Source organism: Amblyomma americanum, chromosome 10 (assembly GCF_052857255.1).
Source record: "Amblyomma americanum isolate KBUSLIRL-KWMA chromosome 10, ASM5285725v1, whole genome shotgun sequence".
NCBI classification, from domain to species: domain Eukaryota; kingdom Metazoa; phylum Arthropoda; class Arachnida; order Ixodida; family Ixodidae; genus Amblyomma; species Amblyomma americanum.
The window spans coordinates 65,972,114-66,039,816 of NC_135506.1; the positions used below are offsets into that span (position 1 = coordinate 65,972,114).

The 67,703-nt window shown below is 47.7% G+C and overlaps 2 protein-coding genes and 1 long non-coding RNA gene across 5 annotated transcripts; 1 reads left to right on the forward strand and 2 right to left on the reverse strand.

Moving 5' to 3' along the window:
- Nucleotides 1–14,760: 14,760 nt before the first annotated feature.
- Nucleotides 14,761–23,057, reverse strand: LOC144106367 (uncharacterized). Its single transcript, XR_013308986.1, has 3 exons — nucleotides 22,883–23,057; nucleotides 17,985–18,123; nucleotides 14,761–14,914 (listed from the first exon to the last, which is right to left on the reverse strand). It is a non-coding gene; the product is annotated as an uncharacterized LOC144106367 (long non-coding RNA).
- A 6,251-nt stretch (nucleotides 23,058–29,308) lies between these two features.
- Nucleotides 29,309–41,087, reverse strand: LOC144106322 (uncharacterized). Of its 3 annotated transcripts, none has more exons than XM_077639098.1 (5): nucleotides 40,899–41,087; nucleotides 39,282–39,417; nucleotides 34,899–34,981; nucleotides 32,819–32,936; nucleotides 29,309–29,789 (listed from the first exon to the last, which is right to left on the reverse strand). In XM_077639098.1, exons 1-5 carry the CDS (start codon nucleotides 40,978–40,980, stop codon nucleotides 29,543–29,545), a joined length of 666 nt encoding a protein of 221 aa, XP_077495224.1. In that variant the 5' UTR covers nucleotides 40,981–41,087; the 3' UTR covers nucleotides 29,309–29,542. The 3 variants fall into 3 exon arrangements, 2 of the variants coding, with proteins under 2 accessions (XP_077495224.1, XP_077495222.1); XM_077639096.1 differs by having other exon boundaries at nucleotides 34,899–35,032; nucleotides 40,899–41,073; XR_013308974.1 differs by lacking the exon at nucleotides 39,282–39,417 and having other exon boundaries at nucleotides 34,899–35,032.
- An 8,968-nt stretch (nucleotides 41,088–50,055) lies between these two features.
- On the forward strand, nucleotides 50,056–60,288 carry LOC144106629 (uncharacterized). Its single transcript, XM_077639475.1, has 5 exons — nucleotides 50,056–50,276; nucleotides 54,001–54,127; nucleotides 56,589–56,722; nucleotides 59,620–59,716; nucleotides 60,003–60,288. Exons 1-5 carry the CDS (start codon nucleotides 50,186–50,188, stop codon nucleotides 60,241–60,243), a joined length of 690 nt encoding a protein of 229 aa, XP_077495601.1. The 5' UTR covers nucleotides 50,056–50,185; the 3' UTR covers nucleotides 60,244–60,288.
- Nucleotides 60,289–67,703: the final 7,415 nt, after the last annotated feature.

Consider the following 67,703-nt stretch of genomic DNA (forward strand, 5'->3'; position numbering starts at 1 on the left):
TACATGGGCGCAAACCAGCAGTAGCAGACGATACCAGTGAAAAGTTTTTTTTTTTTTGTCTTGCGAAAAGGGAAGCTTTTATAATCTAATATTTTAAGCGCAAATATTTAAAAAATATATATTTATCCCGAAAAGTGTATTTTAAACGCAAAAAAAAAGTTTTTGACGGTTCCCTATATTTGGCAACATGAAGAGAAAACCCTCGCTCAAAAGGAAAAAATTCAATGCTCCTTTACTCCTGTCTGCTCTAATTGTCATTTATTGCACACATATTTTATTATCATGAGATATTGATTGCGCAAAAACGTTTTCATGCAATATCTGTTTTTGCGAAAATCTGCATTTCTGCCGTCGTTGTTACGTTCTATAGACTAACAATGGCCAAGCCATGTAAGACACCTCTGTCTACCCAGCATTCCCACCGTGAATAAAGTGCCCTCTTAAGAAACTCGCATAGAGGGTGGTGCCCGCTTTCCCCCTGTGTAGTATTTAGAAACGCTATGCCCTTAACCCCTTCGAATAAATTTGTACCAGTACGCGAGTTCTAGGAGAGAGGCCGTAGAGGAGGTTTATTGTCAGCATGACAAGGTACTTTCCTGTGGCCGCGGAAAGCAAGCAAAGATTTGCGCACGGCTGGAGTCGACTGCAGGGGCCAGATTTAAAGCTATCGCTGAAAGAATAACAATTACGGAATTCCGCTTGATTATGGTCAAGAGCGGAAATGCAAAAGCCTTTCACTTCGCTTTCTTTCTACCTCCATTTTTGTTTTCCAATATTTTATTTCTATTAATTGAAAGTTTTTGTTACGGTTTTAGATTTATTCATTTCTATTTATTGTTTGTTTGTATTCTTAATTCCTTATTTTGTCATTTTATGTTATATTCTATTTTTATTTGTTATTTATTCAATTTTTATACTAACTAAGCCTTTTGACGCGTTTGCATTGCTTTTCATTCAATCACTCACACAAGACCTGCTTCAAACACGGCATTTTTTTATTAATTCACTTTAATAAATTCACTATTTATAATGCATCAACCAAACTTTTCCCATTTCAAGATCTACTCACGCACTACCTAACAAAATCAAACTTTTGCACATTTATCTCCACAGAAGGATATAATTCGTGCGCACAAAATTTGCAGACATTTTTCCCTGACGCGGCTTAACCACATAATGCTTTCGCATTAATAAAAGGCAAGAGAACGGAACTCACGGGTGACAGCGCTGGTGATGACGCTGGAGTGCGTCACCAGTGAAGGTGAAGACATCGACGTCACCCTCGCTCTTTAGCCAAACAGTTTCGGCTTGAAGAGGGGTGGAGAGGCGAAAAAAATTCTGCCGGTTTAGCATCGCTAAGCTAGAAATATTGTTCTACAGCCCAGTTTTTGCAGGGGGACACTTCCGCCACGTACCTGAAAGCGTCACTGCGGTTTCCACTGACCCAGGGAGAAAGTTATGCACATCTTCAGCTTTTGCATCGTCAATGCATATGTAATAAATGCCCGCCTCTAGCGCCACGTTTCTGCCGCAATGTTGCCAGCGCCAACGCGGAAAATTGCTCCAGTGCTGTGTTTCTGCCGCAACGTTACGCAGCCAATACATGCAGCGCACATCCCTCTGTCACAACCACCACATAGCTCAAAACGCGAATATTAGTTTGATGGTTTTATTAGGTGTTGAAGAAGACAATGTGCAATGCACAGAGCGAGAGTGTGTTTGTAGTTTAACACCAGGCGTCTTGGGATGCGGCGATAGGCTAGTGTCCTCGCGCCGTGCATGGCCAGCAAAGCTGATGTCTTCGCGCGGCCGCGAGTTCGAACAGCAGTCGCGGATATATTATTTGATTTATTTTGTTCATTTAATTCACTTGGCACAAATCCACAAACACCGCGAGATTTTTCTCGGGGATTATCGATAGGAATAGTGATTTCGCACTAATAATTTCTCCGGTAGAACCGGTAACGGCTTTTTCCATTCTCATTGTACCGTGCAGCTGGTGCGCATGCGCAAGCTAGCCGCCCTTCAATTTCGCTGTTGTGACATACACTTTAAAGTCAATAATTAGGAAGTTAAAGTGTGTTACTTAGACGCCTCAGTGTGCAAGTGCATATGTTTCAAACGACTCTTGTGCCTTGCAAACTATCTCCAAAATAAAAAAATGCCTTAAGGTGAGCCGTCTTTCTCTATTTTTTAAAATTTGGTACAGCTAAAAGAAAACACTTTGTAGAGTTTACGGTTTCAAAGGCATGGGTCCAATTCTTTGCTATCTAGGCGAGTTACACCTTACTCTTCTACATAAGCAACAAAATGAGGGGCTTGTTATTATCAAATAGATTTCAAGTGAAATATGAATACACTATTTGTTCCCATTTGATAAACTCTAGAAGTAAAAATATATACCTTCCCATATGCTCCTCTTTGGTTCGGTGACTGTGTCTTTCTTCATATATACCTTGTACTTTGAGTTCTTACTGATCAAACTATCCACGGACAAATATATGCGCATGCGAGAACGTTCCAGGGTTCCAAATATATTTCATGCACAACAAAGAATTAAGAACCAGCTTCATTAAATTCAGTATGCTGTCATACCAGTGCTTACGGGCTATCGCGTTAATAAGCGCCGGTGCCGTGTGGCCACCCAGACCGCCGTTGCTATATGCGAGACTTTTCTAGCTCGAACAACCAAAACTGTCCAGAGATCTTGAAAAATTTTCCCAGTGATATTTTTATTGTGCTAAGCTGATCATTGTGGCTTGTTTTCCAGAGCACACTCATAGGAAGCAGCGGGCTAGTAGTGTAGTACTTTGCCAGTATTCGTTTTGCGTCTGACAAAAGCACTTGTTTCACCAGCAAAAGGCAATGCCAGAGGAGCTGGTGCAACTAAACACTGGTCCGTCCAAACAGACCTACAGCGACCAAAACTATAAGCGTTCCAAGAGACACCGCATGTGCATCTGATCCGTTTGGGTCATCGCAGCCGGTCAGCAATGCAGCCGCACTGTAGCCTCTCTTGACAGAGTCTATGGCGGTTTGCTTGGGTACAGGGCATGGCGGCTTGAATGATTTTTCGTAGCAAGCTGCCTGCGCCCACCAGTGCCTGAAAAATAAAAAAACCAATCGCAAGGAAGGCGCTGAAACATGGACATGCTGGAAAGCGGTATGCGTCATTTTTTTTTAGTCCTGCGAAGCTACAAGCGACTTCATACAACGGGAATTTTCTTCGGTACCTTCAAGCGTTGCATCTCGAGGCCACTGCGGCCAATCTGTAATCGATATCTGTCTTCTTGCGCAAGTGTTTACAAATAGGCATTTCGTATTTCCGGCGCTCTCTAAACCATCCAGGATGTTGTTACTGATATGAAGGTATCAGTAAGCTCACAGATGAAAAACCCAGTGCAGTAAAAAAAAAAACAAGTGAAACCGCGGCAGGTTATTGTAGCAAAAGGCTGAGGTGAGCTGGGTATGAAAATATGACAAAAAGAATTTTCAGGACGACCATCTCAAAGACGGCCATAGTGACCTCGAGTGTAGTGGCTGAAGAAATGAGCGTGGAAGCCTGTAGGATACGTAGTATATTTCCTGTCTCCGCAGTAATTCATATCATATCCAGCTCAGGTCGCTGGAAGGCAAGTTGTATTGTCTATTTCTGAATTTCATGAAATTCAATTAACATCCTGTAGCCGAAATGAAACGCTACGGAATCACCTATTGAAGTTTCTATAAACACACAAGAGCATTTGACATCCACACTAAAGCCGCCGCGGTGATTCAGTGCATGGTTATGGTGCTCGGTCGCTGATTAGATAAGCGAGCATTCCATTATGGACACAGCGGTAGCATTTTGATGGCGGCGAAAAGCAAGACGCCCGTGTATTGTGCGATGTCAGTGCACGTTAAAAAAAACAGGTTGTAAAAATTATCCGGAGCTCTCCACTACGGCGTCCCTCACATCATGAGTCACTTTGGGACGTTAAAGCACAGAAACAAACTCGAACAAAATCCACTTTGTACCTAAAGCAACCGGGGTACAGAAGCAGACTTGTCATTTCGAAGAAGGCAGTAAATAACGAGGTTTCTGGTGTGGGCTAGTTGGTACATACTTTCCACGAAACAGTTTAACACAGAGCAACGGTACGAGGACAAGATAGAAGAAACACGTAACACAGGACAGCGCCCGTCCCGTGTTACATGTTTCTTCTGTCTTGTCCTCGCTCCGTTGCGCTGTTAATCTGTTTCGCAGTAATCAATACCTTCTTACAAATGACACCGATAGCGCGAAGCAGGGCAGCAATTAGACTCTGCTCTTTGGGAGCACTGAGCTTTTTTCGGTGTTCTATGAAACGTGGCAAATGTATTCAAATTCATGAATATGAAAAACTGCGTAGTCTTGTTTTTGACTTTACGATTTGTTGGATCATACAGGAGAAATATAAAGATGGCCAGCAATTCTAACCTGGGAATGAACATGAGAAATAATGATAGTAAGTATGAGAAAGAAATTATGAGACTAGCACAGGCTGGAGGAAGTGTAAGCAATCCGAAAAAATTGCGCTAAGTGCCAACTGCGAAGGTTTGATCATAACACAAGAAGTAAAACCTAATTATACCACCAGCTATAAAGGTGAATGCAGTGCACTTGTCCAGTGACCGCGTTTTGATACACAGCCAGCTTGTAAAAAGCATACACTCGCCAAAGGTGCAGAAAAAAACAAAAAGGACTGACGTTCCGGCACCTGTGCGGGTTCCTTGATCACAATGAAGCGACGGACGGCAAGGTGGCTCCGCATGGGCGATTCTTTGAAAGGAGCGGAGTTATATCGCTGGGAGACTGCCACGGTTCGGGTCTGGTTAATCGTATTTGGCGTCATGTTTTTGACAAGTCGGTATGAATTTTCCTCGCCAGACGAAATTCCGTCTGACCCTGGGCTTCATTTGATACACAACCATGCGCTCAGCTGACGAGCTGCAGATGTCTAACAATTGTTCATGGCTGATGGAAACAGAGCTTCGCTGCTGAAGGAGATAATTGGGCGTGGTGTCAAGAATTTTTTTACAATAACTTACAACTTTCAAATACAACATTTGTATTGTAATTAGTGCTAATCTTTTCCTCCTTTCCGAGTGGAAGTAGTGGCCCTTACCCCACGTTCTTCTTTAGTGCTACTGGAACTTGTGTGTTCCTGGTTTACGGGTGGTTAACGTCCCAAAGCAACTCAGGCTATGAAGGACGCCGTATTGAAGGGCTTCGGAAATTTCGACCACCTGGGGTTCTTCCACTGACATCGCACAGCAGACGGGCCTTTAGAATTTCGCCTTCATCGAAATTCCACCGCCGCGGCCAGGATCGAGCCCGCGTCTTTCTGGTCAGCAGCCGAGCTCCATAACCTCTCAGCCACCGCGACAGCCAGAAAATGTGTGCGCGCGCGTGTGTGTGTGTGTGTGTGTGTGTGTGTGTGTGTGTGCGTGTGTGCGTGTGTGCGTGTGTGCGTGCGTGCGTGCGTGCGTGCGTGTGTGTGTGTGTGTGTGTGTGTGTGTGTGTGTGTGTGTGCGTGTGTGCGTGCGTGCGTGCGTGCGTGCGTGCGTGTGCGTGTGCGTGTGTGTGTGTGTGTGTGTGTGTGTGTGTGTGTGTGTGTGTGTGTGTGTGTGTGTGTGCGTGCGTGCGTGCGTGCGTGTGTGTGTGTGTGTGTGTGTGTGTGTGTGTGTGTGTGTGTGTGTGTGTGTGTGTGTGTGTGTGTGTGTGTGTGTGTGTGTGTGTGTGTGTGTGTGTGTGTGTGTGTGTGTGTGTGTGTGTGTGTGTGTGTGTGTGTGTGTGTGTGTGTGTGTGTGTGTGTCTACAGTGTTCGCCAACTCTGACTGATGTGACTGCGTATTTGTGATCATGTGAATTTGAAGGGCCGGGTTCATGTCGTTCACAAAGTACGCATTATGGAGGCGGTTGGAAGTGGCACACCTGCGGCCCACATGACAAGGTCCAGATGGGTCACATGGCAGCTGACAACTGACGTCAATGGGTCTTTGGCTTCAGCACACAGTGTGGTAATAAAGAACTATGCTGAAAACACTAAAAAATGCTCAGATACAACCAACACTATAAAGGAACATTATTAGGCTTAAAGCTCTGAACGAGTACTGGCAAACGTGTTAGCAAGTTCTGTTTCTTCACGAACACAGTACTCGTAAGAGAAACGTATAACAATGTCAGTCCATTACCCTGACAATGATTTCCCTTCAAAATACTAGACTCTAAAGGTCCTATACTTCTCTCTCTCGTTCATCTCAAGAGAAGTTGGCAGAATCGTGTTTGTTTGGTCTCGGTGAGCAAAAATGACAAAAACGAAACCGAAAATATAAATCAGTGTAGAGCTACTTCTCCCTTCTTTGCATAAGAGATTTCTCTGGAGTTCTCGGCACTTGCCGCTGTCTTGTGGCGGAAGTATTGCGAAATGTTTTTCCAATGAAAGCAAGCGATTGCAATCGCCTTCAAGGAATCCGACGGCGCGGAAATGTGACCTCTGAATTGGTTACCGAAATTCAATATTATTCGTTCTCCTTACGGCATTGTCAGTAATATTTGCGATGCACTGTTCCGCGTTGCAGAAGCTTTGAGTGATGAACATGGCGATCTGTAAATTGTGACAACGGCTGCCTTTCCACTGCAGTCACCAAAGAACAGGCAAGCAAGCTCGCGTCTGATACTGACCTGCACTCCGCAGCCTTTATATCGAATGCGTCAGCAGCTGTTGCCGAAGAAAGCACTTTTTGCATTTGGCACGCTACTTGCTCTTTAATGTCTATGCATGTCTGGGCAATGACGAAGTCTGCAAGCAGGCAACACAAAATAATTAGACCTATGTTTACTATTACCTTGACAGAGCCACATACACAGACACGTAGAAGCACATACGCACACAGATATATGCATATATAAAGACACGCGCTTAAAAACATAACAAGGTTTCACTTACGTTTGAACTAGGGCCAGTCTTCTTGAGTGGCACCTCTCAAGAAGACTGGTCCCCAGTCGAAACGTCAGTAAAACCTTATGTTTTTAAGCGTGTGTCTTTATAAGTATATGACCTCTGGATCATAATGTCTTCCTCGCAACAGTGTATACATATTTCAAGTCACGCCAGCGGCACGTACAGGACGTACTACGTCCGCCGCTTATGGATGTGGTTGGCGCTGGTGAACACCCTCAAGGTTAGGTCAACCGTAAACTTAAATACCCCCGAAAGCAGCAGATTTGACAGCCGTCGCCGTAGCTCAGTTGGTAGAGCACCAGACGCGTAATTCGGAGGTCGTGGCTTCGGTTCCCACCGGTGGCAGGTGGTTGTTTTCCTTAAGCTTTTCTAATCAATTATATTAAAAGCAATAAAATATTCAACAACAATTTCCAATAATCAACGCCACAAATAATAGTAATAATAACCCCCCTATGCCCCTTTGTTGTTGTGGCTTCAGACACATATATAACAAGCCCCTCATTTCCCTTCTCCTCTCTGATATTACACAGTGAAAAGGTCACAACTGGTACGATGATCTTGGTTTATTCACCAACGGTTGCAGACGGTGAACAGTCCTTCATCAGGGTGTTAAGCTAGTGCATATATATATATATATATATATATATATATATATATATATATATATATATATATATATATATATATATATATATATATATATATATATATATATATATATATATTGTAACGTGAAGATGTGCACACCAAAAGGGAAAAGTATATTTACAGGGAAACAGCTTACAGCCACGCAGCCGAACAACCGGGCACGCGAAGCCCAGCAGCAGAAACGCACTTCGTCCTCTTCGCGTTCCAAGCGCGAGCGCACCAAGCACGAGCGTTCCAAGCACAAGCACAACCGTAGCATAACTCCCGGCGGCAAAAGCACCGTCCCGGTGCTAAGTGGATGATGTAGCAGGCGTGTGGTACGGTTTGAGACGGACTACATGAACGACGTCAGTCAAAGGGCTAGTGGACGACGTCGGAGCATGAAGAGGTGTAATCTCGTAGGTCACGTCGGTCACCTGACGGAGAACTCGATAAGGGCCACTGTACTGACGTAGAAGTTTCTCAGAGAGACCGACATGGCGAGAAGGAGACCAAAGGAGGACGAGTGAGCCCGGCGGATAGTGTACTGGGCGATGCCGGCGGTCGTAAACTGACTTCTGGTAGGTCTGAGATGCGGTGAGCCGGTCTCGGGCGATTTCACGGGCCATAGTTGCTCGGGAGATGGCGTCACGTGCATACTCTGTGGTCGAGGCAGTAGAACTCGGTAGTAATGTATCCAATGGCAGCGCAGGATGCCGACCAAACAGAAGGTAGAAAGGAGAATAGCCGGTGGTATCATGCCGCGACGAATTATAAGCAAATGTTACATAAGGCAAGGCAACGTCCCAATCGCGGTGGTCGGGCGAGACATACATGGATAGCATATCGGTCAGAGTCCTGTTGAGGCGCTCGGTAAGCCCGTTCGTCTGGGGATGGTAAGCTGTAGTGAGCTTATGCTGCGTGCCCCATGACCGGAGGATATCGTCAACTACTCGGGACAAAAAGTAGCGGCCGCGGTCCGTCAGCAATTGGTGTGGAGCGCCGTGGTGAAGGATTACGTTCTGCAATAGGAAGTCGGCGACATCGGTTGCGCAACTTGTTGGTAACGCACGCGTGATAGCGTACCGGGTCGCATAGTCGGTCGCGACAGCAATCCAACGGTTGCCGGAGCAGGACGTCGGGAAAGGTCCGAGAAGGTCGAGTCCAACACGGTAGAATGGTTCGAGAGGTACGTCAATAGGCTGTAGAAGGCCAGCAGGCAACGTTGATGGTCTCTTCCTGCGTTGACAGAGGTCGCAGGAGGCAACGTAACGCCGAACAGAGCGGTACAGACCAGGCCAAAAGAAGCGGCGTCGGACCCGATCGTATGTGCGGGAGACGCCGAGGTGGCCTGCGGTCGGTAGGTCGTGTAGTTCCGCTAGGACAGATGAACGGAGACGCTGGAGAACGACTAGCAGGAGCGGAGGTCCGTCAGGACGAAGGTTGCGGCGGTATAGGACGCCATCCTGAATGACGAACAGTTGCAATGAAGGATCTCGGCTGGCACAGTTGAGGCGATCAATGAGAATACGCAAGGAAGAGTCTTGTCGCTGCTCGTCCGCGATGTTAACCAGATCGGAGATAGCGAAGAGGCACGGGCCGAGGTCGTTGTCTCCAGGATCAGGCGGCTATACAGGGTGCCGAGACAGGCAGTCGGCGTCTTGATGGAGACGCCCTGACTTGTAATGAACAGTGTAAGAATACTCTTGGAGGCGCAACGTCCAACGTCCGAGCCGGCCTGTGGGGTCTTTCAGTGAAGACAGCCAACAAAGGGCGTGGTGATCGGTCACTACGGAGAATGGACGGCCAAACAGGTACGGTCGGAACTTAGCTACGGCCCAAACAAGAGCTAGACACTCGCGCTCTGTAATTGAGTAATTTCGCTCAGCTGTAGAAAGGAGGCGGCTGGCATATGCAATAACGCGTTCTTGCCCTTGGTGACGTTGGGCTAGCACGGCGCCAATCCCATAACCGCAGGCGTCTGTGCGAACTTCAGTCGGAGCCGACGGATCAAAATGGGCCAGAATAGGTAAGTCGACTAGCGAAGAAAAGGCCTCCTCTTGGGCAGGGCCCCAGGTAAAAGGGGTGTCTTTCTTTAGAAGGTCGGTCAGGGGGCGAGCGGTGCCGGCAAAATTTTTGATGAAACGGCGGAAGTACGAGCAGAGGCCGACGAAGCTGCGCACATCCGTAGACGACTGGGGAATAGGGAAGTCCTTCACGGCTTTAACTTTAACAGGATCCGGGCGGACACCAGAAGCGTCGACTAGATGTCCGAGAATGGTGAGTTGGCGGCGACCGAATTGACATTTCGACGAATTGAGCTGTAGCCCGGCTCGACGGAAGACAGAAAGAATGCTCGCCAGTCTTTCGAGGTGCGTGGTAAACGTGGGCGAAAAAACCACAACATCGTCGAGGTAACATAGACATGTGGACCATTTAAAGCCGCGAAGCAAGGAGTCCATCATTCTTTCGAAGGTAGCTGGCGCATTACAGAGACCGAATGGCATAACTTTAAACTGATATAAGCCGTCCGGTGTGACGAATGCCGTCTTTTCGCGGTCATTGTCATCAACAGAGATTTGCCAATACCCGGACCGAAGGTCAATTGAAGAGAAAAATTTGGCTCCGTGAAGGCAGTCCAAAGCATCGTCTATTCTTGGGAGTGGATAGACGTCTTTTTTTGTTATGTTGTTTAGGTGCCGGTAATCAACGCAAAAGCGCCAGCTGCCGTCCTTCTTTCTAACCAGCACAACTGGTGAGGCCCAAGGGCTCGACGAGGGCTCTATGATGTCTTTACTGAGCATCTTGTCCACCTCTTGCTGTATGATGGTGCGTTCTGTACTGGACACTCTGTAGGGTCGTCTGTGAATAGGAGCTGCGTCACCGGTGTTGATGCGATGCGTGACCACAGATGTTCGAGCCAAAGGGCGGTCATCGAAGTCAAAGATGTCGCGAAAAGACGACAGAAGATACCGAAGGTCGTGAGCTTGCCCTGGTAAGAGGTCAGCAGCAATCATTTTTGCATATTCATCAGGTGGTGGGACGTCAGAGTCGCGGCAGTTCGACGAGGGTGGGACGCTTCTCACCGCCGATACGACGCATTCGGCAGCAGGGCACAGCGTGGCGAGCGACATACCCTGTGGGAGCGGCTGAACGTAAAAGGCAAAGTTGAGAACCGGAAGGGACGCTTGATTTGCCGACATGGTGACAACTGTATGCGCAAGGGCAACACTGCGTGTAAAGGGCACAGCAGGAACCGGAGTAATGATGTAGTCACAATCGGGAACTGGCGGGACCGAGGAGAAACGGACATAAGTGGCGGCATCGGGGTCCAGGCGGACAAAGTCGGCGGTGCACAGTCGGTGAACAATTGGATCCGGTGGCTCTGAAGGAACAGGTAGAGCGAGTTGAACGATGCTTGTGGCGCAATCTATAAAGGCAGAATGGTCGGTGAGAAAGTCAAGGCCGAGAATGATGTCATGAGGGCAGTGTTCGAGGACAGTGAAGAGCACAGAAGTATGGCGGCCGGCTATTGAAACACGAGCAGTACACATTCCGACGACAATAGACATACCGCCATCTGCAACACGGACCACAGTTGAGGGGGCAGGAGTGAGCACTTTCCTTAGGCGACGGCGAAGACGAGCATTCATGACTGAGACGTGCGCTCCAGTGTCGATCAGAGCGGTAACAAGGACCCCGTCCACGTCGACGTTAAGGATGTTCCGATGAGCATGAAGAGTTAAAGGAGGGTTTTCTGGTCGGGTCGTCAGAGCAGCATCACCCCCAGACGCTGCACCCATCAGTTTTCCGACCGGGAGCGGGCATATGGGGCCGGCGACGAAGGGCGGCGAGGTCGGGGCGATGGAGATCGACGGCGCTGAGGTGACGACGAACGGTTGGTAAGCGGGGTCTGAGCGTTGTGGCCAGAAGAGGTCGTTTCCGAGGGCGAGGGAGAGCGGCGGGAATATGCAGAACCCGGCGGGTAGCGGCTGTAGGTCGAGGACGGACGGCTTCGGCAGTGTCGAGATATGTGGCCAACTCGGGGGCAGTTAAAGCAGATGGGCCTGTCATCAGGTGTTCTCCATTCATCTGGATTGCGGCTGCGTCGAGGGTAGTATGCACGTTCAGAACCGAGCTCCGGGGACATGCGGCGAGCATATGGGGCACTAACTGAGCAAACAGGTTGAATCCCAAGATTGGCAAATTCTTTGCGAACGACAGCCTATATAAGGGATACTGCTGGAGTACTGTCTGTTGCGGGTGGATGAAACGCAACGGGGGACATTGCCTCTACTTCTTGGCGCACAAGTCGTGTCAGGCTCTCAGATGTCGGCAGACGGCTCGGTGGAGTCGAGTCTACACAGGACGACGTCGCAGTCGTATTCGGCAACCGCGTGAACTGCGGAGAAATTCGGCGGTCTTCGCTTGTTCGAACCGGCGGCATTCCTTGATGATTGCGTCAACCGTTCCGCAGTCCTTGTATACAAGAAGGTTAAAGGCGTCATCTGCGATGCCTTTGAGCACGTGACCTACTTTGTCGCACTCTGACATAGTGGCGTCGACTTTCATGCAGAGAGCTAATATGTCCTGAATGTATGATACATAGGACTCTGTGGACGTTTGTGCACGGCATGCGAGCTCCTTCTTCGCAGCGAGCTGACGCCCGAATGGCTTACCAAACAGGTCACAAAGCTTGCGCTTGCAGAGATCCCAGCTGGTGAGTTCATCCTCGTGGGTCTCGAACCATACCCTGGCAGTGCCCGTCAGGTAGAAGATGACGTTGGCCAACTTTAGGGTCGGGTCCCACCGGTTGTGTGTGCTCACGCGCTCGTACATTGCGAGCCAGTCCTCCACGTCGACGCCGTCCGTTCCGTTGAAGGTCCCAGGATCTCTCGGATGGGCAATGATGAACGCCGGGTTGGCGGACGCCGACGGAGCGGCCCCTTCGCTGGTCATGGTTGAAGAGCCGGCGAGCTGACGACCGCTGCGAAGTTCCGTGCTTGCTGTGGCTGTACCCAGCACCTCCACCAATAATGTAACGTGAAGATGTGCACACCAAAAGGGAAAAGTATATTTACAGGGAAACAGCTTACAGCCACGCAGCCGAACAACCGGGCACGCGAAGCCCAGCAGCAGAAACGCACTTCGTCCTCTTCGCGTTCCAAGCGCGAGCGCACCAAGCACGAGCGTTCCAAGCACAAGCACAACCGTAGCAATATATATATATATATATATATATATATATATATATATATATATATATATATATATATATATATATGCACTAGATTTAGGGAAGCCAGCCACTGATTAAAGCAGCCTTTTAGAGTTATGAAGAGGGCTTCTGCGGCAGAATAACCCATCTTTTTGGCGTACTTATCAAAATGAATGAAGTTAGCTCTTTCTTTCACTAATTTATAAGTAACTTTTTAATCCTAAGTTAGTTAAGTGGCCGCAGTTACAGATTTGTAACCGGTTGTTATTATAGCCATTTCTCCTTTCATAAGTTCGAAGACATGACTACTGTCAGCGATGTGGCTCTACAAAATTTAGCTATTTTGACTAGTTTCGTTTACTGGGGGGGGGGGGGGGGTGCATTGTCTGAAACGTTGCTCTCCGAAACCGCATGTATTTTGGCATGATGTAGCCGAAATAAACTGGGTCACAGTGCTGAGAGCAATCGTGTTTTCGAAATTCTAAAAGGTTTTTCTCGCTATTACTGAATACCGAACTACAAATGTTTATTTGTAACCAGGTGCCTAACTATAATCGTTCAAAAGTTTCTGATAAGAAATTGGTTGAGCGGCTAACCACTCAACATTATTCCCGTTTTCTGATGTCTGCGAACGCTACATCGCACCAAAATGCATGCGCTATCGAGAAGCTTGCAGGCAAAGCTACTTCTGCAGTGCACCTAACTCGTCGAAACAGCCAAATTTGTTGTGCCACAGCGCCGAGAGTGAGCGCGTTTTCGAAATTTTAAAAATTGATACGTATATTACTCATAGTGGATTACACGTCTCTCAATAATTAAGGAGTGTATAAGCAAAAGTTAAAAGTAAACTATTGAATATTAGTTAGCCAGCCTGCTAGTTAGCACGCCTTAGTTGAATTCTGATGTACAATGCGATACCGGGCAATGCTATCTGGAAAAAGCGCTCTTCTAACTCAAAAAGATATTTTTAGAAAATTATGTAAAGTCTTAGATGAAACACCGTGTATATGTTCCTTGCTATCTGACAAACATTACGTTCGTTTTCCTAGCATACGGGAAGTCCGAATGATTATCATGCTGCTTTTGATGTAAGATCTATTATTAAGCATTAATTTTGATCAATCCGTGTGCTAAGGACAAAAATGTGCTACCTCTGTGTATGTGTACCCGAGCGTGTAGCTGGCTAATTAAAGATGAACTCCCTTTTGCGATATCGCATTGTCTTCCAACCGGTTGACTGCCATATTTTAATAGTAAATTCTTGATAAAAAAATAACGGAGCCAACAAGTCCAAGGAAGCTTGGAGGTACAGCCGCCAACAAGAATTAATTTTTCTTTTCTTTTAAAGTTTCCGAGAAAGATTTATTATTTTCGTTTACAGCCGTTTGCTGCCCTTAGTTTTGAAGTTAACGACAAAGTGCGCTCTTAACAGCTCCTCTACAGCGCATGTCTTATGCGATGCTTCGATATGTCCTACATGCCTAAACGCTTTCAAAAAGTTGAAGAGTTAACCATAACCTTAACATTAAGCCTTATTTTGCTCGCACTGATAATTTCAAATACAGTTTCCTCGAAATAATGAATACTGAAACTTAATCCCTGGAACAATTAGGTCACTGCCATTACTAACACTTTCCTGTTAGAAATTAATTCCACCTTATTTCTATGTTTTGCTTGTTGGTGTTACAGTGTATTCCTGCATTTACTTATTGGTACTGCATCATTGTGCTGCTATTATGTTATTCTGTGTTTCTATTTTGGTGCTCTGTCTTATTTCTTGTCAATTTTTGCTTTCATTATTTATTGCCTTGTATCAAGTTTGCTATAGATTTGTTTGACCCACTCCATCAATCGCCCCAATAAAGGGCTACGTTATGTATAAATAAATAAATAAACAGTAGAAAAACAACCCCAACAAGAAGCTGTTGTCCGCAAGGTCCACTCACCCATGTATGCCTTCTCGTCGCAGACAATGCGGCGGGCACCCTCGTAACCCTTCTCCTGTCGAGTGAAGTTGGCGATCACAGCGCAGGGACAACGCGCTAAGTTCTTGTGGCAGGGCGACTTGTTCTCCAATATTCTGCCGCCGAAAATAAAGAAGAGATATTTGATGCTACACTTACACAAACATCGATAAGTATTTCCTCTTCTAGTCAGTCTACGTACCAGATGTGCAGAGTTGGGCAAGGAGACAGGCAGAATAATCCCTCAAACGCATTTCTGGTAGAACCGTTGCATTTAACCCACCTGCGCTGCCGCAGCCTATGATTCGCTGGAATTGTCTTCCGGAACACATCATGAGAATTCGGGTTCCAGCTCGTTTTAGGGCCGAAATAAAGGACATTTTTTCAAGTTACTAATGTGTCGCTAAATATTGTATAATGATGTTCCTGCTTTTCAGTGACCGGTACTAACAGTAAATAAGTTTTGTATAAACATGTTACTCATGCTCCTCTCATTACCCCTATCTATGTAATCCCCCCCCCCCCCCCCACGCAATACTCTTTTCTTGGAACCTGTGAAGCCATATGAATAAATGAATAAATAAATAAATAAATAGCGTGAAAGAATTTTACACCTCTGATGGTGCACTTCAGTGATATAATAGTTGGTTTTTGGGGGGAAAGGAAATGGCGCAGTATCTGTCTCATATATCGTTGGACACCTGAACCGCGCCGTAAGGAAAGGGTAAAGGAGGGAGTGAAAGAAGAAAGGAAGAGAGAGGTGCCGTAGTGGAGGGCTCCGGAATAATTTCGACCACCTGGGGATCTTTAACGTGCACTGACATCGCACAGCACACGGGCGCCTTAGCATTTTTCCTCCATAAAAACGGAGCCGCCGCGGTCGGGTTCGAACCCGGGAACTCCGGATCAGTAGTCGAGCGCCCTAACCACTGAGCCACCGCGGCGGGGCGCACTTCAGTGAGCAGAGTTTCATTTTTTTTTTTTTGGGGGGGGGGGGGGTGGGGGAGGGGGGGGTTAGCGAAAAATTTGTCCGCCATTAAAATCAAGCCGTTAGCAGAAAGGGTAGACGTGAGTGGTGCCCTCTGGTTTGCATTGCTTGCTTTTCTTTCAGTGGTTATGGCGCTCGGCTGCTGACCCCAAAGGCGCGGGTTCGATTCCGGCCGCGGCGGCCCAATTTCGATGGAGGCGAAATGCTAGAGGCCCGTGTACTGTGCGATGTCAGTGCACGTTAAAGAATCCCAGGTAGTCGAATTTTCCGGAGGCCTTCACTACGGCGTCCCTCATAGCTTGAGTCGCTTTGGGGCGTTAAACTCCAATAAACCATGAAACAAAGTATCAACTCCCCTTCCCTTGCATAGTGAAATGTTTGAACACACTTCAGTGTTCAGTAAAACTCTTGGTTGCATTCATGGCGACATAAATTTCGGAGAGGCTCATCCGTCACTAATTTTGTGTAAAAAAAAACTTATTCTTCCTGGCGATACGTTATTTTCTCTCCCTCTGAGACCTGACTTTACTGACAGCACTTTAGAGAAGAAAATGGATCAAAGAACTGACCAAAAACGTAATAATCTTGCAGCTTGACAACTAGAAGTGGAGGAAGACAGCACCTAAATTTGCTAGAATTAAAAAGAAGCTGTCATTCTTTACATCCGGCAGTGAAATTATAACCCCCGTCAGTATTTGCATCGATTCTTTACATTACTATTTGTTTCGCGTTTTCTATCCGTCATTTCTGGGACTAAAAGCATAGGCGGCTGTTTGCATTCCTTTATAGTCTTCCGTACTGGCGTCGAATCAGGCAGGCAGCATTGCCAGAGCGGAAAACATGAGTTTGGAAAAGAATTATTACATAATACTATTTGCTCTTGCCAGTTCATCTACATGACAAACTGATAACTATTTAATAGACGGGCTCTTCTTGGGCCCCATTGTTTCCACAGCGTGAATGAATTGAAGAGTACTGCATACTACTCGAAGTAGACTTTAAAGGATGACTGAGGAGAACTCTGCGAACAATTAGCCGAACGCCAAAAGCACTGAGCCACTACGGCAAGTGCATGCTGAGCGTAGAGTACGGACAGAACGTACTCGTATTTGTTATTATGTTATGTTATTAGTGAAGTGGGTCATGTTGTATTTTTAACTATAGACCTTAACACACTTAGAAAAGCCTTGCACTCTTTTTGGTCTCTAGTGGTTCTACCGTTCATGAGAAAAAAATTCAATTTTCAATTCCAGTACACAAAACCTTTGATGGACAGTCTAAAACCGAAAAAAAAACACATTTCAGGCAATTCTGGATTCGGGCTGTGGTTGATAAGCCCTGTACAAGCGGGTTTTCAACAAAGTTGAGCCGAACTGTATAGTTGGCGCTGGTTCGATGTTAGCGCGAAATAACTGCCGTAGGATTTTTAGTGGATTTGCTGCTAGGAGCGGGTCGAGGACCTAGATGGCGAGTAGGGGTCGAGGCCTACCGTTCGGCTTAGACAGCACAATTTTCCGCGATATTTGCTATTTGCTCATTAAGAACATTTTGACGTGGTCAATACTTTCACTAATCGGCAACATTGACTGGAAATACCCTCATGAACCTGCCAGCGCAAGAACTGAAATCTAAAGCGCGATCCATCTCTAATACATCGTGCTGCTTGGTATGTTGTTCACATTAAGCATACAGCTACGGTGCTCCACCACTGAGCTATGGGTCGCAGGTGAGTCGCTGCCGCTTGGGCACACGTTCTCGCAGATGAAATAAAATAGAGAACACCGGCGTATTGAGATTTTGATGCATTATATGCAACCGCATATCGTGGAACTATATCCGGAGCCCTCCACCACAACTTACCTTACAACTCGTATTGCGGGTGGGGTACAGCGTGCGGTTGCATGTGGAAAACACGGAAAAGGCATAAGTTTTACATATATGAAATAAAAAGGAATATTAGCGTCAAAAACTACCAGTAAAGCAACACCGCTAGTTGTTGTTTTTTTATATCGTGACATTTGTGACGTGCATAGATCGCATCATCGAAATGCTGAACCAGGTTCTGCAAAAGTTTCCTATCAATGCAACCGACGTCTTCTAGTTCGACAGAATACGGGAGGCTGAACCCTGGTTCCGTTCTAAATGCACCCAACGCAGTGCATGCAACATGGAGGTTATTCATTGACAGACGATGTTACCTGCATGTCTCCGGTCGTATTTGTTTCCGAATGGTTCTGTCTCCATCTGGCGTGTAAATTACCGAGAACAAACTTGCTCGGTAGCTTTGAAAGCAGTCAGCCACTAAATTTGACGCGCAAAGGTGGTCACTGTGTTGTACTGAAAGAAAAAAGAGAAAATCTAAATCACAAACATATTTACCATTGGAAAAACTTCTATTTGGGCTAGTTGGTGGGCTAGTTGGCTCGTGTCGTGTCTTGTCCTTCTTGTGTGATTGCTTGTTTTTGCGCTGCTCCGTTCCCTTGGTTAAAAAATATTTGCCATGTTCCGGGCGTTCGGTGCCAAACAGAGGGAAATAAATAGAAAAGCCTAAAACAAAGAGATAAGGAGCGCTAGTTTTCACCTCGACGACGACCTTGTTTGCAAGTCCGGAGTACAGGACCGTTTTAGTACTCATGCTACTGATACCAATAAGCTGAATCTATTGGTTTAAGATGCGATTTGAGATATTGCTAAGACGTCCCAGTATTCGAAACTAAAATACGTTGATCTTTTTCTTCGCTGATATTTACCATCACCAAAATAATAAGACAAGAGTACAATTCTGAAAATAACCTGATCAGGAGGTATTTCTATTTTGAGGGCGGGGAGGGGGGGAATTCATATCTATAAAGAACTCATAATGCTACTTGAATAGGTTAAACACAAAAATGTTTCAGAAATTCGCTTCAGTCATGGAATCTCTGCCATCACTTCCGCAGCCTAGTGCACCGCAAAGGGTGTCTAGACAATTGTTTCACTTATAACAGACGAGCGATGTTTGCGGGAAATCAGTTTTGTCAACTTCAACTTTAACTGTTTTATAAAACGTTAAATGGCAGTACTGCTTCCTGAGTTCTTAAATTTCTATTATTTTATAGAAAGCGTTTTATATTCTTTTGAAGCATCTGCACATTGAAAGCACGTCTGCGCAGGCCATCATTTCAACAGTGAAACCGTGATCTCCTGGGTGTGCTAAGTGGCAGTTGCTCCCTAATGAAGGGTATGGCTGCAATGAAACTCTAAATGTTTTCATCAAGAATTTACACAAAATTTTTAAACCACTTTTGTGAGGCGCCATCGTAGCGGATACCTCAAGAGGTCAGTGGTCGTTTAGTGTACGGCGAGCACTTATTCATGCTAAACTTGATATTTGGCCAAGACTTTGAGGAAGCCGCTGAAAGTTTTACTTATGACAAGTATATTGTTCTCATCCAGAAAGCACTTGGCTTCCACGGCTCAAACATGAACATTTTATTTATTTATTTATTTATTTATTTATTTATTTATTTATTTATTTATTTATACATACATACATACTGCTAATTCCAATTTGAGATTGTTGCAGGAGGGCAAAATAGGGTTAGTAATAACAGTTCAAAAAATATATCATTTGGTGAAGATCGTAAAATATACAACTAATAGTATTGACCTAATACCATTAGCTGATATATTGACCTAATGCCAAGGAGAGCGCGTGGTAAGAGGCATAAATTAAGGAAACTTTAAGTCGGGAAAACCTGCCAGAGTTCAGTTGATTAGAATGATCATGATGTTCACCAAGCAGGGAGACGGGGGAACACAGAAAAAAAAAGAGTGACAGGGTTAGATTTGTCGCAGCTATCATAGGACAAGCCAATGAACAGCTCAACTGAACGAGCCTTTGTCCTACAGTAGACGCAGCTGCGCTGATGATGTTAATAAACAAGATGGCGACTCATATGTGAGCTATGCCGTCTTATAGTTTAGTATGTAGTAGAAGTAAAATCTTCCACATCGCAGCAACGCCCAATACATCATGCGCGCAATCACCACAAGCATATGATCAGCACGCTTGGGACCCCCGTCAGTTCTTGTGGCCGGTAATGTATTGGATTTCTCTCACTTTCTATATATGAGAAACGCCGGATTCCACGGCCCGTCACTTTCCTTCCGAATGGTGGTAGTGGTTTTTTCTCGAGGCCAAAATAATAAAAAAATTGGCGGTGGTTTAGCTCTGGTTAAGCCTGGAGAGACGCGATAGCTGCAGCTGGCCGAGTCAAACTTGCTCAGTTGCATTGCAAAGTCTGTCTGTCGCCGCTCGGTTTCGCTGGGCGTTCCTTCTTCACCTTCGTCCCACTTGACACGGCGCATGCGCACAGCTGTTGCAGCTCGGTTTCACCGGAGCACCGCGCCGCCAGCAGCAGCAGCTGCACCGCACCAAGTGACCAACGACGTGACAGCGTTGCGGCGCAGCCGCGCTGAAGGCTTGATATGCCACCGCAATGTAGCTATCGCTACAAAAATATAACAATTACTGGCGGTTCAGCATTGCTAAGCACGAAATATTGTGCAAAAGCAGTTTTTCGCAGGTGGGCACCACCGCCACTTACCTGAAATTGCGACTCAGGTTTCGACTGACACAGGGAGCCAGCTATGCGCGTCTTCAACTTGTTCATCGTCAGTGCCAGTTTACCCACTGTACCCCGTTGGCCTATGCCCCAGTGTCGCAGTTAGGCAGCAATGTTGTCAACGCGAACACGTATTGCTCTAGTGCCTTGTTTCTTCCACAATGTTGTTCAGGCCAACGCATGCAGCGCACATCTCTCTGTCACTCCTGCCGCACATTGCACAAAGCGGAATGTTGGTTTCATAGCAATACTAGTGGACGAAGAAGATGATCTGCAATGCAGAGCGCGAGAGTGTACAAGTTTCAGTTTAACACGAAGAGTTTATCATCATCAGCCCAACTTCGTCTACCCTTCGTTTACTATTCCCGTCTTCTCCTCCTTGGGTGCAACCGTCAAAGGCTACGCCATTAGGCAGGTGTGTCAGCTTCTTCACAAGTATATCATTGAAACCGGGAGATTTTTGTGTTACCTACCCGATTCCTTTACTTCTCTCTCAAAATTATTTTCGTTCCGATTAATTCTTCAAAATTTAGTTATTCAACCCACACCGCCTTGTTTCCTCGATTTTCATTCCAATTTCCTCAAGATCTCTCAGAATTCGTGATTGTCTTTTACTCTCAGATTCCTATACGTTTATGAGCCACTTCAGATAAACCTGGACGAGTTTTTTTCCCGTTTGGATCTGCACCAAACCCTGGCCAATCCAACATCGTCGGTATGAGCCATCGTTTTTGAGGCAACAACAACAACACGAAGCGTGTTCGGCTGCGGCAATAGCCGACTGCTCTCGCGCAGAGGCCTGTGATGCTGATTTGTGCGCCGCGCAGCGGGTACTGCTCCCAGTCGTGAATATTTATATCATGTCTTTTTATTACTTCGCACAAACTCCACTAACACCACAAGCATACAAACATCCCAAGATCTGGCTGGGGCTGACCTTTCGGAATAGTGATTTCGCGCCAAAAGATGCTCAGCTGCAGCAGAAACATTCGCTTGTTTCTCATTCGCCTGTACAGCAGCTGGTAGAAATACAAGCAATACCATGGGTGGCAGGTGACAAGAAATATAGACTGGAGAGATTATAATAAGCGTCATCGAAAAGCTGGAACTAATGCGCACACATGTAGGACAGATTTGATATTAGCCGCACCGTCCGCAAAGGTTCCTTATTACCGTTCCAGTCTGCACGCCGCAGTGTATTATACTTGTTCCATAGCACGTCCTATTTCAATCAAGGCGTTCTGCATCAAGAATTCTGGCAAGCTGCGTAAGGATAAAGAAGTTCTTTCATGCCACACAAATCACCATTCAGTGTGCCCTTTAAGCACACATTTGTCGTTGCTTTGACCAACACGTGCACTGGCAGAGAGAAGTGCTCATCCGAAGACGCTAACAGGGAATAGCGCGTGTGCGCGGCAGTGTATCAGTGAAGTTTATTATGTGCTTGCATGTTTTAAGAAATACTGGCAGTGACAGCAATATAAAAGAAACTTTCGCTGGCGCAAGCAACCCGCGTTGGACAATAAATCTGTTATCCGATAGGACAGCAAGCTCTATTTGCGAGGGCAGTAGCACTATCTTTAGAATGTGCCATAGGCAGCTACGCCCTCCAAGATGCCCGTGCCTTGAAGAGCATAGCAACTGGGCCATGCGTACGCATACAATGGGAAAGCCGTATCTGAAGGTCTCATTCGAGTGACCTTTCAGGTGGGCGGTTTTTGTTCGGTGAGATACCGCCATCTCGCTCCTTACCTCACATGAAGAGAGGGTGAGAAATGTGAGAGCCTTTTTGTTCAGAAAACATACATTAGAGCCAACGAAATTTGAATGGCTCTGCTTTACAAATAGCTTTTGTTTGATGGCCCCTCACATTAGGCGATCCAGCGTATCGAGGCGAGCGGCGATCAGTGTTTTTTTTTTAAATTGAGTATTTTACCACGCTGTCGGTCAATATACAGATTATACACCGAAGGGAGCTTAAACTCAACGACGCGCTTAGTGCACCCGCAGGTTTCACGCCTAGTCTGGAATGCGTGGCATTCCTTTGAGAAAGCTGGTTCAAAATAAGACACACCGCGGTGGTGGCCCAGTGGTCTGCGCATCCTGGAGGTGCGAGGTTCGATCTCCAGTACACCGGGTGCCAACAGGTGGCGCACTGGGTGCAAGCTTTCTCCTGGCATGGTGCTCGGTTTCTTTGGGGTGAATTCCTCTGAATATGGGTCTCTGACCGCACCTTGTTTAAAGTAAAATAGCTTGTACCGTGCCACTTCTTGGTGAAACCTGTCCTTGCGCCATTAAAATACACCATAATCATCACGAAAGTTAGAAGAACTTTCGTAAAGCAATAATAAAGAGGTAGTAAATAGGGCCAGAAATCATTTCTTAACAAGAATACCAATAAAAATGTAAACTCAGCTGTATATGGGAGATGCCGAAGTACTGCACTATATATTGATAAGCATATGATACAACAAAATAAAAATACATACCTTGTGCACAGATTGAAAGTGACGCGGCGCATAAAATACCGTACGTAAAGACGATGTGTCGAACACCAAAAATGTAGGCCATGCTGCTTGGGCGTTCAGAGATGACGTGTGACCGTAGCGAGTGGTGGTTCTATCCGGGATAGGCACGGTCGCCCTGCTGCACCCATTCTGGGAGGGCAATTATCGGAAACATTTATCGTCCTCACTGACCTTGCGTCACGCCGGGCGTTATCAGGAATCTGAAGAGGAGCGGTCTAAACAAACATACAAGAATCGATATATTCGTTCTCGCAGTCTTTATCGAGCGGACGAACCTTGAACAGGTAGACTTCCAGAGGCTCTGCAACTACCACTATGCCAGCGATTGTGCTGCCATACTTAACCTAGCCACGAGGCAAGGTGTGACAGCACGCGTAGGGCAAGATTAGATAAGACCACGATCCTTGACAAGAGTGGTAACGACAAAGCTTGGCTCCTTCTAGAGGCTTATTATATCAGAATATTGTCCGAGCGTTGTGTGAGTGACAAGTCAGTACACGTTTATTCTGCTGAATGTGCTTTTTTAGATTCGTTTTTGTAGCCGGAGCTACACTGGGCTACCAGTCGAACATTTCGCAGTGCATGGGAGAGACCAGTTGTGCGCATGCGTCGTTACCATGGAAACCGCAGAAGAGCAAAGTGCAGCGTGCGTTTCACCGTCGCCGCGGCCGCGCGCCCGCTCCACCATCCATTCCATCCCACTCCAAGAACTTTTGTTTCCATCAGAAATGGAGACTCCCTACCCCTGGCGCGCAGGCCTAGGGGCAGGGGCCGGGGCCTCCGCGACTAGATGCAGGCAAAGAGTTGCTGGCTCTTCGAGGCCTCTACCGCCAGATGGATGGCTTTCCTCTGCATGGCGGGGTCCGCGCTTTGCAGAACGGTCTCCCAGGCTTCTCTACTATTTATTCCTTCATTGACCCCTGGGGAGTGTGTGCATTGCCAGATTATGTGGTCGAGGGTCCCCCTCTCCCCGCATTCCTCACATTTACCGTCTATGTCTTCGTCTTTCAGGACGTGTGATGCCCATACCGGATTTATGTAGTTTCCTGCCTGTAATCTGCGCCAAGTTGTTGCCTCTCTGTTTCCGAGCTTTTTGTCCGGTGGAGGGACAGTTCTTCGCTGTAATCTGTAGTTTTCTATTATCTCCGTGTATGTCTGTAGTCTCTCGTCAAGCTCCTTTCAATCGGGCGGCTCTGCTCCACCATCAAGGCCGAGTGTGACGTCACGCGGATGAGCAGTTGTGCGCATGCGCCGATACCATGGTAACCCGAGAGACCTCACCGTTGCGCCGCGTTCTTCGTTTCCGTCTCGCCGCTCGCCGCTCTATCACCCGAACCCCGCGTCGCATGCGCAGGATTTCGTATAAAAGGCGTAGATGTAGTGGGCGTTTGTATCAACGTTTGGCATGCATGCAGAGAAGGAGAGTCCAGCCGCAGCTAAACGGTGGTATAGAAAAGAGAAAATTAACTCTTCCGATCTTGAGGTCGTCGCCTGGCAGTTGTCTTGAGCTAAATAAGAACGCTGGAGTCTGTGCGTACGTGAAACAAGGTATCACAACTGACAGACATCTCACTTCGATCGCGGTGAATAATGGTGAGGCCTGCTGTGTTCGGCTTCTGGAAAGCGGCATTATCATCCAAGTAGTCTACGTGGCACAGGGAACATCTATTAAGCAGACGATTCATGTGGTTTCCACGTGTATACCAGCCTGCGCACGGTTTCACAGTTGTGTACGACTTTGGGTGATTTCCAACAGCAAACTGGACTCTCTTATTCAGTGTATGAAAGAAAAGTGACTTGAATTTAGCTTCGGACCCTCACGTCGAGACTACACAATGGGGACCTACTATAGAGCTCGTATACATTGTGGGGACCTGCCCTGCAGCCCCCTGTGATTGCTTTCCCGCGAGGCACCGTGCAGCAGCAGCCTCACCCCGAGGATGAACGCATTCCCTTGTCAGTTACATTAACTGGCAAGAGAGGGCGCCAGCATCGCTGCGGGAGAGACTGCCGAAGCCCGCGCGCGGGAGAGGGGGCTTCGGCTGGGATCATCGGCGCGAGCGGACGCGTCGCTCAGGGCTCCGCTCTTCGCCGGCGGGGCGAAGAAGCGACGGGGAGACAGGCTCCCGTACTCGTCCCGTCCGGCCTGCGGAGTTTATATCCCTTGCCCTAGCGCGGGCGAACATTCGCTCGGAACCTTGCAGGTGAGTCGGACGACCTTGATTCATTAGCGTACCTTGTTGCTAGCTGGCGTTATTGTTTCTGTAGCAATAAATGCCTGTTTGTGTCAGCCAATGTGTCGTTCCTTTGTTCCCTCAGAGCAAGGCCCGCCGTGGTCGGCGAGCGCTCGGTAGCGTACACGATCACGGGGTGGGGTTCGGGCGGCTTTGAACTGTGTCAGCCGCGATTGAGTGGGGAGAACGTACTTATCTTCACCAATTCAACCCCACATCTGGCGCCCAACGTGGGGCCTGCTCTTGGAACATTGGACGACTGTCGGTTCGGTTCGAGGAACGCTCTTTGTCCGGACTTGACAAGTGCTAGGCCTAGAGTGAATTTTGATCGCTAGGACCTGCGGCATGCTTTCTTGAGTGCGAGGTGTATTGCGCTGCAGCATGTTTGAACTTTTCGACATGCTCAGCACATTTTTTTCCCTGGAGTTTCTTCGTGAGAATCACTTGGTCCGCATCGAGGGAGCGCGAGGCCTAGCGCCCGCGGAGTCGCCGAGCCCGAAGCGAGTGAGTACGGAAGCCGCGTGGGTGGTCCGAGTTTCTGTATATATTTTCTCTACTGTCTCTTTTTCGACTCTGGGAGTCGCGGCTCCGGGAGTCGGGTGGCCTGGGGCCACGGGTGCCGCTACGAGCTCGCTGGTATTGCAGCTCGGCACCGGGCGCTCCGACACCGTCCGATACGGTGGGCGCCGACCGCTCAGAAGCTGCTTTGTGCAGTGAGCGGGGTACGACCACCCCAAAAAGCTGACGTCTCCTCGCGGCTGCGCGCACATAACCCGTTTCGGGTCTTTGTTGTGGTCACGGTCGTTGTCGGAGTGGTAGTTAGGCCTCAGGCTTTCGGAGCTGCCTGCGCCACGTTAAAAGAGACGCGACCACCGGACCGTGTCGTTGAGAGGGGGCGCACTTTGCTGCCCGCCTGTTTTTTTTTTGTAACCTCGCACGAACTGAGCAGTCTCGTTCAACTCAAGAAAGGGCTTTGTTCACTCGAACTTTGCGTTTGCACAGCCGCCGACACGTTTTGCTAACGAGTTAGGCATTGTGCCACGAGGCCCTTGCGGATGCCGTTTCCCCTCCCGTGACCTACGTTAAAGGAACGCCGAGAACGTTTCGGCCATTTTGCAGATCCGGTAGAGCCACCCAGGCTTGCTGTCCGCTGCACATCGTCTCGCTGCCACCTGCTGCGACGGAGCGGCCTGTACCCTGTTCGCTGCATCCATCCGGGGCGGCTGTGGCGAGACCAGTCAGCAGTCACCTCCGGCTGCTGCTGCCCTGGCGACTACTGCAGGATCCTGGCCTGCAGTTTTCCCACCGGCCTTCGATTCGCGGGCCTGCGGACACGGTAGTCCGCGGTCCATACGAGTCGTCCCAGCGGAAGTCTGCGTGGACGCTGTCGGCGTGACCTCCGCTGCAAGACGTGCCTCAAGGACATGAAGACCAGGAGACTCCTCCATAGCATGTACCTTCAGGCGCGTCGGTCTATTTAAGGTTGGGGGGATGTGGGGACCTGCCCTGCAGCCCCCTGTGATTGCTTTCCCGCGAGGCACCGTGCAGCAGCAGTCTCACCCCGAGGATGAACGCATTCCCTTGTCAGTTACATTAACTGGCAAGAGAGGGCGCCAGCATCGCTGCGGGGGAGACTGCCAAAGCCCGCGCGCGGGAGAGGGGGCTTCGGCTGGGATCGTCGGCCTGAGCGGACGCGTCGCTCGGGGTTCCGCTCTTCGCCGGCGGGGCGAGGAAGCGACGGGGAGACAGGCTCCCGTACTCGTCCCGTCCGGCCTTCGGAGTATATATCCCTTGCCCTAGCGCGGGCGAACATTCGCTCGGAACCTTGCTGGTGAGTCGGACGACATTGATTCATTAGCGTACCTTGTTGCTAGCTGGCGTTATTGTTGCTGTAGCAATAAATGCCTGTTTGTGTCAGCCAATGTGTCGTTCCTTTGTTCCCTCAAAGCAAGGCCCGCCGTGGTCGGCGAGCGCTCGGTAGCGTACGCGATCACGGGGAGGGGTTCGGGCGGCTTTGAACTGTGTCAGCCGCGATTGAGTGGGGAGAACGTACTTATCTTCCCCAATTCAACCCCACAACATAGAAAGGCTCGATCTACCAAATCGAAATACTGTGTTGACGAAATTGAGACCGCTGCATACTACTTCACAGATCATCAGGCAGTGTTCGTCTCTGTCAAGCAAGATGAATAATAGATGTGTATACCCAATGTCTCTCATTTCTGAACATACAGTGGCCACAAGCCCATTAATAAACGCTCCCCCGCTTTTCAAGGAGAGGGGCCAGTCTGACTCCCGCCAGCAACGTGTACTGTCGTTTTACGGGGCGCTCTTCCCGTGCCCTAACGAGGGCGTGGGAAGCCAGGGAAACGTACCTCTCGCTGCGTATATCCTGGCAAAGCTGGAGTAAGAAACTGCCAATTTTTTTCATTAACTTGTTGCTTGACAAATGTACTTTTTCTGCCTTCATTACGCGCATGCTCGCCTTTCGCTTCTTATATGTCTTGTAGGACAGCATGAATAAACAGTTTGTAGTAGCGCTCGGGGAGTGAACGTCTAACTGTACCCGCTATCCTCTCCCTCATCCATATTTTGCGCTGCCTTCTTCAAAACCGAGGAAGTATTAGTGAACGAAGATGACGGTGTGCAGTGCACAGAGCGAGAGCGGGTTGCAGTTTAACAAGAGGCGGGCAAAAATGAGAGCACGATGCTGACGAGTTGCGGGGTGCGACCTGATTAAGTCGGCCTTAAAACCTGTCAAGGTGGTTGCACTTCGATGCAGTAAAGAAGAAAAATTGGCTGTGGTTTAGCTTGTTAAACCTGGAGTGACGCGATAGCTACAGCTGCCCGAATGGGACTCTCTCGGTCGAATTGCCAAGTCAGTCTTTCGCCGCTGCGTTTCGCTGGGCGTTCCTTCTTTATCTTCGCCCTTGGACGTGTATTCACTCTCTCTCCTCTCCATTCCCCTTCTCCCACTTGGTTTCGCCGGCGTGCCGTGCCGCCGGCAGCTGCTCCATACCATGTGACCAGCCACGGCGCAGCCACGCAGCTCAAGGGGTGCCACGCTGAAGGCTCGAAGTGCTAGCGTAATGTAGCCATCGCTACAAAACTGCGTCGATAGCCTCGCACTCTCGCGGAGCAGCCTACGAGGCTGACCTATTCGCGCCGCCTTATGTTCGACACCCAGTCATGCATTTTGATTTCATTTCAACTCACTTGGCGTCTATGGTGCTTGGCACCGGCACAAGATAGAAAGATGACACGGCTTTCGAGCGATGTTGGTGAGCGTTTGAGTGCTTTTGCACTAATACTAAAAAAATATTATGGAGCTTCCCCAGTTCTAACGCGAATTGCCATGTCACCAGGCCGCCATGGTTATTCATTGGTTCTGTGAGACTACTAGGGCGGAAGCAGTAGTCCAGACGTAACAACCGCGAGCAAGAATCTTGTCTTGTCATCATGAGGAAGCTGGCGAGTAAGTCCGAAGGACCGCCGCGCCAACTGTAAACAATGGGAAGAAGGTTGCAGTTACATTCATGATTGGTCGCGATAGGCTGCTAGGCAAACACAACATGGGTCGCACGATCCCTACCGGTGGCAGTGATAGAAACAGCCACCTGCCAGTGCAGCGGCGCATCGCTTAATCCCTGCGCAACTGCACTGGTAGTGGTATGAGGACTCGGCACCATTTATGAATATTAAGCATAATAATAATAATTGGTTTTTCGGGAAAGGAAATGGCGCAGTATCTGTCTCATATATCGTTGGACACCTGAACCGCGCCGTAAGGGAAGGCATAAAGGAGGGAGTGAAAGAAGAAAGGTGCAGTAGTGGAGTGCTTCCGGAATAATTTCGGCCACCTGGGGATCTTTAACGTGCACTGACATCGCACAGCACACGGGTGGCTTAGCGTTTTGCCTCCATAAAAACGCAGCCGCCGCGGTCGGGTTCGAACCCGGGAACTCCGGATCATTTGCCGAGCGCCCTAACCACTGAGCCACCGCGGCGGGTCGAATACTAAGCAGAAAATTACAGTTTCTACATATATGGGCCTTAACCCCCTAAATATATTGCGTCATACCCTTAAGGCAGAGCATAAGTGTCCTCTCCAATTGAAAAATGAACACATGTTTACGCACATTTACACAGATTAACTACGCTAAATCCTTATAAATATTTTATTAACCCAAAGATCAAAACGAGCCGCGCATTTGCTAACGTTTTTATCGTCATATTTTTATTATGCTAAGCCGATCACTGTCGTTTTTCTCGAGAGCGCACTCGTTGGAAGCAGCGGTACGTGTTGTGTAATGGCAGTGCTCGTGGCAGGTCTGGCAAAAGCATCCGCTTCACCAATCAAAGGCCGGGGCCAGAGGAGACAACGTAACTATGCCCTGGACCAGAGAAATAGACACACAGTGACCAGAAGTATGAGTGTCATAAGAGATACCACGGGTGCATCTGACCCGTTTGGAGATGGCATGGACGCATGTGATTCGCTTGGTTCATCGCAGCCAGTCAGCAGTACCGCCGCTCTGTAGCCTCTTTTGATAGACTTTACGGCGGTTTCCTTGGGTACAGGGCACGGTTGCTTCAATGCTTTTTCGTAGCAAACTGCCGGTGCCCACCAATTCCTGAAAAATAAAAACCATTTGCAACGAAGCTGTGAAAACATGGCCATGCTGGAAAGCGAAATGCAACTGATGTTTTTTTTTTCTTCGCGTGAGATTAAACGCGACCTTAAGCAACATGTCCAACATTCTCAGAACAAACTTTTGAAAATCGAAAAACTGTAATAGACTCATCGAAATTTCGAAGGTAATCGTCAATTCTTTTACACGTAGCAAATCATTTATTTTCAATTGTTTTCATCGATCGCATCGAACTGTTAAGACTGCCATATAAAAGCAACAGGTAAAGCTTTTCACGATAGTAAGAATTTTAATAGAAAAAATGCAAGAGTACCGTCAGGTAATCAGCGGATATATTGATTGTTATATTGAAATCTTACACTATATGAAAAAATTGTGCTAATCAACAGTTTCCCGCGCCATAATGCTTTTGTCCAGATTTGTTGGGCATGTAGGCATTTGCCTTGAAACAATAAAGCGTAATATCTGGAGGTCATTTACCTTTCGTTGAGGGCAAGATCTGATGCATATTTTTTTCTCAGGAAGCGTTTACAAAAGCGTCATTTGTATTTCCTGCGCTCTAAAAATCATGAAGGATGTAGCTACTGATATCAAGGCATCAATTTTCTCTCAGCTGGAAAGTAGGTGTAATGAAAGAAAAAAAAGTCATGCTGTGGCTGGCAATTCTGGCGAAAATATTTAAGTTACCTGGACACGACAGTACTATAAAAAGAATAGTGGTTGAATAAAACATACACTCGCTAAAAAAAATTGGCGGTAGTTTAGCTCTGGTTAAACCTATAGTGACGCGATAGCTGCAGCTGGCCGAGTGGAACTTCGTGCCACAGGGTGGCAGCGCCGCCATGCTGAAGGCTCGAAATGCTACCCTAAGGTAGCTATCGATACAAAAATGGTTTTAAAACATGACGTTTCGGGACCCCTACGAGTCTCTTGTTCACAATGACAATGGACGGAATGAGCCGCTTCTTATATGCCCACTCCATTGGCCACAAACGTTCCTTCGCGTCCGCTCTATATAACCGTCCAGCTCCTCTTTGCTTCAGTCCCGGTCTGCGCTGCTCCGAGCAGAAAAAAAATTGGCGGTGGTTTAGCTCTGGTTAAACCTAGAGTGACGCGATAGCTATAGCTAGCCGAGTGGAACTTGCTCAGTTGAATTGCAAAGTCAGTCTTTCGCCGCTCCGTTTCGCTGGACGTTCTTTCTTCCTCTTCGTCTCACTTGACACGGCGCATGCGCACAGCTGTGGCAGCTCGGTTTCGCCGGCGCTCCGCGCCGCCGGCAGCAGCAGCTGCTCCGCACCACGTGGCTGCTCACGTGACCAGCCACATTACGAACCACGTGATAAGCCATGGCACCGCCAGCTGCTCCGCACTATGTGACCAACCACGCGACAGCGCTGAAGGCTCTAAATGCTACCGTAATGTAGCTATCGCTACAAAAGTCCGCGTCGACCTCGATAAGTATGGTTATCCCCGACAACTGCTGCAAAACGAACAACGCCGCTGTCTGCAACGTGCCGAGCTTCGACTGATCGGACAACCGAAGCGCGCGACCGTGCCTTACGCACGGGGGACAAGTGAGGCTCGGGCATGAATACTTGCAAAATACGACGTGCGCGTTGCGCATGCGCCGTCCAGCAAGCTGAAACTTCTCTGTCACGTTAAAGATCGTCTGGAGCGCCCACGTTACCCCGGAGTTGTGTACAATATCCCCTGCAAAAACTGCGACGTCACACAATGTCGCACGTCATCGAACCCACTGGCAGAGCATGTCCAAGGAATGAAGCACACCATTGACTGGTAAAACGCCACAATGTTGGACGCAATAAAACCTTTATCGTCACGACTGCTTCTGGGATCTTTTTTATATGCAGACTACGGAGAACGTTATTAACAGGACAAAGGGTAATCTCCCGGACAACTACGCCCAATCACTGCGCTGTCAGGAGCGCGTATAAGAAGCGGCCCATTCCATCCATCGTCATTGCGAACAAGGAATCCATAGGGGGTCCCGAAAGATAGTGTTTTAAAACCTTTTTTTTTGCATGTGTATGTTTTATTTAGCCATTATGCTTCCCCTTCGCTGGACAGAATTCTGTCGAACCATTGACTATAAAAAGAATTTTCAAGAGAAAAACGCTCCCAAATACTGTTCTCCTAACCTCAAGCGTAGTGGTTGAAAAGCAGTGCTTGATCGACTTGCATGAAAAATTTTGCACGCCCCCGCACTACTTCCATACCCGACAGTTCCAGAAAAAACGGTTTTCGAACGGAAAAGAGTTTATGAGTGCAATTTTTTCATATATTGGTATGATTTCACTATAATAATCAATATATATCCCTTGACTTCCTGTCGGCAGGATTGCATTTTTTTTCTATTAATATTTTTGCTATCCTGAAAAGCGTTCCCCATTAGTTTTCACTGGGAGTCTTAACTGCTCGATGAGGGCGATGGAGACACTACGAAAAGATTTTTCTAGATATCGTAAGAATGTGCCAATTCCTTCAATGTTTACTTTTGGGTATAACTCACCACTTCTGAATTTTCAAAATTCTTGTCCAAGCATGTTGCCCAGCTTAGGTCGTCTGGGCGGTGAGGTGTACGGCTAATTTCTGCGTTTCTTGAAATTCAATAAACATTCTGGTTTATGGGAGTTTAACGTCCCAAAGACCACCCAAAGAAGATCGCCCCAAATAAAGGGATCCAGCCCGCGTCTTTCGGATCAGTAGCCGATCGCCATAACCACTGAGCCATTGCAGTGGCTGATTGCTAATAGATTTTTTTTTTCAGCGAAGGCAGGTGATTTTTATCATCTCAAAAGGAGTCGGAAGCGTCGAAATTTAACCACGAATTGCCTAGAGAAATTCAGGACTAGCCACACTTCTTACTGTACGCAGCCTAACAGACAGAAGCGATGGGTAATGAAAAAAGCTGATCTCTCAGTTTTGATGACGGCTGCCTTTTCACACAAATCAGCAAAGCAGAGGAAAACAGGCTCCGGCCTCCAGCTTACCTACACTCCAATGCCTTCATATCGAACCCGCCAGCAGATTGTGGAACAGAAAGCATTTTATGCGTTTGGCAAATTCCTTGTTCTTGGGGGTTTATACATGTCTTGGCAATGACGTAATCTGTATGCAAGCAATGGAAACAATGAGATTCATGTTTATAATTGAGCTTGGCACAGGGACACGCAGAGACACGTTTTTACACACACACACACACACACACACACACACACACACACACACACACACACACACACACACACACACACACACACACACACACACACACACACACACATATATATATATATATATATATATATATGTGTGTGTGTGTGTGTGTGTGTGTGTGTGTGTGTGTGTGTGTGTGTGTGTGTGTGTGTGTGTGTGTGTGTGTGTGTGTGTGTGTGTGTGTGTGTGTGTGTGTGTGTGTGTGTGTGTGTGTGTGTAACCAAGCATTAAAAACCATGAAGTGCCACAGTCTTTAGTGAAATCAACAAACATCTGTTGACAGTCACCTGGCCTAATCTGCAGTATTTTTTCGTTCTTCAAACTTTATTCAGTAGTAAAGGCTAATCAACTAACTTTTTAATTACTGGCTTCAGAAACAAAGTGTCAACGCACAAGTTGCAGAACGCCCTCAAGAACTGCTTACTCAATGTTTGCACCAGGTCACCGTTTATGCAAAGTAGTTTTTCCGCTGGCCTTAAACCATAGGTCCCACAATAAAAAAAAAAATCTTCCGCTCGACAGCGGTACAGATGATGGAACCAGCGAATCTCACGCAGTGGTGTTGTATGTGCGGCCCAGCGTTGTTGTGTGTGGGCCTCTTTCTCTTGTCCTGCATCAGTATCGCTGGTTCCACCATCTCAACATTATGAACCAACTGGCCCAGCAATTTACTTTGTTGACAACGGTACCACTTCAACATCCCGAGAATCGACTGAGAGAATAAAATACGCATTTTTCTGGGGTTCTCTGCCCGATGAGGCTTTGTGCGTGCACTGAGGCATCAAAGTGAGCGGGCAGCTGATCACGTGACAGCTTTCCTTGCAGGCCAATAAATAAAGCACACGTTAATCACACTTTCATGAAAGCAGCGTTGCCAGCACTTTTTCGATACTATTCACAACTTCTGTATTAGCGCTATGTTCCTCAATGCAGTAATTAAACAGTTAGCTAATTAGTCTTTGCTGACCAATCCACGGTGAGGAACGACCACTACCGCAGACTAAGCCACGCGACTTTCAACAACCCTCAGTCGATTGAAATTCCCTAGGCACTTTTTTTTGAAAAATCTTGGTTCCATTTAGCTACACACACACACAAATCCCTCCTTCAAAAAAGTATATATACATATATATTATGTACACGCACACACACAAACACACACACACACACAATGTATATATATATATATATACACTTTGTGTGTGTGTGTGTGTGTGTGTGTGTGTGTGTGTGTGTGTGTGTGTGTGTGTGTGTGTGTGTGTGTGTGTGTGTGTGTGTGTGTGTGTGTGTGTGTGTGTGTGTGTGTGTGTGTGTGTGTGTGTGTGTGTGTGTGTGTGTGTGTGTGTGTGTGTGTGTGTGTGTGTGTGTGTGTGTGTGTGTGTGTGTGTGTGTGTGTGTGTGTGTGTGTGTGTGTGTGTGTGTGTGTGTGTGTGTGTGTGTGTGTGTGTGTGTGTGTGTGTGTGTGTGTGTGTGTGTGTGTGTGTGTGTGTGTGTGTGTGTGTGTGTGTGTGTGTGTGTGTGTGTGTGTGTGTGTGTGTGTGTGTGTGTGTGTGTGTGTGTGTGTGTGTGTGTGTGTGTGTGTGTGTGTGTGTGTGTGTGTGTGTGTGTGTGTGTGTGTGTGTGTGTGTGTGTGTGTGTGTGTGTGTGTGTGTGTGTGTGTGTGTGTGTGTGTGTGTGTGTGTGTGTGTGTGTGTGTGTGTGTGTGTGTGTGTGTGTGTGTGTGTGTGTGTGTGTGTGTGTGTGTGTGTGTGTGTGTGTGTGTGTGTGTGTGTGTGTGTGTGTGTGTGTGTGTGTGTGTGTGTGTGTGTGTGTGTGTGTCCTAACAACAAGCTCTTGTCCAGGAGTTCAACTCACCCATGTATGCCTTTTCATCGCAGATAAGGCTTCGAGCAGCCTCGTAACCCTTCTCCTGTTGAGTGTAGTTGGTGATCACAGAGCTGGGACAGAGTGCAAGATTCTTGTGACAAGGAAACTTCTTTTCCAAAATTCTGCCGACGGAAAGGAAGCACATTATTTGGTGCAACGTTAACTCGGACATCCCTAAGAATTTGCAGAGATGGGCTAGAAGACCAGGCAAACTAGTACTGGGCGACGTAACACAAGGATCGTAAAATAGTGCGGAAAGAATTTGAGACTCCATACTGCACTTCAGTGAGCACAGATTCTTTTTCTGATGTCTGAAAAATTTGTCCGGCAAGAAAGTGAAACCGTTGGTAGAAATTGCAGGATGACATTAGCGCCACCATCCTGCCTCAATTACTTTCGTTTCCTCGTCGACTACGACTTCAATATTTTTTAATGTGTCTGTACACGCTTAACATATGAGTGAAACCCATGGCTCTGTTAATTGCGGCACCAATTTCAGAGAGTTTCACCTCTTCCTAGTTCTGCATTAAAAAAAAACTTATTTATGCAAGCAATATATTATTTGCTCCGTATTTGAGGGCCTATCGCTTTCAGGGGAGATTGAAAAATACTGAACAAAAAATAGTGTTCTTGCCACTTGGCAGCTAATAGAGGAGGGTTACACCATCAAATATGCTAGATTTAAAAATATGCGCTAATGAATTGGAAAACGGGGACATTTTAGGTGGATTCATTCAATGACTATTTATTTTGCGAGTTCTCTATTCGCCATCACCAGGAGTCAAATCAGAGCCGGCCAATTAGAGTAATTATTCTGATTTATAGCCTTCAATAATTGCGTCGTAGCAGGTAGGCAGTACTGGTAAAGGAGAAATCCATGAGTTTTGAAAATGATGACTACATAATACGGTCGTTTCCAATGCAGCTACCTAGTAAACATGCCTTGGCTATTTCGAATATGTGCTCTTCTTGGGTCCTATCGTTCCAACACATGAATTGCAGAACCCTGCTGACTACTGAAAGCAGAATAGTGATACGTGGGGTTTAGGATAAATTGAAGTTGGTCTGTACCAAACACTATCACGTTATATTGATAAAGACGCTACTTTCCCAGAAAGCGGTACATTTATATAAGAGCAAGAATTATGCATTAGTGAATACGGTTGTAACAACCACCAGCGGTTTTCGCAACTTGTAATGACTTGAAGAATTTTTGCGCGCGGGTCTCTGACCCGTTGCGCCATTTCTCTCTGAACGAGGACCACGTAAATCCGTAATAACTATCTCTCTCTGCGAACTCGACTAATAACTAACATTTGCTATTCGCAGATCCTATACCATAGTCGCTTATCTGCCATGTCTCTACCCTGCTTACTCCCTACCTTGGCACTAAAGTACAGTGTACTCTGCTCTGTTTTTACTTTACTAGTTGCCGATGTGGCGTCTGCATAGAAGCTTTCGATGGTCTGGTCATCATGACTGGATGTAGGCGCGTAGGCTCGTGTTATCTTCAGTTTGCACCCCGTATTAATCTTAATTACAATGACTGCTACCCTCTCGCTAATAATATAGGATTTCCATATGTTGACAGCTATATCCTGATTGTCGAGAAAACATAACTCTAGTTCTCGGGCACCTACTATAGCATAGTAGGTGCCCGCCCTTTAGCGCTGTATACGCCTCATCTGTCCTCCTAAGCCCTATGGCTAACATTCTCCCATTACACAATGGTAACCCTCCTGAGAGATTTAATGCGATAACATTAGGAGGGCCATAGAGGCGAGGACTATTAGATGGCGTGAGAGACTGTGTGAAGACTCCGCCTGCTAAGTGGTGTTTATGGAGATTTGCCTCCCTCCAGCTGCCACTTGTCAACCGTTCCTTTGACCTCTGGCCCCTCTCCATCCTTAGGGGAGAAGGGGGAGACGCCGCAAATAGAATGACTCAGCACAAATCAAAATTACTAAGGAGACGGCTTAGACAACATAAGACCTGCGTGAAAAAAAAAAAGCCTGCGGGAGCTTATCATTGTAGAACTGCTCGGGAAGAGCAATCTCCCAAGTTCTACCTGTAACTGTGTTTGAAACAGCCACATGCCAATGCAGTGGTGCATCGGTCAACCGCTGATGGCGCTGGTTGCGGTAGGAGCACTCGCCTCCATCGATGAATCTGACACATTTTGACTTCTTTCACTACTTCCTTTATCCTTTCCCGTACGGCGCGGTTCAGGTGTCCACCGATATATGAGACAGATACTGCGCCATTTTCTTACCCCAAAAACGAATTATTATTATTATTGTTTTTTATTATTTTGACTAGTTTCGTAGCCGAAATTCGAAGTAGACCAGAATTGAAATATATTGGCGAGCTAAAGATAATGAAATCAAAATTGAAATAGGATCAGCATTCGAATTGAACGCCGAGTGACAGAAAGCATGCTATAGCATTTCCTAATCATTAATCAGATTGATCAGATTGATCGCCCTTATTTTTCTAAATCTTGTTTTTCATCATTCAATGTGTCTCTTGCTGCCGCACGAGCATCGACATCACCAGAAAGAGCCATATGATCCAATTACAATAAGGAATATGTATGTAGTGACTACACCCGTGGTGCTGCAAATGGTCAGCGTTGCCTGCTCCATTTTGCGCTTTTGGAATTGTTACATTTGCTTCGAATGCCGCGGCCACTTATACGGTTTTGTGATCGTTCTTGTTTTGGAAGTGTCACAACGAGTGCCTTTGGTTTGAGAAATACGTCGTAACAGTCTTTAGCATCCTCTGGCGAGAGGCGCCATTGCTGAGAGTGCCGAGAGTTTCGAGGAGACGAAGCCCAAACAGCATACCGGCACGAAAAAACAATGCGGCATGAGGTGCTTGCCACCCTTTATTCGCAATTGATGCGGATGGTTTTACAGGCATGAGGAGGGAGGGCAAGGACATTTGCCTCCAGTTTACCAAGTGCATCCACCTATTACATTTACCAAGGACATTTAACCTTCAGAAAAATTCTCCCGTGGCGGCTTGAATTCGATCATGTGCCCTTGTACATCAGCCGAACTCAAAAGCTGATAAGCCCCCACAGCAGGTACTGAGCGTCGAGTACGGCAGGGCGGGGTTCATTATTTAATTTTAAGGCGAAAGCCTTGATAGCCACATTACGAGAAAAGCCGGAGGCTTCTGTGTGCGTACGGATATGGTACAAAAAGGTGTCCACGTCGAAACCCCACGTGACCGTATGACGGCATCGGCAGTGCCTACAACTTCAGAAAAGTAAAGTTAGGGTGTATGATGGCGTATTGCTCTGAAATAAGGATGGATTCTGGGGGATTGCGGTGGAATAAGAGTAGATTATGTATGCTTGTTACATTGCGGTGGATTGTGATGCATAACGGGTTTGGTTTCGGCGGATTGCCGGGATTAAGAACGGAGTGCATTGGGTGAAGTATAAGAGTGCACTGCGGTGGATTATGAGTGAATTATATTGAATTAGGTTGCAGTAGGTTAGAGTAGGTCAGATTAGGGTGGTGGTGGAGAGACATGGGAGAGGCCTTTCCCCTGCAGTGGGCCTACTCAGGCTTATGATGATGATGATAATGGTAATAGTAGTGGTGGTAGTGGATTCGTAGTGGATTGCAGTAATTAGGTCGGAGTCGGGGGGATTAAGTTGAATTGCAGTGAATTGTGTTGGATTAAGAGTGTATTACACTACATCTACTTTCAGTCGAGTAGATTAAGATAGGTTACGGTGGATTGTGGTGGTTGATTACGGGTAGATTCTGACAAATTTCGGCGCGAACAAGCGAGCGGTATAAATGAGCGAATAAATTTACGCTGCGTTTTAAACGTTTCAACAGCAAGCCATGGATTAAGCATGCAGACACTTCTCTTAGATTTGCGCTGCACTGGAGTCACTCCACTGCGGCCACTCATTGTTGGAGGCGAAATAAAAACGAAAACACTCCCTTATTTAGTTCTTCGTCCACGGTCAGCAGCCGCAGATTGTGGATGCATGTTCACCCGGAATCCACCACTATAACGTGCCTTAGAGCTCGCTGTGATGATTCAGCCCGTAAAAATCTCTCCACTTTGATGTTGTAGCGCATGGGATGTACGATAAAAGGCCCAAGTTGTGGGTGGGTAGTACAAAATGTTAATTTAGCGCCGGAACCAAGAAAAAAGTATCACGGGTGGCCGGCTATATTTTGTTTTTTCCCACTTTCATGGATCATGTCATCGAACGGCTGAATCGGGCACTGTAAAAAGTTTCCTGTCTGCGTAGTAAACGAAGCTTAACACTAGTTTTCCTTTCTGAACGTAGCTAAAGTAGCGCGTGTAATAGGGACGTTAGGCATTGACGGATACTGTTACCTGCATGTCTTAGGACGTGCTTGCCTCCGAATCTCGTCTTCAACATCCGGCGTATAAATGATGGTGAACAAAGCTAGTCGGTAGTTTTCGAAACACTGAGCCACTTTGGTTGGAGCGCAGTCCTCCCTGTGATAAACTAAACAAATAGAAAAGAATCGAAATCACAGTGATTAACATGTTCCGTGCGCTGTCGGCATGAAGCAGAGACAAATGGCGAGAAAAAAATGTCTGGGGGTTCAACATGGCTGTCCCAAATACACTATCAAGGTCAGGGGTCAAGGTCAGGTACTCAATGGTCGTAGTCATATGATCGCGTGGTCATACTACCATAGCTTGGGCCAAACCAGCACGCCGTTAAGTTCGGTTTGATTTTGTGAGGCACTGAAGGTCATTGTATCATCCAATTCGAAATCGGAAGTTGCACCTCGAGGAGTAGAGCATTCGGTCTAAAAAAAGCTTCGAGAGAAATAGAAGTAACTTCTGCTTGGACGACTACCTAGCAAATAGGTGCGAACCAATGGTCCTTTTTTCCTATAGAAGCTACGGATTCACCTCGACTCCATGTAGTTGTTTAAGAAAAGTAATTTACAGCATCTTAAAGTCATAGAGAAGAATTTCGACATGGCAGACAATTAGGGCAGACTTAATAGTAACTACTCCCGCATAGAGGTGCCCCGTTAGAGCTCCAATCTGCACCCGGCAGTGCACCGCAGTTGTTGACATAATGTATCATACTTCGATCAAGCCGTATCCTACTTCGGTCAAGATGCTGGTTTCACTAATGTTTTCCAACTAGTTATGAGAGCGCGCATGCGCAACAGATTCTAAATTAAGTTGTATATGTGCTCGCTTGTTTCAAGAAACTTCGGTAGCGATATCCCTGAAAGAAAGCTTTGTTTGTGCAAGCAACCACAGTTTATCCGTTGAGCAATAACGACGTTATTCACGGGGACTACAAAGGGCCACGCGATCAGGGAGCGGCCACTCTTCTGAGGACGTGCTATCGGCAGCTTCACCCTTCCAAGTGGACTGTGCTTTGACGAGCATGGCAATCGGGCAGTGCGCGCAATGATAAGCCCGTATCAAAAGACCTCATTCAGGCGACCTTTAGGGTTGGCGGTTTCCGTATGGCGCGATGGCACCTTCGCTATTATTTTCTCACATTGGGAGTGTACAAAAAATGCAGGAGATTTTTGGTTATAAAACTTACTTTTAAGGGAGCGAAAATTTAACGGCTGTGCTTCAAAAAGAGCTTTTGCTCCAGCGCTCCGCACAGCGCGCAATTCAACACACCGAAGCGAGCGCCGATCAATGCCATTTTGAATAGAGTATTTTCGCATGATGGGTCCTTCCGTATAAAAAGTAGACCGAAAGAATCATAACTCAGCGACGTGCCCACAGGTTTCACGTCTGGTCTCGGATAACTTATCTTACTCTGAGAAACCTGGTTTTAAATCACATAAACTTTGTCTAACCTATAACACAGTCAAATTTATTAGTGGCGGAACTCCTTCCTCAGCAAGTGTAAATAAAATGTAATTGGAGGTGGATTTCGGAAATCCAGAAATACTTCACAATATATTGATACGCGTATGTTAGAATAAACAAAAGATGTACCTTGTGCACAGACCGAAAGCAAGGTGGCACTGAAAATACCGCACGTAAAGACGAAGTATCCAACACCCAAAATGTAGGCCATGCTGCTTGGAGGGTTCAGGGATCACTCGTGACAGCAGCAGTGGTGGTTGTAACGGGAATCGGCACGCCTTCCATTTATAAGACTAGGTAACCTTGCTGCACTGTTGGGAAGGCGGTTAATTGGATTATCTCCCTTAGCACCCGTCACGCACGATCATATCAGCAACACAACGCGGAGCAGGCGCGAGAAATAAGAGCATATATATATCTACCCTCGCAATCTTTATCACGCGGACAAACTGAGCGGAGAGGTTTTCAGAGCATCTGCAGGTAATGCTTTATGAACGATTGGAACGCCATACTTAAGTTATCAGCAACGGAGGCACATTTTGAACGACTGAAAAAATCAACTGCACTTGCTCTGTATTGAGGTCTTAGGGCATCTGGGTTATATCGGCCGCGAAAGGAAAGCTCACTGCTGAATTCCTAGCTGACTGTTTTAGAAGGAAAAAGGAGAAACAAAGACAGCGCCTGTACAGGGTTTCCCACACTCAAAGGGCACTTTAAAAAAAGCCTCTTAACCGAAGGGCGTGGATAGCGTAATTAAAACCACGCCGTTAAGGTAACGCGTAAAACGATAGGTGCTCCGCTAAGAAGAAAAACTAGAATATTTTAGCATGTCGGATACATATTATCGTAGGCGTACACCGGTTTACCGGACGTCGCCAGCGCATGCTCAGTGGTCCCGCGTGGCTCCTACTTATGCCAGTGCACGTGCGCAGGAGGCGCCCGACAACCCAGCAGCATCTCCACTAATATGTTGCCTGTAGACTAAAAGCCTCCATGAATAGGGGTTTGTCTCCGCTAATACGTATCCAGTAGGCTAAAGGCCTCTATTATTAGGACTTTTTATCCTACCAGATAATGTAAACGCAAACCGGTTTACACGTCGACTTCTTCGCAAGACGTAACCACTGACGTGAACACGCCTACGCTAATACTTCTCGGCATGCCAAAAGCCTATAATCCAGAACAGGCAACAGGCACTGACGGTGCCTGGTAGGTGGCGGATAAAGGTCGGACAGGTAGCGAAGGGAAAGAGGAGGGGTTCTGTCACCAGGCAGAAAGGGGAGGAGGGAGGCGGGTTGCTGGGAAGAACAGCTCCTTAGGGTAAGCAAAAGATAACAGCCGTGCTGGGACAGTAATAGAGCGATGCAAAACCAAAGGCAAAAAAAAGAAAACAAAGTGTACAGAAGACAAACGCATCAGTGGCTCAGTGGTTAGGGCGCTAGGCCTCTGAGCCGGAGTTCCCGGGTTCGAACCCGGCCTTGGCGGCCGCGTTTCGGTGGAGGTAAAACGCAAAAGGCGCCCGTGTGCTGTGCGGTGCCAGTGCACGTTAAAAAAAACCCCAGGTGGTCGAAATTATTACGGAGCCCTCCACTACGGCACCTCTTTCTTCCTTTCTTCTTTCTCTTCCTCCTTTATCCCTTCCTTTACGGCGCGGTTCAGGTGTCCGCCGAGCTGTAAGACAGATACTGCGCCATTTATTTTCCTAAAGAAAACAGTTTTAAATTTTCAAGTAGATAGAAGAAAAATAAATTGCAAAACGAGAAATGAAACAAAAATCCACCCACTAATCCCCAATAATCGACCTTAATCCGTTTTTTTGGTGGGCCTGCTTTCAAAACGTGGGCGGTCTTTTGGAATATTGGGGGAGTACGCCAGCTTCCAAATGACAAGTTTTTACATCGCTATTTGTGCCGTACTAAAGGGAACATTGGCTTTCCGGTGAACTGTGCCGCCAACTTGAGGGCATGCCCGGAAAAAAATATTTTTAATCGTATCAATAGAAATAAATAGATGATTCTAATCGCATGATTAGATCGCCGCACCATCTCTAAGCGAGGGTGCTTTCGAAAAGGCCATCGAATCAGTCTTTCTTAGCTTTTGGCTTGTCGCACACGTTAAGCACAAATACGGCCATACGTTGTTACCGCAGGCGGTAAGTCATCAGCTCCAAGGTTCGAGTAGGCCAAGCAGCCCATGAACGCCGGCGCGCGGTCGACTTTGCCTCGATAGCTCCTGCAATTTCACTGCCATATTCAAAGAGACTTGGGCTGGTCGTGGGTGTTATTCTGAATGTTCATGATGATGCTGTTGGTGTGAGGTGTGTAGGTGTTACTGGATAGCTGCCGGCCGTCCAGTGACTACAATGGGGGACTTAAACGCAGCCCACCCTTTGTGGAGTTATGTGACGGAGACGCCCAAGGGTCGCAAGGTAGCCCTGCAGCCAACTGACACCCCTCACGCAACCTGGCAGGCCAACTTCTACCGGCACCAATGTGACGAGGCACATGTGCCCAGACTTCACCCTAGCTGGGGCACGCCACCACCTTATGCAAGTGGGCCAACCTCGATGAAACACCGGCCCTTTACTCTTCTGTAGCAGTTACTACATTGTAGCCCATGCAAACAGAATTTGTTCTCTGCAAACGAACCGTTTGATATTTACTGAAGAAGCTTTTTTCAGTTATTCAATGAAACCGGCTCCACAACAGCACAGAAGACAGCATACGCTACAGACAAGAAAATCGAAGGTGAACACTACCACAAACTTCAATGCTGGCGATAAGGAATACCTTAACTTTCGCAGGATTGGCGCCAAAAGGTGATGTAACGCTTGTGGATAATTTGAGTTAGAAAATTTTACAGGACGGCAATAGGATGTTATCTGAAATGAGCGTTAATGTTCGTCATTTTCTGAGTCCAAACCGTCTTCAAGCTTGCGAGTTCATTTCCACCCCGTGTTCTACTTCGCTCAAGTGGCGCTTAGAGTGCTTAAATGATAGTAGCCCTCCGCGTTTTCCGAAACGCCCCCATGAAGCCACTCAGGTTGAGATAAGTTTATCAAGAGCAAATGGAGTTTACTCTGCATAAACCTTGCTATTCCAAATATTGCCAGTCGCCAAAATTTTCTTCGCCCTTGAGTGCCTTTTCCAAAGAATCGGGTATCGCCACAGGAGGGCGAAAAAAGGCTATTGAGCTCCGGGATACCGAACCAAAGTTTATCAGTTATAGCTGTATAGTGCAGTCGCTGCGATTCACGGGGAGTTGTACGATCCTTCAAGAGCTGGCAATCTTTTATTCATGGAGAAGAATAGAAGTCTGTTTGAATAGATAGGGCACCGCTTTTTAATCGCAGAACCTCGCCTCTGAGCGAGAACAGACGTTTTACAATACTACGAAAGACCAAAAAAATTATCAGTTTTGCATCGTTAAGCGCGGAATATCGTGCAGTGGCACTAGTTACGGCGGGCACTTAACGTCGTTACGTGCTAAAGGCCTTTGACCTAAAGGTCTTCACCATAAAAGTTTTTCGGCTAAAGGCGGTCTACCTAAAAGCTTTTGCCTAGAAGGCATCCGCCATGAAGGCCTTGACCCCAAAGGCCTTGGACCTAAAGGCATTTTACCCGAACGACATTTCCTTTGCATTTTGCTCCTTGCATTTTACCTGAAGACAATGCCTTAACCAAGGAGCACCCTTTACCCACGCCTTCACCCAGGTACGTGGGCCGCTTGCCACCAACATGTCCAGAGAGGACCATAATGGCAGGCGCCTGGCGCGGGAGGAAGCCTTGCACCGTCATTTTGGGAGCAAACCAGGAGTCTTCTACGTGGACGCCTCCGGTCCGGACCCCAGGGGATGGTACATGGCCGCGGTCATCAACGAGGGCAAAACAGTAGACGGCCTTACTTTCAAGGCCCAGTCAGCAATTCAAGCAAAAGAGGTTGCCATCGCCTTGGCACCCTTCGACTCCTCCAACAAATATATAATCACCGACTCGCGAGGGGCTTGTCGAAACGTCCAGCAAGGGTGGGCTACTCCCTGGCTTATCGCATCTACCAGAATTGTAGCCGAGGCTCGGATCCTGCGCACCGATCTCTAGTTTGGGCTCGAGGTCACCAAGGCCTCCGCGGAAACGAAGCAGCCGACGACGCCGCCCGCGCGCTCTCTCTCCGGGCATTTCCCACGGGACCCGACGCTGACCAGGACTCCGATTTCAATCCAGTTTACACTTTTAAGCAAATATGCGATCATTACAAATCCACGCACCAAACTCTTCCCACCTCGTGCAAAGGGCTGGGGAAGGCCAACGAGCGGGTACTCCTGCGCCTGCTCACTAACACGATGCTGTGCCCGGCAACTCTAAAGCATTTAGATCCTCAATTCGACGGCCGGTGCTCACACTGTGGGGAGGTGTCGGACGCCTACCACATGGTGTGGGCCTGCCAGCAGAACCCATCCCTACCCCCTATACCCAACCCCACCCGAGAGGACTGGGGGGCGACCCTGCCCGGCTGCTGCACACTCGAGGCCCAAATGGCCTTAACGCAGCGCGCCTGGGCTGCGGCAACCGCCAATGGGGTACCTGACTAGGCATCCCACCTAGTGGTTGTAAAGGCGTGGTCCTTCAGGTCACGACCCCCAACACCTCTCTCTATGATTAATAAATGTTTTCACCACCACCACCAGGGACATACTGTCGTCTGATGAAGCATGGGGTGCACATATGTTGGAGCTGTGAACAGTTGAAAGCTAAATTTGAACCGGCTGTTCACAATGAGAGCATACGTGCATTCCATGCTTCATCACACGACACTTTTCAAGCATAGGGATCAAAGAGCAAGGAAGTTAGCCGAAGCATACCGTACTAATAAAGGGGGTTCTGCATGGGATAGCAAACCTTTATCATCACTGGTTAGTCGCGAAACTGCCTTCCTAGAAAGGACATTTTTGGAAAAGCAAGATATGATTCAGTGAACAGGCAGTGTTGCTTCCAGTTGGCTTTTGTTTTGTGTGTTGTATTTTTTTGGCGGGAAAAAGATTTCATTTCTTCATTTTGACTGCTATCCGTTTTTTTCGCTGCCCCAGTCCAGGTATTTTAGTATCGATGGCAGATGCCGGGGCTAGAAAAAAATCTTTTCCTTGATTTTTTTTTATTATTAAAGCAAAAGCTTTACTGGCCGCGAACATGCGATTTCGCCATGACGGTGCTCCGAGGACGCACATGACGTCACAACGCGCACCTCGCCGTGGAGGCGAACCGGTCTGGCCGGGCCGGCGGCGGCTGGCGCACTCCGCGCGAAATAGAGACGTGCTCCAAGTCTTCACCAGTGCGGTCAGAGCGCACCAAAGTCGCCGAACGCGTCGGCGGGCAAGCGCAGTTGCAGTATACAGGGTCTCGCTTTGGCCGACGTGACGTCGCCGTGCAGTGTGCGCGCGAGCGTTACGCCGGAGTATAAACGCGCCTTACAGAGCCTGCGATTAACCGCTAACCAACGTATTCGGTAGCGGCATCTATGCGAGCCACTGAAACCTCCCGCACACTCACTGAATAAAAACAAAAACCTGTGCCGAGGCTCACAATCGAGCCAGGGCCTTTGTCGTTTGAGGCGGAGACGCTACCACTCCGCCACGACGGCTCAAGCTTTAACCATGAATAAAGGCGCATCTGGTGAATGCACTCTTCCGATGCAGTTCTCCGCGCTTTCGCTACGTATATCCTTACCTAATATAGCTGCAACTATAGGCCTTGAGCCATTTTTTAAAATAAAACCACTTATTACTACGATATGCGAGACCGATACTGCGCCATTTCCTTTCCCCAAAAACCAATTTTCAATTTTTTTCCATAACGCAAAAGGCGCCCGTGTGCTGTGCGATGTCAGTGCACGTTAAAGATCACCAGGTGGTCGAAATTATTCCGGAGCCCTCCACTACGGCACCTCTTCCTTCTTTCACTTTCTCCTTTATCCCTTCCCTTACGGCGCGTTTCAGGTATCCGCTGATAAGCGAGACAGATACTGCGCCATTTCGCTTCCGAAAAAAAAATATTTGTTTGCCTCCATCGAAGCTCGGCCGGTGCGGTCGGGTTCGAACCCGGGTACTCCGGCTCAGTAGACGAGCGAGGCGAACCCCAGTGGGTTCGGTACCGGCCGCGGCGGTCGCATTTCGATGGAGGCGAAACGCAAAGGCGCCTGTGTGCAGTGCGATGTCATTGCACGTTAAAGATCCCCAGGTGGTCGAAATTATTCCGGAGCCCTCCGCTACGGCGTCCTTCATAGCCGGTGTCGCTCTGGGACGTTACCCTCATAAACTAAACTACACTGTTTTCTGCAGCAAACGGTAGGTTATAAGTCTTATGTGCCCTTGTGGCCAGAGTTGCGCATCAAGAATAGGAGCAAACCTTTGCACTGCACGCACTATTGACTCAAAACCTACCATTGTAATAGCTGCGTTTACTTTAAATATTAAAATTGGCAATTTCACTCCTCAAAGCAACTTTGAACATTCACCTTTCACCACTGAACTAACGCAATGGCAACTTGCCTTCAGGATGCAGTGCTGTGAGGGTCACGCGGTAGGCAACGGAGGAGGCGTTCGGACGAACCATGGCTTCCACAAAGCACTGCAAATCGTGCAGGCGGGCACTACGCCCCTAGCCCTGTGATATAATCGGCGTCGGGTGCTCACCGTCATCTCTACTCAGTGAGCAGACCACGAACCAAGGGCCCTTGCGCTTAGACGAGGAACGAAGTCTTGCTAGTCGTCGGACTTCTATATGGCATCTTTCATCGCGTTCCCCCTGCTCACCGCCTCGCCACAACGAGAACTTTCGAGCTTATAAGGAACTACGCAGCTAGCTTTCTGCTCACCAGAAAGACTTCAAACTCGACGTGCTATAAGCCACAGAAGCGAGAAGCACTATCGGGGACAGAAGCGCCCAGGACGCGCGAGCACTCACAGGAAAAAAACATACCCCTGGTGACGGAATCTATTTTTTTTATCCCTCTGTCAATCCTGCTGGAAGCAGCGGTCGTCCGAGCATGTATACGCGGAACGGTATTTCAATCCTTCAGCTTGATATTCGAAGCAACGCTTCGGCAGCTCGCAGTAGCGAGCTGCTGAGAAAACCCAGAAAGAAATGCAGCTCGCCAGCGCCTCGTCAGAGTCGCTCAATGCTCCGGCAAGTGCGCAAGCTTGTCGACTCATCCTCGCACAAAGCCCAGGAGCAGACGCTGCCAGATAAGCGCCCCCTGGCACGCAAAATGGACTCGCCGTCCTCTGAACTCTGTGTACTCAGCGATGCATTTGAGCCAGCAACGGCACTTCTGTCCCTGATAGCACGTTATTAGAAGGCACTTGCATTAGTGTCTGATTACGGTCTTTTTGATTACCGCAGCCCTGCTGAACAGCCCCGTGTATTTTCGGCAGTGTGATAAAGCACCATAGATTTTTATCTCACGCAGTTCACTCCTTTTTGTAAGAACTCCACTGCTCCTATTTGCATGGACACAGCGATGACAGACCAGAGGGGTTGAGCGCATTCTAACATCGTTCTGTCATTTATTTTTCAATGTTTTGTTTTCACACCAGTGTTGCGTGTTCTTTTATTTTTGCCGCTCCAATAAAATTAAGTTCCTTGAATGCGCTTAACCCTCCTTATCTGTCTTCGCTAACTGCGTTCGTGTAGATACAAACAGCGCAGCTCTCGTTGAAATGAGGTTTTCTGCCGCCTTTTTAGAGTTGACTACAAGTACAGGGCCCCAAGTGAGAGTTACTCATTGAAAGGTGGTTGTTCACGGGGAAGTGCACTGTCGACCAAGGCGGGGGTCAAGGCCACCCTACACACCAGTTCTCCGATGAACAAGAAAAAATTAAAGCTTTTGTAGGCAGGATGAACTTCCCAGCCCCTGTTCACGACGAACCGGTCCTACGTGTCAGAAGAAGTGTATCGTCTTCCTGGCAGCAAATTTATGTGGAAGTGGGATAAAGAGCATCAATAAGCTCTTGATGGCTTTAAACAACTGTTGACCAAGTCATTTATGGTGTATCTCAAGCTGATATTGTGCCTTTGCTTTTGCCACGCGACGTGTCACTGGTGAGTGTGGAATCTGTCCTTGCCACTAATACCCAGATATCTGGGTGGCATTACCTTTGCTCACACAATGAAGAAAGGCACGAGCGACCTGTGACCAGTGCTTCCAGAACTCTAACAAAAGCCCATTGAAATTATGCCTCGCACAGATAGCGAGAGGCCTAAGCTTTTGAACGGCGCCATTTTCCAGAGTATCAGTGCGAGAGGAAATTTCTAATCCTGGCGGACTGCTCTGCAGAATCCGTCTGACCTGAGCGTAGGGTACGTTATAACTTGCACGCCTAGAAAACAAGAGACAGGCTTAGTAACATGTATGGTGTCCAGATTCGTATTTAAAAAGCATTCCTCACAGCACTCCCTCTCAGCAAGATTGGTGAGGAGCTGACAGTGACGGTACCGAGCTGTTTGTTTCTCTTTTGGTACAACGCTTGGGCCACGTCAGTGTGAATTGCATAACACCAAAACGACTGTATACATCGTGGAACCAACGGCTTCTAGCTTCCACCAGCGTACGACACTGCTGCGCAGCTGGAGACACAGGAGGAAGCAGAGTCGCTGCAATGTCCCGTTAGCCGTTGGGGGCTCCAAGGCTATAGGGGCGGGAAGGGTTAGTGTGATAACGCCTCCGTGCCGTCAGAACGCCTCTTTGCCTTATCTTCACACTGTATATGAAATCCATGATATGTGCGCCGGTGAGCATCGCCATCGAAGCTATATGAACGCTTCGCATTTCTTCAATGGCCGTCATTCTTACCAATGATCTTTCCCATTCCGTATCGATCGCAACAGAAATGGTTTTAGGAGACCCTGTTTGAAAATCATTTCCTGTACAGCACGCGAATACTGCGTTACCAACATGGTAGCGTACGACCACGCTTACTGCTAATCCCAGAATGCGCCGTCTGGGATGCGGAAAAAAAAACTAAGGTCCCATGTTGGATTGACCACCGTTTGCAAATTCCACTGCATCTGGAGGCTGTAGTCCGCCAATACGTTTCGCTTCAAAGAGAAGCCCTATCTGTGATCACCCGACATACTGTTTATTGCTGCAAAAGCGATTGAACGCGCTCTTTACTCACGAATGTTAACCGATAAGAAACAATATGTGTGCATCACGCTTTCAATCAATCGGTAATAATGGCCCAAGAGATGAGGACAAATGGTGGCCGAATGCGCGATAAGCACCAGACTGCAAACAACTGTGTCAACGCATAGGCATTTCACATACGCGTTTATGGTGTTACCGAGCGACGCCCTGCAACTGTGCGGATTCAAAAGGATATAGACAGGCATTGGACACCTGGTCCTTCTGTCCCTGGCTGTGCCATGGCATCACGCAGCATCAACGCAGCGACGGTCATACTCTTCACCACAGTACCATTGCTCGTACTTCTCCAAGTTGCGGCGGCATCAGAAGGTGGGCGCATAAATTAGTTTGATTGATTTGAATGTACATAAAACTATTTTGCTTTGTTTATAAGCACGAAAACAACCCCATTGGCTAAGGCATGCTGCAGTACTGAGATCCTGGTTAATTTTGGCCTCCCGGAGCTCTTTAACGGGCATCGAAGTATGGCTTCAGCAAAGTGTTTTTTTATATATATAATCTCGCCTCCAGCGCAACGCGACCGCAGTAGTTGGGCAAGAACTGAATCCAGCGGCTCCTCCTTTGTAAGAAAGGAATAAACTTCAACTTCTTCAACTTCAACTTCAGTACCGCGTGGTCGGTCAGAGGACGCCATTGGCACTAGGGCTTTGAAGTGTTTATCAAGAATTTCTATGCAGTTAAGTAGTTGAGCAGCTGACCCTTAAATGACAAAGAAGTATGCAGAGAACAAATTTCTAACTCGCTGCTGTCTCATTTTACGACCCCTTACATGTAAGAGTCGTGAAAAAATGGAATTCACGACATTTCTTCGCAACGAGAAATCGTGACACCACCCAGAACGCTGTGCGACAAAAGGGTTGCGTCACAATTTTGGTACGAATGTCGGGAAAATTGGGGTCACATTGAGGTCGGCAGTGACGAGTATATATATATATTTAGACGAACGACATGTATAAGATTGTCTGAAGTGGAGGTGCTCGGCTTGCTTTGTGCGTCGTAAGGCCGCTTGATGACGTCACCCTATCTTCTCCGCCATCGCTTAAATTTTCTGTACTATCTGCGAGCATACGCCCGCACACACGCCGCCGGCTTTTCGCGTAATAGGGCTAGTAATTCTTTCGTATTAAAACCAAGAACACCATATCCGAGCCGCCGCAAATAAAGACGACAGCTTTCATACACACACTAGGGAGCACTTCACTTTCGCTTGAAAAATCCGCGCGAATTTTCGCTAACACAAAAATAACTCTTGCTAGCGTCATTGCGTCATTACGCATACTGGGCCATATTTTATTCACTGCTTTATAAAATATTCAGATCTGGTTGCTTAACTTTCAGAAGTATTTTTTTTTAACTTCCAGCCCCTAAGGTACAGAGCCCTTCATGGAAAGAAAATGACGATTGATTTTTAGATAATTAAAGGCGTATTAACTGTCTCACTTTTCAGTGGATACCTATACCGCGCCGCTAGGGAAGGGGGAAGGTGGGAGAGACAGACAGTAAACTTTATTATCCGAGGGGGAAGGGCGGAGCCCTTCATAACGCTGCGGTCAACCCTGCCGGATGGCCAAGTCAGCCCATTGGACGAGCCGAGCCAAGGCCCCGCTCCGTGCTGCGCAGCGCGGTCTCCCACAGCTCCTCGGTAATGATTAAGCGGAAGGGGGTGATAGGGCAGTCCCACATGAGTCCCGCCGCAGAATCTGCAGTTGGGAGAGTAGAGGGTGGGGTAGATCACATGGAAGAAAACTGCAGGGTTTGGGAAGGCATGCGTTTGAAGCATGGCGCCTGGAGATTTCGTGCTTGCGTGATGGGGTCGGAAGGTAGGAAATAAGAAAGAAGAAGAGGCGCCATTTTCCGCCGACTCTAAGGAGGCGTAGTGCAGAGCTCCGGAATAATCTCGAGCATCGGAGAATATTTACCGTTCATTAACATCGAACGGCTGCGTGGAAGGAGCGCGGTTTTGTGAAGAAAAGCGGAAGGGCAGGAAGTTTACAATGGTTGGAAGAACGTGCTGGCTCTTCTAGTGTCCCAGATCGAGTTGAATCTTGGAGTGAAGCCAAACAGCTACAGATCATAATGATCTCCTAAGAGGCACTGCATGTCACCATGCTGTCTTTGTAAAAAAGAGCGCGTCTCTGATGAAATTACTGGTGATCAGAAAATGAAAGGTGTGGTAACTGTCTCACACCTCGGTGGACACCTCAACCGCGGCGTGAGGGAAGGCAGGAAGGTGGGAGTGAAAGAAGAGTGGGAGAGGTTCCTTAGGGAATGGCTCCGGAATAATGTCGATCACTTGGGGATCATTAACGTAGTATGGGGCGGGAAAGCAAGTGTGCGGTTGAGCCTAAGACGTTAGCGGTTAAAAGATGGCCGGAGCTGCCTCAGGTCAGGATTAATTTGAGGTCATTAGGAGGCGCCTGTGTCCCGCAGTGGGTGTCAGTGAAATGGTGATGATGATGATTATGAAACGGCGGACTCATGCGGTCTTGTAAAGCATGTCACATGTGTCAAACATCTTGCATTTTTACATACATGACGGCCTTAAACACACATATAAATCTAGATTTCTACTTAAGTGCGCTCGTGGCTTCGAACCCCCCGCGGCGCGACCAGATCAACTTAGATGGCCAAAGCAGAAGAGAAGTATGCTAGCGCCGCAGCAGGTCACCTCCCGTGTTGTTGTTGTTGTTGTTGTTGTTGTTGTTGTTGTTGTTGTTGTTGTTGTTGTTGTTGTTGTTGTTGTTGTTGTTGTTGTTGTTGTTGTTGTTGTTGTTGTTGTTGTTGTTGTTGTTGTTGTTGTTGTTGTTGTTGTTGTTGTTGTTGTTGTTGTTGTTGTTGTTGTTGTTGTTGTTGTTGTTGTTGTTGTTGTTGTTGTTGTTGTTGTTGTTGTTGTTGTTGTTGTTGTTGTTGTTGTTGTTGTTGTTGTTGTTGTTGTTGTTGTTTCAAAAGATGGCACATACCCACACTGGGGGATAGGCCAAGAATCGGGTGGCTATTCACCTGAACGCAGACAATATTAAGGAAAAGCACGTAGGAGCGCAACACCGGTGAATTCTTCGTCATGAACAGAAAAGGTTTAAAAAGGTTTAGGTCAGAAAGTGTTTAAATGCCACTCTCTCGCGTTGCGCAATGCACGTTGTCGTCTTCGTCAACTGTCAGCCGTACGCAGGGAATCCAGAATACACCGCTGTCACAGGGCACTCTTAAGGTGCGTTAAGCGGTCCCAAAAATTTTAGTGCGGTACCACTAAGGTCCCCAGTCTCTGATTTCAGCGATATCTGCCTCAATCCTGGCCCTGAAACCCTAGCCTAGAACCGAAAGCGAAATGAAACGTGGCGTGCTAGTGCGCCTCGCATTTGGCCAAGTAAGCTAAATCGGCTGTATCTATTTTTTTGCCATGAGGGAAGAGAAAACCTATGTTAGTACTTATTCTTGTTTGGAACACATCTATTCCCTTCTAACGATTCATACTGAAGAATTATGAACCCGACCGTGGCGGCCGCGTTTCGATGGAGGTGAAACGCAAAAGGCGCCCATGTGCTGTGCGATATCAGGCCAGGTTAAAGATACCCCGGTGGTCGAAATTATTCGGGAGCCGTCCACTACGGCACCTCTTTCTTCCTTTCTTCTCTTAGTTCCTCCTTTATTCCTTCTTTTATGGCGCGGTTCAGGTGTCCACCGAGATTTGAGACAGTTACTGCGTCATTTCTTTTCCTCAAAAACAAAAAAACATGCCGGAGTTGTACCATACCGGACATCTACATAACATAATTGTGCAGGAGTTATATCGGAGTTACACTAAACACCTACTCCCTGTAGGATGTTTCCAGTGGTATAGTAGAAAACATTCTCATATGTCAGAACTCCGGGATAATTATTAGGGAGACTAAGGCTGCACTTCTTGAGGCTAACGGCTGCAGAAGGCACTGCACAAGGCCCGCCAGACCACAGCAAGAACACGAAAAGCTACAAGATGCCATTTCATCACCCGCATTTCTAAAGCTCTTACATCATTCGTTTTTTTTTTTTTCAGTTCCGCATGGATGTTCCTGGAAGGAGACGGTGTACTGCTACTTCAAACTCACTGCTCACGCTTTTATCAATTATCAACTAGACGACACAGGAAATATCAATGCCGAAGAGCACGCCAAAGATTGCCTGTAAGATGTTTTTTTTTATCATAAGAACGTCCTATACGCTGCCTTTCATGGGAGGGCAGAGATTAATTATAACGAATAAAATCCCAAGGCGAACTTTTTCGGTGCTACACATAGGGCTGCTGAGTCTGACTGCTAGCTGAAGCAGTTGTTAACGTATACAAGATTTCATTGTCAAAGTTGGAAAAAGTTCAGTTCGTGCGCGGGAAAACGAGACCATTGGTGTGCTTTTTATAACTGAAGGGAGATTGGGGTCGGTCTTTAGATCTTGCAAGGCGGGAAGTTCGTCTTGTCCTGACGAGCTGAGGACAGCATTTTGTATTTTTTATTAGTTAATTACAGCCTGTCATCGAAAATTCGTTCAGAGAAAGCCAAGCGAACTGCGTTTTAAGCTTAAGACAAACATTTAAGTATGTTCTCTAGTTTCATGGGGAACTATTAGTTTTTCACGAGAATGTCCAGAGAGGGACAGCATTGAAGTAACGTGTTTGGAAAATTCGGGTTCATCAAGGGGTCTCTGACGTGGTACAAACGCAATCTGTATAAATGAGAAAACACAAGCTCGCATGAATGCAGGCTGGTCGCGCTGCTGACACTGTCTTAAACTTTAGAAGAGGCATGCTTCGTGGCATTTGCGGCACGGCACACATCCAAGGGCGCATGAGCAACTGGTGCATCGGAAAAGCGCACCAAAGAACTGAGACAATAAGCGCAAAATTCCTAAGGGTTTTTGTTGCTTTCAATCTTCACCGGTCGTACAGGTCCGATCCGTTGTTTCTCCTTATCCACCGGGTCTGTAGCTTATCGCTCTGCTTCTGGTGGAATTCTGCGCAGTGTTTTGTGTTTGGTAGACCATTTTCTCTGGGCAAAATATTTTGTATAGCTTTCGATTATTTAATTCGGATGCCCTATAAGAGGCGAAACGCGTGCCACGAAAGCCGAATGATCCTTCTCCGAGCGTCACACGGGCATAAATTACTTAGCGATGCTGCATTGATCAGATTAATGGTAAAGTGCTTTATATCGGCCACCCGGCAGGAATAGAACTGGATGATTGAAATGCGCTGTTCCGCAGTGTCACTGAGTGCGTATGGAGCAATGTGTTTGCACTTAAATTTTTCACGCGGTAATCAAGCGAACTGAAGCCACCTTCAGGGTCCCCTTCAGCGAAAAAGCCGGTGTCGTCGGTGGCGGCGGTGACGTAACCGAAAAACCCCCGAGAAGCAAACTAGGCGGCAGGTGCGCCACCTAGATCATGTAACGTCACGCCATCCCAGCCTGCCCATTGGATTGTTATCCAACTGCCCACCGTGGCAGGTGGCGGTTAAATTAATAATTGAACTCGAGAGGTTGGTGGGGCAGAGTAACCTGGATCTCACAGGCAACACTAGCGGCAGCAGCTGCCATCGCAGGTAAGTGGCGCATCGCTTAACCGCTGCACCATTGCACAACTGCGCCAGGAATCGTATGAGGACTCCCGGCGATCTAGGAAGTCAGGACAGAGAAAGACCAACTCCGCATATATGGACATTAACCCATTAACGCTGCCCTGTGATACCGTTAAGGCGGAGTTAAATTGACCCCTACAGCCTTTTTGTCATAAACAAATGCTCTGTGCCATTTAGAACACACAGCCCGAGAAGCTGCTGCGATGGACCGGTTCCCCAGTGGCCGAGGGCATCGAGAAACGAAGCTAAATTATTTGCACCCCTTTTGGTTAGGCGTTGGTTTGAATCCCGCTAAAAGCGTGGGGATCAGAAATTTTTTTCTGCAGTGTAACATTGTGCCAAAAAATTTTGGAAGGCGCCTTCATGTTCAACCTCACTTTCGGTTTCTAGTTCAACTTCTCTTCCGGAGTTGGTTTTGCCCCGGTTATGGAAAAAGTTTCCTCGGCAGTTTGCCGATAATAGGGCAAGAGGGGTTTCAGGATTGAAACGTCAGCCTGCGTTTATCGCATGACGGATGTACAAGTGCCTTCATGCTTTACTGCGATTTCTTTCGAATGCACGTCGACTTTCTACTGCTCGGGTTCTATGGCGGGCGTCTCTGAACAAGAACCGTTATTTTTTACCGCGCTCCGGTTCAATTGCTGTTGACTTTGAAGGCGAGATTTTCGGCTACTAATAGGAGGTTGCTCTAGACTAAACAGCGTAAATTAGTCACAGGAACCAAGCACAAGCGTTATTTTCTCTAAGCTCCTCACAGAGGCTGCCCTCTTTTCAACCGCCCCGCCCCCTTACTATTGTGAGCTGGCGAAGCCATGGATAATAGTGTCAGAACTTAAATTGTGAATTTCAATGTTTGCCTCATTTAAAGCTCCTTTTCATGAACGAAGAGGTTGCTTGGAAAACATGCCTTGTTCTCTACACAGAGACTGCTGTGATGTATTGTCCATTCTTCTGATCTTTACCTAGCGCACCTTATGCGATAGTGAAAATTCCTTCTTCCTGTACTTTCCACGCAGGAGGATGACGATGCCATCGGTGTGCCACGATCAGCTTAGCGTTTGTCCCGCACATGTCAAAGCCAACCTGAGCTCTTTCGAAGAAGGTTACCGACAACTTCGAGATTTCATTTGTGACATAGATGCCGTTAAAGGTGGGTATGTGCCAGCGATGTATCCGTAGCACTGCTCTGAACGAATAGGTATAGTATCTTATTATAGGCTTGGTATACGGTGACGTATAGAATGGCATAGGATGGACAGGATGGTTTTGCGTAATAAGTTATGGTAACCTGTGGGACATTTATTTCACCCAGCAAAACTATTTAATTTTAAAGGTCCTGAATTTTTGCTATGAGTTATACAACCAGACAGGCAACTCTTTCAGAATGTTTAGTTTTCATAAGGAATTGCATGGTTAGCACATCGTATGGTTTGGAATGGCATACGATGGGATGGGACGGGGCGGGACGGCTCGGACGGCTCGGGACGGGACGGGTCTGGACGAGACGGGACGGGATAGAATGGATTAAATGGGATGAAATGGGACGGGATGGAATACGACGAGATGAGATAGGATGAGATAAGATGGTGTGGTTGGTATAGAATGATATGCAGGGTTTAACGTCCCAATTCTGCGCATGAGGGATCCGACGCGGCGTAGCAGAGGACTCGGAATTAATTTCGTTCACCTCATGGGTACGCGCACTGAGATATGACACAGCACGTAGGCGTTTTTCTTTTTCATTTCACCTGCATCGAAATGCGGCTGGCATGGCCGGCTTTTGGTCCCAACAGCGCAAATGGAACCTCCTTCAATAAATAGTTTAATAAACATTCAACGTTTATTACGTGACGTATTGCGTGGTTTACTGCGTGACATAGAATCCATTGAAGAAATAGAAGATTGACGCCATCAAACTTATTTGGTTTTGTGTTTCGAATTTTCTTTAGTGTTTCTGTGTATATCCTTGTTGCATTGTATTGCCCCTCCTGCTAGGGCCCAAAAACAGAAGGGTCTGCAGTATTCTGTAAATAAATAAATACAGCTCTTAACTCCAGAAAAGCTGGCACGACCACATCGGCTTATGCCAATCGCTTCTAACTTAAGAAATCTTAAGTTCCCCTCCAAATTTCTATCGTTGGAGCATGCCTCCTGAGTCAATGAATTTGTGACACATTGTGACTCCTGTAGTTTTTTTTTAATAATCTGTGCTAATTTCTCTTTGTAACACTCCTCGAGATTGCTTTTCTAAGTATCATGGTGTATATGTATTACACGTATTTAGTTTTGGTATAATTGACCGTTAGGGCTCATATATAAGACAGGCCGGAGAGATATTCAGCCGCATCGACATAGAGCACGTTCTTGGCAGTGGAAAGGCATTGTTTGCCCGTTTTTGCATTCCGCCCGTTTTTGACGCCGTTATGGATGGTGAACAGGGTGCATGTTTTTGGGTAAAGAGGGGGGGGATGCGTAGGTGTTGATGAATATGATAGGGGATAGTGTGTTTGGACTGAGTAATCAAGGTAAAGCTGATAGGGAGGAACTGAAGTATATGACGACCAGTCGTGGTACGGGCAAGACGGGCATTTTGTGAGGTGAGAGGATCCTCTACAATCTCGGGGAGGGTGTTGAGGGTGCCGGTTTGAAGAAGACGTTCGGTGGATGCATTAGAGGAAATACCAAGAGCGTGTTTACGGGCACGATGAAGAATAACGTCATGGCGTCGATTTCTGCATGCGAGAGGTGAAGGTACGGTGCATAAGCCTGCTAGGGGCAAAAGCCTAAACCAGACGAAGAAGTTCTGACTCATGGAGACCTCCGTGCTCGTTCGACACGCGCCCTATGAGGCGCAGAGTGTGATCTGCAGCTGTACGAAAGGTTTGAAGAGTATGAGTGTTCAGTCGATTGGTCTTGATGAAAAGGCCAACTACGCGAATTCGAGGGATATTTTGTATGGCGTGATCTTTAACGTGAACAGTGACAGAGGGAGAGTGTCAGTAACGGCGGTGTGAGTGAAGGAGCAGGAGTTCAGACTTAGTGGCGGCACAGCGTAGGCTCATGGCGGCAGCATGCTGTACTACCAATAGCTAGAAGGATAAGAATGGGGTGGAGTGCATACGGCAGGTTCTCTCAGATCATGAATGGCAGTTTACCAATATCCCACAAGAGAAAAGTGTTCAGCAACTGTATCTTACCGGAACTCACCTACGGGGCAGAAACGTGGGGGCTAACGAAAAGGATTCAGCTTAAGTTTAGGATAACACAGCGAGCTATGGAAAGAAAAATGATAGGTGTAACGTTAAGAGGCCGGAAGTGGGAAGAGTTGGTGAGAGAACAAGCGCGTGTTAATGACATCCTAGTCAAAATGAATACGAAGAAATGGGCTTGGGCAGGGCATGTTATGCAAAGGCAAGATAACTTCTTGTCCTTAAGGGTGACGTAGTGGATTCCAAGAGAAAGCAAGCGTAGCAGGGAGTGGTAGAAAGTTAGATGGGCGGATGAGATTAAGAAGTTTGCGGGGATACGGCGGCCGCAGCTGGCAAAGGACAGGGTTAATTGGAGAGACATGGGAGAGGCATTTGCCCTGCAGTGGGCGTAGTCAGGCTGATGATGATGATGATGATGATGATTATGATTATGATGATGATGATGATGATGATGGTGGTGGTGGTGGTGGTGGTGGTGGTGATGATGACGGCCTTCTAGGTACGCACAAGGTCTGAGGGGGGTGTCAAAGCGTTTGGCAGTGCCTTACGACCGCGCGTCTCAGCCGATGAGAAAACTAAGCGCGAGTCTCGGTGGTACGTGCACGAGGTGGTCGCGTGATAACGGGTGACCGCTCCCCACCCGAAGACGACTAAACTTGATCAAGGCAAGTGCACAGGGGGAAACATGATAGCGCAGTGTGTTTACGCGAAGCCAGTGATGGCAAGTGCCCGCGTAAACAGCTTTTGCTGTAATATGACCTAGTAACGTGTATTAGGGTTCTGGCTTATGTAGTGCGTGAGATTATCTGTTGTAACTGAGCAAATTTCTCATTCCTAGGCTTTCTCAAGGTCGCTGCTTCCGTCCCGCACACTCACTTGCAGCGGTGCCTCCAAAAATATCAGGTCCAAACGTCCCAGTCTGTCGACCAATGCAGGTGAGAAAAACCATGGAAAGTGCAGAAATATCAAGCGGGTGGGCAAGGGTGTAACGAGTATGTTTACTCTTAGAATGATATATTTGCGCACACTGTGGAAGTGATTTGGCAACTTAAGGGAACAGAGTGTTAAGATTTCTTTCAATGACACAGCCTTTGCGGTACAGCCATCCACGCTTAATGGTTAATATCATTGGACCAGAGGGCGCTTCTAGTAAACATTGCTGCGTGAAAACATGTCCAGTAACGTTGCATTGCAAATGATCGATTTCTCTTCTCTGCGCAGAGAGACCAGAGCGAGCGCAACGTGTGTCGCCAAGTTGCTCCAGCAAACTTCCCCTGCGGACTATGAAACGCTGAACGCATTTAACAAGCGACTGCACACGGCACTGCTGATGATGCATGGTTGTGAACTGCCGTCTGAGTTCACTCCCGACCTCGACAGCTCCCAGACCACTATTGTCCCTCACAGCTACATCTTGGCATTAGTGGTCGCCATCTTTCTATTACGCTTAAAAAGCGTGTAGAAGAATCAAGGGTGAATAAAATAATGCGAAGGCAGTGAGGTCAAGCACCTATAAGAAACTGTAGGGTTTTGGGGAGAAAACATAACTTATTAGTCAAACAAGGTAATATCACTCTATTCAGAGGGTATCATAGTATCGCTGTGAGAAACATTCGAGCGTGCGCTGTTCAAAACCTGCCTGAACTTAAGACATTCGATGACGAAAATATCTTGGAACATCTTGGAACTACAGCAAACACTGCAGGTGCCTGCACTTTCAGCAAAATGGGGTCAATGCCGTGTAACGTGTGCTGCACAAAAAAAGCGGCAGAAAAGGAAAAGCGTAGTTTAAGAGACCTTAATAGTTATTTGCGGGTGTGTTTACTGAAGGGTTTTAGTCTTTCCAGGAAACTGAGCAATTGACTTGCTGACGTAGCGTCAGCCCTGGCTGAACAATGTTATTCGGAAATCCGACTACACTGCATTACCTGTCCCCTTCTAAAAGAAGCGGAACAAGTTCACATTTAGTGCAACAAAATTCAACTATTGTTTCCACTTTAAACTTAAACAGAAGATTTTCTGTTGCTTTGACGCGCGGTAAACCTGTTGGCGATGCACGGTAATGTCATCAGCATGACAGCGTATTGAGATAGCAGAGCTATTAAAATTGCCTAATGCTGGAATAAAGTTTTCTTTACCTTTTGAGCTACTAAGTTCATGCCAGTATGCTCCGTTACGTTCCAGCTCTTGTCTTGCATTTTCTTCGTTATTGGGCGCGATCTCTACCACTGGAGCGAGAGGCGCTGGAGTCGGTGTTGCTCCGCATGAGGGATCACGTGACTCCGCTTGCTGGCGGGTAGACAGAGCTGGAAATAACTGCGGCGTTTTTAAAGACAGTTCTCATTGTTCTCATTATTTTTTCTTGTTATCAAGCGCGTGCATTGCACATTTTGATCATGTGGGTCGTAGTAAGAGCGGTACGCTATGCTTTATTAATGTCTCATTAGCAGACGTACGCGACAGAGCTCAGTGGGAGCAGTATTACGTTCATGGAGTTGTCGCTACACAGCTTAGTAATTAGCAGCCCAGACATCAGTCGGGGTAGACACTGAAGTCCTCGACGCGCCGCCTTCCGTCGTTGATGACCGCGGACAGCGACGGATGAGGGCGGCGCCTCTATACGGCCACGTCGGCAGTAACAACTCGGAGCTGGCACACTGGAGCCCTCTCAGCGGCGACGACGGTCCGGAAGCAGCAGTTCACCGCGTCGATGTCCCAGAGGCCCTGACTAGGGGCCCCTGTTGCGCTGACGGGAAGCAGCAGCATGGAAACCGTTGGTGTCCACGCCCAGTAGGTATAGGCTTCGGGAAGGAGACTACGACGTCCGCTTGCCGGGTTGCACCACCGGCGATTAGAACGTTATTATACCCATGTGCCAAGTTGTTGGGCCACGTCGGTTTTCTTTTCTTTTATAATCCTTGCTTCGTCTTTCTATTCTGAGCGCGTTCCACGAGTCTCATTGGTTTCTTTTTCTGGTATTTCTTACTTCATCCAACCTTGTGCGCTAATAACTCTCGACAGGAGGAAGTACACTGAACATCTCCAAACATTCGAAGCGAAAAACTGAAAGGCTCAGATGTAAACACAAAGGTGAAATATGTAAAGAGTTAGGAAAGTCAGGGAAAGAAGAAGCGAACTATATACAAATATTTTAGAGAAGAAAGCAACCTTGCACACCGCTAGAGAGCCGGACTGTCGTCCACCTTGCCTGATCAAGAGGCCCCCCTTGAAAGTATGCAAAAGTTGCTAATTCGCACATACAGGTGATCAGGAATGACTCCACTCATGAGAAGGCCTGTTTGTTTTGAATTGTACAGGCACAGGTAAAACGTGATTTGCAATAAATGAATGGGAAATTTCTATGAAATTGTTGGGCAGTTCGTAAAGTAATGCCAATTATCTGGATATTGGACAACGGGCATAAACAACAATTAATGGCGAAAGCTATGAAATTGAAAGGGGAAATGCCTTTAGCACAAAATGGTGCTACCGAGACGTTTGCGGGGAGGAAAGTATTTGTGTATATTAAGAATATTACGCACACAACAGTAAATCTTGCTGTCTAAATTATGACAAAAGCTGAAGTGCAGGTGAAATAAATGTAATGCATGTGCGAATTTGGTGAAGTGCAGATAAACTCTGAAGTGTGTGGCCGTAAATAAGGGTACTAATTGCAGCTGGACTGGGTGAAATTACTGCAATGTGGGTGAGTGGTAGTAATACGACCAAGAAAGACAGGCACAAGCGCGAAAAGAATTTATATTGAATGAAGGGTGAACAGACCAAGCGTTATGTGGACCATCAACAGTTGTAGACTCATTACACAGGCTTGTAAGTAGATAATGCTCTTGTGGAGGGAGGAGGCATACTTGAGGTAGAAATGGAATATCCTACGTAGCGCAGGATATTCCGTTCCGGACTAGGCTAAAGATGCCTGCTCGCAATTGCTGAGGCGCCCCGAGAACCCAAGTCGGCCTATCTGCAAAGACATGTGAAAAACATGGATATCGTGGGCATGCTGCACTCTAAACACGAATACGCTTATACGGGAGTAAAAAGAGTAAGCTGTCCTCTGGCTCACTCTCTTTTATAAAATTGAGCGCGCTAGAGGACAGCTTACTGTCTTTTTACCCCTTTCTGACAAGCTGCACACTTCCCGTGCTGTCGGGAGCGAGAGAAACAGAAGCACGGAAAGGCAGTGAGGTTAACCAGGCGGTTCCCAGTGGGTTACCTTACACGTGGTTAGGGCAACATAGTGAATCAAAGGGAAGAAACAGCGGCAACGAAATTATTTTTTCACCTGTCCATTGATCACTATGAGAAGGGGACAGAAGGCGCACACTTAAAGCTTAAAGTTTATAGTCGGGAACTCAACCCCGGGAGCGAAAATGGCGTATGCCACGCGAGCTTCGATTCAACTGCGCTTACCTAATTCCTATTCCTGGCGTCAAGGTAGCAAAAAAGGGCGGTGATGTGTTGTCATCTCCAGCCATATCTCTTATCCCGCTTCGGTCCATCGTGGTCCGCATTACATAAAACGCAGAGAACTTGACGCTGCAATGCAGAGTAGTGGAAACTCCGGACAGTGCACCGCTTGTGGCGGGAGGCAGCAGCATACGCGAGGCAGGAAGGAAACATCTTGCGCCGTTCATGGATGCCGGACCGGGTCCAGAGATCCGAGCTCGGACTTCCTGGCTCGGCTCCCTACTGACCGTGTCTAAGGGAACCTTCGTCAAAGGCAACCATGGATCGAAACGACTGAACACTGCTAACGGACGGGACGGAAGAGGCTGTGTTCTTCTCTGCCATCCTGTTAGGGCTGTTCAGTCGTTTCCATCAACATGCACCAACCAGCCCGACCAAGCACTCTTCTTGCAATCATGGTCATCGTGAGCATTACAAAGGCCTCAGAGGGTCACGCTGTACACTAGCTGTGCTGTCGGGACTTCGACTAAGCAGTGCCCTCAACCCCTTCAGCGGCACCTGGTGTTGATACAGCCTTTAGGGGTAAGGCTATGCTTTACAGTCATACCAGTCTTCTCGTTTCAATAAGTCGCCGTCCTGCTTATTGAAAACGCAGAAAATTGAACGCTGCGATGCACTGTATTGGAAGCTCTTGACAACTGAGCGTTTGCGACGGGAGGCAGAGGGTGCACGAAAGGAACTTGCTCGACCCACAGCGGCCATATCGGCCAGATGACATTGCGGGGCCGAATGCACCAGTGCCGTTCGGTCAAGTATGAGAATGCTGGAGTGAGCACACCTGCAAAGGAAAAAATAGATGACAGACAGGAAAGCAAATCGCAGTTGCTCATACTACCCACCGTGGGAGCAAAAAGGGCGCGACTGAAGCCTACGCCGCGAAGCTGAAAAAGCAGTAGAAATAGCGAACTATACCCACCTTGGCTGCAGCGGAAGCGCGATGTGCCGCAGACCGTAGGCAGCGTCCGTTCTTCGGAGTTCCTGGACGAGGCTAGCGAGAATTTCCGAGCGCCGTTACACGGCCACAAACCACATGTCGCACAAGTGCATATCCGCACCCGGGCGTTCAGTCACACGACATGGTGGCTTGGAAGCAACGCAGTTCGAAACTGGTTTTTGTTCCAGGACGGAAACGGCAGCGGGCTCGCATATCTAAACCCTGTAGAGGCAACGAGCAAAGCGGAGCATATATACAGTTTCCTCACTGGATCAGTATACCTACAGCTGACCTGCCTATGGGGAACTTGCGCTGAAGTTTGTGGGGCCGATTGCGGCGCCATAACACAATGCCTAGCGAGAAGAGCAAGCAGTTTTGGGTTGTAATATTAGTACTTTTCCGCGCCACCCTCAGGCGCGTATTGGCGTGAGCCTCCGCGCTCTGTCGAAGGCGCACGTGCCGTGCTACGCCGAGAGAAGCTAGGCAATGAATGCTGTCAGCCAAACGCGGGTATCTAATAGCGCGGAATATCTTCTCGCGTTTGCAGCGGCCCAAGCGGCTGACAAAAGCAGTTTTGAGTCACCGAATGGAACAATTGCAGTGCCACCTTAGCAGCTCAGGTTCACCATAGTGAGCTAAGCCTAAAGATCTATGTGTCGCGTATCCTAGCTCGCCGCGCTTCCGTCACAGAGCAGAAACCCGATGACGATGGCCCGTGAAACATATCTTCTATGCAATGCCGCCGCGGTGGCTGAGTGGTTATGGCGCTCGGCTGCTGGCCCGAAAGACGCGGGTTCGATCCCGGCCGCGGCGGTCGAATTTCGATGGAGGCGAAATTCTAGAGGCCCGTGTACTGTGCGAAGTCAGTGCACATTAAAGAACCCCAGGTGGTCGAAATTTCCGGAGCCCTTCACTACGGCGTCCCTCATAGCCTGAGTCGCTTTGGGACGTTAAACCCCCATAAAACCAAACCATATCTTCTACACGCTGCGTGTTGCTTGCTGATTATATCTCAATGCTCGCGGAAGCAGCGCGAGTGATCCTTAAATTCGCTCTAACAGACCACAACAAGTTTCACGGACACGTCACCCTCGCCGCGAGACTCAGCTTCCCGAGCGTCGCACTCCCCTTCGATGCCGACGGCCTGGCAGTCGTCAGTCGGTCGCGAGTCTAGCGGCTCCTACGAGTCCCCGCTGGACGTGAAGACGACAGCAACACACTGGCATCTATAGAAGCACTGCCGCTCGTACGGCGAAAATAAATTCCGGGGCTAGCAGCAACGAAGAAATATCGGCGATCTGATGCTCGCATATGTGCGGTCGCATTTGTCTCCCCGCAAGTAAACTGCTTGCGCATGCGCTTTACTGTAAGCTACAGGACATTTCAAGGGCGCTCTACGCTGTCGCGCTTATCAGCGATAGAAAATTTCCCCTGGGTGCAGAGACCGGGAACACTAACAGTGCACTTCGCCGCACCATTGCTTCCATGGGCAGATCGCGCGTCGTAGCGTTTCCTGCGGCCAGACATTGTTCTTGTTGTTTTCATTGTGCGCCTTTGGCCCGTATAGACGAAGTGATATCAATATTGCTTTAGACGCCCGTTTCGCCATGCATCCGCATGCCAATGCTTGGGTAACCCTTTTCCGTGTTCTTAACTCCTGCACTCTAAACAGGCGGACTAAAAGGAGAGCAATAATTTTCGCATCCCTTCGTTTTATTCCAAAACTTAATAGGCTCTAACTTCCGCATTCGAACCCGACCGCGGCGGCTGCGTTTTTATGGAGGAAAAACGCTAAGGCGCCCGTGTCCTGTGCGATGTCAGTGGACGTTAAAGATCCCCAGGTGGTCGAAATTATTCCGGAGCCCTCCACTACGGCACCTCTCTCTTCCTTTCTTCTTTCACTCCCTGCTTTACCCTTCCCTTACGGCGCGGTTCAGGTGTCCAACGATATATGAGACAGATACTGCGCCATTTCCTTTCCCCCCAAAACCAATTATATAACTTCCGCAGAGTAAACACCTGAGGAGACCGTTGTGCATAATGCATCCATACGGCGAGGCACTGCATATGCTCAATTTTTCTAATGTATAGACTGGCTGTGCTTTTAGCTCTTCTTGCGTTCCTTTCATTTTCTTGCTTGACTGCTTCTGCAAACATCTATGTGACGGGTTCACTGTCCTAAACGACGGTGGGTGGCTCTTTGCCTTGGATGTCTGCAACGAGTCCCAGAGCTTCAGCCCGGTGGCCAGAAAAAGAATGTCTCACCTTGAGCTCGCGGAGATATCTAAATTCTCCTGCTCAGGAGACATGGAGTACGATGGTGGATGCACCGAGGTCGTGAACCGACTTCCGAAAAGGAATTTACGCAGGATTTCGAGGGCGTAGAAGCCTGAAGTCGCCGAAGCTTCAGCCGTATATGGGGGCCCGTTTTTCGCCGACGGAAATACAACGGCAGGTGTGATTTCTGACGTTGATGTGGACATTAAACGGTGACTTACCGAAGCTGTTGTAATCTAGTGTGGGCACAGCTGACATTCGCCGCTTTGGATAACCGAGGTGTGTGAAGGTCGTGTTTGATGAGAAAAAATTGCCGCCGCATGTGAAGTTAGAACTTGTGAGGCACCTTGTCTTTTCATTTGTCTTTTGCAATGCCGCAAATGTCAGAGGATTGGGCGTCAATTCTGCGCGCAGAAGCAGGACAACGTGTCGGTATTGCGCCGGTATCCACAATGGACCTACGTGCACAGGGAAGCGCAAAAATTCGCGAGAGAAAGAGAGAGAGAGAGAAAACTCTGTTTAGGTGATTAATTCCCATGAGCCGGGTGGTCGGGCCCCTAGTCCAGGGATCCGCTTCGTGGCGGCTGACTTGCGGACTAGCTGGATTATCGAGGCTTGCTGGACCAGGTTGTTGCTGGTCAGGGCCTCCTCCCACTGCTCGTCTGTCGGGTGTGGAACTATTAATTTTTTGTTTGTCCTGGCATTCCCTTGATGTATGGTAGAGCGTAGGGCGCACCAAGGACAGTAACTTGGGTATTGTGTGGGTCTGATCTTGTGCAAAATGTGAAGACTTGGATATGTGTTCGTTTGTATTCGCCTCCAGTCATTGACATCTGAGGATGACAGTTGTTTCTATGGCGGTGAAAAATGTCCTCTTTCTAGCCTAAGGTGTTCTAGCCTGTCACCATACGGTCCTAAAAGAGGGGCGTGGTAGGGATGGAGATTCGCCCGGTTTATGAGAGCTCGGGCTAGATCATTCGCTACCTCGTTTCCGGCAAGGCCTTCGTGACCAGGTGTTCATATTAATCTATGTGAGTGTGAGAGTGTGCTGAATAGTGTGCTCGCCCTTGGGTGAGGTCTCCCAGCAACGTAGTCCCTGCGGGAGTCCGTTACAACGTGCGATGACTTGCCCTCTCGGTCTTGAGCCCTGATGATGATGGCTGTGGCCTGTTATTCCGCTTCCGCAGGGTCCTTGGCATGGACTGGAGACCTAATGATTGGCATCT

Excerpts from the sequence above, each read along its gene's own strand:
- LOC144106322 (XM_077639096.1), bottom strand. The coding sequence starts at position 40,980 with ATGGCCTACATTTTGGGTGTTGGATACTTCGTCTTTACGTGCGGTATT. Across the intron at positions 39,418-40,898 it reads GCTTTCGGTCTGTGCACAAG|TTTATCACAGGGAGGACTGC; the intron begins GTACATCTTTTG and ends CTATTTGTTTAG. Across the intron at positions 32,937-34,898 it reads CGATGAAAAGGCATACATGG|ATTACGTCATTGCCAAGACA; the intron begins GTGAGTTGAACT and ends GCTTGCATACAG.
- LOC144106629 (XM_077639475.1), top strand. The coding sequence starts at position 50,186 with ATGGCATCACGCAGCATCAACGCAGCGACGGTCATACTCTTCACCACA. Across the intron at positions 54,128-56,588 it reads GAGCACGCCAAAGATTGCCT|GAGGATGACGATGCCATCGG; the intron begins GTAAGATGTTTT and ends CTTTCCACGCAG. Across the intron at positions 56,723-59,619 it reads TGACATAGATGCCGTTAAAG|GCTTTCTCAAGGTCGCTGCT; the intron begins GTGGGTATGTGC and ends TCTCATTCCTAG.